The sequence below is a fragment of the Megalops cyprinoides genome, chromosome 22 (assembly GCF_013368585.1).
Source record: "Megalops cyprinoides isolate fMegCyp1 chromosome 22, fMegCyp1.pri, whole genome shotgun sequence".
In the NCBI taxonomy this organism is placed as follows: Eukaryota; Metazoa; Chordata; class Actinopteri; order Elopiformes; family Megalopidae; genus Megalops; species Megalops cyprinoides.
This window is the reverse complement of record NC_050604.1, coordinates 10,051,142-10,123,230: the sequence shown is the minus strand read 5'-3', so window position 1 is coordinate 10,123,230 and position 72,089 is coordinate 10,051,142. Positions and strand designations below refer to the sequence as shown.

Here is a 72,089-nt window from a genome sequence, read left to right as displayed (position 1 = left end):
TATGAAAACCATGGAGACAGCAGTAAATATGACCTGCGTCACTGAAAATATCATAAAGTAGGTCAAATCTGATTGATTCTGACTATTATCTTTCATAATGTAGCAGAACCATCAGCTCACTTATGTCTTCCGGGGTTTCACGCTGTTGCTTAGTGGAAGGGAAAACTGGGTGAGAATGGCAGAGGACATTGGGGGTGCACAGGAGAGGTAAATCAACAAATTTCTTGAAAGGAAAATAAATCTGACCACATATAAGAACTGCGCTGTGGTGTTGGATACAAAAAAAAGCACAAATTCCCATTCGGTGATGATTGTTTCAACTTTAAAAGTGGCAAACATTGTTCTGAGAGAATGTTAAACCCAGGAGACATTTCTGGTTGTACCCTTGCAAGAACTATTGACTTGTATGTGCTTGCTTCCAGCGTGCACTTTGCTGAGGGGTCATTTACTTGATGTTTTCCAGAAGATGGAAAAGACCGTTCCAGCTCCAATAAGACATACGGTACATGTCAATGATAGTTAAATACACCACAATCAATTTTTTCAGGCTTTTTCAGGCTCTTCATTATGTTCCCTTTAATTGGCTATCACTTAAGACCAACATATTAAGGTAGGGGTCATCTTTTTTTAAGATCCTGCTCCTCCATAAAACACTGAACGAAGTCCTTGACTGTGGCTCATTTTTGAGACCTGGACTGGAGAATGGGCTGGAAAGCTTTTATTTCAGTGCACTGCCTATATAATCTGGATACGACACTTAGGGTGATGGGGGGACCGTCTCTGACAGGAAATCCATTGAAATGCTTTACTTCTTTACTAGTCAAGCTAATGTGACGCAGTGCAAGAGGCCGACCATCTACTGCACGCTCAAGTGAATTCACAGTCCCCTGTAGCAATGGACTCCAGGGATTATTGCTGTCTGGTATAACTAAAAAAAAAAGGACGTAAAAAACAAGGTCTGCAGACTGCGCTTGAACACAGTTTCTCAATTTGGGCTGTCAATTTTCCGAACAGGAGCCGATCGATAACCCTTAAAGCTACTCTGTCTTCTGCGGCTTTCTGCAAGGACTGTGTGCCCTGTACGACGGCTTTGATGCAGTGGCATTTTCTCTCGCTTTCAAGATATGAGGAAGTCACTTTCTGTCTGATGCATGAAATTTCAAGCCCGTTATTTATCTTTGGGAATCACAGCACACAGCAGTGGGGGTATAGTCCGTTTGCAGCCATTGGATTAGCAGCTCAGAGTGGAAGCGCTTTGAGATTATGATGAATAGAATGGGAGACAAATGGTGGCAGATGACATGGCAGTGCAAGTTCATAGAAGACTGTATGTGCATGCTATCATAGACACCATCGTTCTCTCGGTCTGCCTAGTCAGTTGTCTCCTTTAAATCAATCCTTCATTTATGTTCATATATATTCTTATGTGAGCAGAACAATCAGCTACATATAAGCTACATATAGATTTAAATAATATTAAACACAGATAACCTCACAGGGATATTTCTTCATATAGTGTATCTGTTATTAAACTCAAGTCCCTCTCTCAAGAAGCTGCTCAGAATCTTTTTACACGCGTGGTTTTATTAACAACTGGTAGAGTGAATTTCTCATGTCTAACTGTATCAACATTGATATGGGCACATGCAAAGTACATGTGTTGCGTCCTTACTCAACGCATACTTGTCAAGACTGAATTGCTTGCCATTAGTCTTCAGAGAACAAGATGGCAGGTCTAATTTCGTGCAATGCACCAAGCCTTCATTCCAAAGCAGCCCTCGAAAACGTCCTGAAAATATTAGCTCCCAAGCGGTAAAACCCACTGACAATGCCTTTGGAGGAAAAATAAATATGGAGAGAGGGAACAGGGAAAAAAAAAGAGAAACTAAAAAAAGATGCGAGGGCCCTATCTATGAAATCGCCATTAAATTGTCAGCCCTGATGGATGTTCCTCCCTCCTCGGCATTAACTGGTACATTAGAAGTCATCAATTCTTCAGGAAGTGCTCTGGAGATCAGAAACTCCCAGGGGGCCTTGCTGCCTGGATTGAGCAGAAGGAGACGCACAGCCCTGGAAACGTGAGAGGGGACCATCGGCCGCTGCGTGCCGAACAGGACTATCGACAGCTCTGGGCCTGAGCGCAGACCTCTCTATTTCTGATAGGAGACTGTTCCTCTCAACATAATGTCACGGAGCACTGCACTGTAAACACATACTCCCACTGCATCAATGCATGGCCGCCTATGCTGAGGTACAGACAAATCAAAAATTACACGAGGGTACTGTATGGTAATGTTTTGTTTTTTTTTCTGGAACGCACATAGGACATTCTTGCAACAAAATTAAGTACCTCTAAGTTTCTCAACACAAGTTAAAAACTGGAAGAAAAATGGAAAGGAATATCTATTACTGCTGAAAAAAAGGAACATGTTGCATTAAAGAGACAGGTTTATGCACAGCCTAACTAATCCTCTAAATCTTCTTCTTAATTTATATTGATTTCCCCAGCGCCCACATGTTCTATTTGTAATTTGGAGCTGCATCTGCTGAGGAAGAAACTCCAAGTCAATATATCTGTGTATCTGAATAGGGCATGTTACAATGGGCCTTATTACAATGAACTTTTTGCTGCATGTTGACACCATGCCCTGCAAAACATTTAATTTCATATGATAACAATTATGATTGGTAATTACCTTCCTTGTGATTACTACTGCTTGGCTACAGGACTGGCCCAGGTGAGTGACACAAGGACAGCAAACAGGTTCCACAGTGCTGGCAGTGATAAGAAACATCCTTGCTTTGTGGTATAGGATCTTGGTGCACTGACTTGTCTCAGCAAAGAATTATTTCATCCAATTTTGTCATGGCAGAGATAGCAGTTGGACACAATTTGCTTTAAGGGTCTTCATCTCTCTTTTGTCAATGTCAAACAATTGAAACTAAATAATTCCGAATGTGTCTGCAAGTCACATTGGCGTCCATACTCATTGGCCATATTTGGTCCTCAAAGTCTGTTATCTTTGAAAAATGAGGGACAGCTTTCTCATCTTGTCCTCCCAGATGGGCATCTGTGTGCTCCCAGGGTCCATTATTAACCAAACAGCTTATTTGCCTGATGCAAAATTAATGGGATCTGGAATATCGACAGGCTAAATTAGCTGAACAAATTACCGTCCATACATGTAATGTGCACAAACCATGATGGCAAAGGTCAAAGTTGGAGAATTTCATGGTTATCTTAAGAACAAGCTTTCCAGAGCCTGCTGAAGTTATAATGCCGTTATGTGGTGTTTAGTTGAGAAAAGAGGCTATCGCTGTTTAATATTGATTTTATTATTTATCTTTTTTTAAACAGGTCATAATTAATGGAAAACAGGAATAAATGTGTATTCAGAAAACTTTATTCACACAAACCAATGGTTTATGTGCATTTGTGTAATTTATCACGGCCCTGTTTTCACACCAGAAAAAAAAATAACATTGACTTGAAACCGAATACTGGCACCAGCCTACTCAGGTGACCCTTTACTTATTCCATGGAACAAAAATAATGATGACACAAAAATAACAGCTCTCCGAGGGTGTCTGAATATCCACACCAGCATGTCTTCCCTGTGCCCACATAATAACAGCAAACGATAAAACGCTTCCCCCAAAGAGTCTGAGCTCCATTGCCCCAGTGCATTCTGGGTATTTACTGTCCAGAGAGGAGCATCCGCTGTTTGGGATCAGGAACTCTCCCGACGGTTTGCCACTCCCCAAACCAGGGATGAATATTTCACCGGCGATTAAACAACAATTACCGAGCGCGGCACTCCATGCAAGGCAATTTGAAATTGCTCACGACACCATATGCCCGTTTCTCCCAACCGGCCACTCTGAGCTCGAAGTGTAAGGTGTACCGGGGCAGAGCGAAGCTCACCATGAGGAAATGAAACGGCAAAAAAAAGCACAATAAAATGGCACTCCCACCACCCGTTACTATTCCACGTATTCGGCCCGAGACCGCAGGCGCGGGTTCAAATGACTCCTGCGGGATTTGTACTGTGGATAAACGACATCCCGCACCCTTGCCCCCTAAAGGTCACCTGTTGTGTTCCGGCGCCATATGCTGTCACCATATGTGAGGGTCGACAGGGATGTACGGAGAGAAGTCCCTCGCAGTGAGCGGAATAGATAAGCGGAACATTCATTGCCCTGAATATTAAATCAGACCATCTCCTGACATCCATGACAGACATTATTATTATTGCTTCACATTTTAATATTGCATTTAGACTTGTGCCAAGATGAACTTTTTTTTTTTTAAATAATGGATTCTGTGGTAGTAATTTATTTTTTAAGTCAGTATTATTAGCAGCTATTAGTTTTGGAATAAGATTTTTTTAAATGAAAAAGTTTCAAGTTTATAATGTGTGCAGCACTGGCCAGTCAAGGCATTTTACCTAAATTGCTTCAGTAAATATACAGATGGTTTTTTACATAATATGCAAAAATGTAAGCTATGTCAGAAAATTGCCCTAGATAAGGGTGTCTGTTAAACAGAGATTTAATGTAACATTTTAAGATACCAAATGTAACACCATAGCTTTCAGCCAAGATCTGAGCAGATGATTTGAGGAATGGAGAGGGTTCAGAAGGTGTTGACTTGACTTGCGAGGCATGAAGGTTCAGTTTTTCATTTAAAAAATACATAAGAGCTATTTCCATTGTAGGATCAAATGTTGTGTGGTAAATCCAAAACATAGCCAGCTACACCTTTACACCTACGCCTTATTTCCAGGTTTCCCATCAGAACAACAATCTCCTCTGGGGTCACATCATACAACCAAAGTTAAAAAAAGAAAATTGAAAACATTAGATACTTTAGTGAAACAGTAGGACTCATGTTAAGGTAGCAATGGAGTCAGGAGATCAGTGCTTTCCACGAATCAAATGAAAAATAAATATCTGATTACCTTTATGTAATGGTATTGAAATGCATTGTTTTTTATTTTCAAATGAATTGAAGAGGAAACTGTATTCTTGAGGAAGAGAGAGGTTTCCCTTTGTGTAGCTGCTGTTGCTGCCTAACACAACAACCCCCCCCCCCTCAAAAGAGCATTACCGAAGTAGCCAAAGTTCCAGCACATCTGCCTGTAAAAGGAGACAACCATTCAAGGTGTTCTGAGTTGGGGTGACCTTCTTCTGAGTAGTGTTCAGGTCAAAGCACTGCTGTAGTTCAGCCCACACAATTAGAAGAAGTGAGACCGAGAGGGTTGCATTCTCCTAGACCTTCCCAGCAGACAGCTGAGCCAAATCGGCCCGCTCTCGCCGAAAAGGGCATACCCCCGAGGTGCGCAACGGGACGACTAGCCCCCGCTAATGAAGGAGGGCCCGGGTTTACATTCTCGTGCCGGCGAATCCGTCAATTAGAGCTTAATTAGACAGAGAGCACCTCGTCCACTGTCAGTTCATTAGGCAGAGCGGGACCATCCAAAAAGGAAACCACCCCCGCACGTGATCTGGCACACGCATAATCACCGTGGCGAATTTCCCAATCCCGCCCCCACGGGTCAGAGGCAAGGGGTGCGTGTCGGAGGAAGGAAAATTAAGATCACACCATGATTTCTTGACCTTTTAGTCGAGCACACACACAATTTGCATAATGTATGCCGGAGGTGGACTGTCCCTGCGGTAATGTGCTTTCTGCGCCTCTCGCAGGCACGGCACGGGCCTTTCTCCTGGATGGTTCGTGCTCGGGAAATTGAGCCAGAACAGAGGAGTGGGAGGATCCGTTCGTGGGGCTGACCTTTAGCGGAGGGAGATGCTCCCTCTCAATTTAGCGCGGAGGGCTGAGCGTGAGCTGCCGGCGTCCGTGCATAACGCCCCGCCCGCCGCTCCGTCCTTGAACCGGCCTGCCCACACAGCCGCAGCCGCGTCCCTCCGAGCTTTCCCTCCAGTTTGCATACTTTATCGCCGAGCCACATTTTCTTATGGCAGGGCTCCAGCCGCGAACCAAATGTTGGGTTATTTTGACTCGCCGTTGCTTCCTGCAAGTGCCAGCCTGCCAAAGTGATCTCAGCCCTGAGGTCCCCGAAGGAGTGTGAGGGACGGGGCAGCCACTAAATGGCCTTTAACGACATTCCTCCGGTGTGCCAGCACGCAAAAGTGCCTTTTGTTTCACATCTGAAATCTGGGGACAAGAATGTGGGCTCAGCGGGTTTATAAGCTCATAAGGGATGTCTGGCAGTCTTGGGGTGCAATTCACCCTACAAAAGGCCGGGGCTGTTCTCTGGAAAGCTGTTTACCTTGCTGTTATGAGTTTGCATGTTCATCTGTTTGGAGCTCAGCATTACTTCTAATATCTAGACAAAATAAAGGAGGGATAATAAGCCTTTCTCAATAAAAGTCGGACAGTCCTTATGAGGGAGTTTCAATAAATTTAGCATGTTTTATCAGACACTTTCCTCATGTTTCCTTGTGGGAGTGCCTTACAAATAGTAACAAAACTGAGAATCATTTTTTGGTCCACAGGTGTTACGTGACATGAAAGGTTACACTGAAATGAAAGAGAAATGCCCTTGACAAAATGCAGATAGAGATTCAATCAAATATAATAAACATTTCCATTTTCATCTGTCACTTTTTCCAAAGCTCAGTTCCATCTTCTGAAATTTATGAATGCGTTTATGAAAAGTTGTATATATCCCATGTGGAAAAGGAATGAGTAAATTTATACACCTAGGTTCAGTATATTGCTGTATCACAAGTAAGCATAGGCTGGTGTGGACTGCTGCAGCCAGGGAGGATACATCCAGTCTTCACACAACCCTCAGATAATATGACCTGTCTGGATCTCTGGCCACGTGCCTTACAACAAACCCATTCCTTCAATTTCAGTTCCCCAGTCATTTATAAAAAAAAAAAACATGGAGGAATGTAAAAGTCAGTGAGTCGCAGGAAGGTTAAGATGTCTAACAAACAAGCTTTACTATGTCACTACTTGTTACTATGTCATTGTCTTAATGGCTCCTGAATTCTGGCCCTGGGCAGCTGAACCAAGCTGTGCTGGTTTCCGGGTCTACCCAAGTGGTTGTGATGAGCACACACACACTCCTGATGAGGCAGTGGCCAGGTTCCCTCACCCTGACCTGGGGTTCATGCAGCCATGGAGGCTGGGCTGGTCCCACTTAGCAGCCAGCATAAGGGGTCACTGATCTAGTAACACCTGAGGTGCTGGTGCAGAGATTTGAACTGATTGGCAGAGGCCTTACTTTGCACTACCTATTTTCTTTGCACATCCTTAACCAGGCCGATCTACAGAGCTTCGACTTTAAATGGTTTCCATTTATAAAACAACTCAAAAGCGGTGAAAAGGGACACGCACAAAAATACTCATTCATTTGCCTGTTATGTCATATTTCTTTAGTCTTCAGTATCTCTGTAAATGTTATGGATAGCTCTCAGCTGCCATTTGCCTTTGTGAAAAAAACTGGAGGAGTTATGTCAAGATATTTTATTTCAATCGGTGAATCATTTTCAACATCAGCAGCCATTTTTATTTTGAAAGAAATGTTGGCCTTGGAATATCAAAGAGAATTCGTCATACCTGTATGTATACACACATGTTCCCTGCAGCAATTTAGTTTAACTAGCTTGCTCAAGGGTCTTAAGCCTTCTGGTCAAGCCCTTCTACACTAATCACACTGCCATCCAAGCTGCGTAAAGTTAAGATGTATGAATATGCTTTACTCTGTCAGTGGCTGTGTGGTAGTTGCTTCTTTGATTGAAGATTTTTGCTTTGTGAAATCCTTTCAACAGAACTGTAGCTGTAAGTTTCACACCTCTTGGTCAATCTTCTCACTGAATTCAAACAGTGCGGTCAGAGTGTGCAAAGAGAACAAGCTACTTTGTGTGTTTTATGTCCCTGAATGCTCCATGATCAAAAGGCTGCTTTTGCTTGAGAGAGCATGAATCTGGACAATGTGAACGTGGCATAATGAGCTTCTTCTTTTCTATGTCTTACACCATTAATCCTTTATGTGACATGCATCACGACACCAGGACGTGATTGACCTCATGGCTGAGGGAAAGTCTTCTGACTATTTTCCATTTGTTTGCTCAAAGATTATTGATCAGTGTTGCGGTCGGCCTTAACCCTTGATATCCCAGAGATCCTGCTTAAATGTCATGGCTGAGCAGTGGGCAGCACCAATGGATCTTGTTTTCAGTCCAGCTAAGTTTTCTGTATTTTTTGTCCAGTCTATTTTTCAGAGTCTGTAAGGGGAAGACACAGACAGTTGTCGTACCTTTTTATTTTATTTAATTGCTCTGGTACCAAGGCCAGCTACAGAAAGTGCTATGGTTTGAGGCAATGTTTCCAACAGTATTCTTAAAGGGCACCAGGTTCTCTGGAGGAACATCAGATGTTCAGCACAATTTATCACAAACAACATACTGTGCATGTACTGTATATCAAAGTGAATATAAAGTTGAATATAATGTCGTTTGAAGATAGGTGCTACTCTGCTAACGTCATCTGAGCAACTTGCTGGTGCTTGAGAAACTGCAGGGTCGTTGAGATTGGTGAGATGAGCACCACCCCTATCCTCTCTGGGTCATGGTAGGCTGAGGGTATGGCTGGAATCAAACCCCAGGCTGTAGAGCTCAGCTTGTGCTGAAGGTGAGTGCCTTAACAACTGAGTTACTCGGAAGCCCCTTGAATGTGTTTCTTAAAAGTCGAAAATCATTTGAAAATAAACCATGGGGGAGGGGGGGGGGGGAGGTGTTTTATTAGACATATCACAATCACAAAATCATGCCAAAAGGTAGGCATAAGCAGCATGTGTTTGAAAACACCAGATATGTTTGATATCTGAAAACAAGGTCATTGTTGTGTGTATATTGATGACATGCTACAGAGGATTAGTGCATCCTTAACTGCAGTAAAGGTGACAGTCATTAGCTTGTTTCAAATGATCTCTGTCACCAATTTGGCAACTTAATCTTCATTAATGGTTTAATCCTGGCTCTAGTAATAGATAACTGGAGTCCTGAGAATGTTTATAAGATTTATTTATTATAAACATTCTCAGGGAGTAAGGCAGTGATCAGGGAATATACTATTAATTTATTTTATTGTAATCATCCCTGTCAGGATTGATATGGGCCTTGCAGTATATTAAAGCATGACTGAGATAGTGATATCTTTTGTTTTATCTTTAATTTATTGATATAGTCTTTATGCATACTATTTGTGCTTAGTTCAATTATTATTATCAACAATGACATTAAATAGAACCTAAGTGCACTGTGGATCTGAGATATTAAAAAGAACAATTAATATTGAAAAATGTTAAAAGCACGTTTTTGCTTTTTGTGGTTTTGTGGTTTTGATTTGTGGTATTGATTTGTTGATTTGAATCCAACATCAGGCTAAGAGAGTATTTATACATTCTTTTTGAATTCAGATCCTGTCAGGCAAGCAGACTCATTAAACTGATTGATATGTCCAATGGTCCTCACTGTTAATGTCAAACAATTCTACCCCAGCGACTTGTTCAAAGTCATGCACATTGTAATATTATTCCAACTGGCACGAGCAAATAGCAGCAGAGTGGTACTTTGGCTTTCAGTTCACCAGAGATTGTAAAACTCGAATATCCATAATCTTGCAATGTTCTTCAAAATAAAGCAGCTTGTATGGAGATGTACCCACGTGTCCATTAGAGCTGTCATTAAGGAACGTGGACAGGAAGAACTGCCGGGGAATATATTTTGAGAAGTGAGGGCTCGTTTGCCTCCAGATGGCATACCAGAAGTGATTCAGGTCTTTGACAGTGCCACTCCAATTGGCAGGAAACTGAGAGAATTTAATAAAAACCATATTCATTTCACAAGTCTGATGGACCACGTCCAAACTGCTTATTGTTAAAGACAGTTTTAGCTCTGGCCAGTAAAATCTGACTACTTATCCATTTGAATAAGGGGAGCTGTTACCGAGTGATGGCACAGACAGCCATCAGATTAATGGTTGACTAAATGAGCCAGGTTGGTCTGGATTTCAGTTTTGCATTTGTCACTGAAAATGTGCTTAAAAAATGTGTTTAAGAGGCACAGATTGTGCAGAAAATACATGATTGTGAAAGATGACCTTACATGGTAACTTCACACTTCACAGAATGACAGAGAATCTGAAATTGTGTATGTTGTAGTGGGAATGCGTGTTAAAATTTAAAGCGCCTGTTTCACAATGGAAACCATTTCCTCCATTTCCTGCCATGATTTTTAGTGCTCCCACATAGGCACATATTACCCATCTCTACGGTTTGTGGAATTTCTAACTCCATTCAGAAATTTGTATAAAAATCGTCCATTTGTACGGGCATTGTGTAAGGGTTAAAAGTAGGCTACAAAACCAAAAGTGGAGGCTTGGAAGCTGGAAATAGAGGCATAAAATTTACCTCTGAACAAATTGTTGCTGTCATCCTAATTTTGTTTGTTTAACTGGATTAAAAATGTGTCAGTGAACTTCATAATCCACAGTCACTGCCAGGTAATTCCCTTTATCCGAGGTCTTTGGCATGTTAGAGCATTCCTAAGTCACACTAGAGTATTATCTTTCCAGAAATAATTTGTGAGTATTTAGACTTGCACGCTTACACATACATACACACACACACACACGCACACACGCACATACACACACACACGCACACACACACGCACACACACACACACACACAAAGGAACACCTCCACAAAATAAAATTGTGAGAGAAGGAATTAGTTGCCCACTGGTACAGATTATACAGCTAATTAATTGCTTGATTGTTAATCAAGGAAAACATACACAAACAGGCTGAGGAAAAATTGTCCATTTAAAAGGTACATTTTTGCCTCTATTTCAATCTCAGGCCACTGAAAATGACCTACAGGTTTCAAATAAGATTTTGTTCATGAGCATCAAAATAAATCAAGGACTTCTTAATATGGACATATTATAGTAACCTTAAGGAACAGCACATTAATGTTCACACATACATTGAAATTACTCTTTAAAGGAAATGCATTAGAATTGGAATTACTGCCATAGAAACGGATAAATCTTTTTTTTCTTTTTCCATCAAGGCAGTGTTGACCTTTGCATCATCAAAACTCTAATAATGGAAATATAAACGCCAAAGTTATTTAGACATTTCAATGTTTTTTTTTCTTTCTCTCTTTCAAGGGGAGGCACATAGTGCATATCGGTCAGTCATGGTTCTTAATCTCTTCCCAGAAACCTTTTGTTGTTCCTTTTGACGTATTCAGTTGCTGAGGGGCTGTGCTTGTTCATACTGAAACAACTGTGACACTGTACCTCCATTTTTACAGAGAAATCATTTTAGCCATATCTCATCCCATGTGTCAAGGGTTTCTTGCATAGGTTTGTGTTGGGAAGGGGCTCCCAGCACAGGTCTTTGTAAGGGAAGCAGCCACACCACAGGTTTTACAGGTCTTTATAGGGGATGGGATCACAGTACAGGCCTTTATAGGAGATGGGATCACAGCATATCACAGCATATGTTTCTACATGTAAGGGGCTTACAGCACAGACCTGTATTATTCTGACCTATTCTTCAATAGATGAGATCACACTGTTATACTTTTAATAAAGGCTATATTTATAAGTTAACTCACCTGTTTTGCTTTAAATGTGGATAATTGGTAGTTTGAAGTGGTAAACTCTGTCCATGCTGAGTATAATGTGGAAATCCATGCTCATTTATTATTGGAATGATAGTCAGTGTGCTCATTTAGGGCTGGATGTATATATATTTTTGTTTCAATTACATAAGCTGTAAAGGTAACATGCCCAATAACCCATATAATTATGTACAAATATCATTAACCTCTGACCAATGCATTTAAATTGTGTCTTCTCTAGTCTTTTTCATTGACATTACAGTGTGGAATCAGTAATAGGTGACAATATTAAAGATTATTATTATAGACTGTATAAAATATATAGTCAAAAGCCCAACCCGCCCCACCGCCAACAAGCACCAATTTTAATGTGCCTAGGGGGGGAAGTCTGCGACCTCTGATGATGTCTTGACCGGAGGCCATTTTAAGCCTTCTAGTGAAAGTCAATATTTTCCTTATTTCCTTCATGTTTTGTGACGGCCGTCTTTACATATTCAGTGGCGCGCAGCATCTCCATAGTTACTGTCAGCGGGGCAGTGCTCCAGGAGCCTGACAGAACTCGGCATCTTCTTCACAGTGTGCGACAGCACTTTCATACCAGCAACTGTGTATTTATTAGCACATACAGATTCCCATGTCACATCTCACTGGAACCCTGAGCAAACTGTCAGTTACTGTCCTTTTGTGCTTGGCATCAGGACAGCTGGATAAGGGGAGTGAATGGCAAATGCTGAAGAACCGTGGATATTTCATTTGCCTCACCCTGCACCACTCGAGTACGTGGACTGAATGTGAAATTACACAAAAAAAATGGCCGCGCAGGGCATTATTTTTAATGTAAAAAAGTGTAGGAGCCGTGTTTACAGCCATGTGGAGAGCAAAGCAATGTGCCAGAAACAGCAGCATTCAGATTCAGAATGAACAGGATACATATAGATGCTTTTGACCAATCGTTGCTGAGTTGAGAAGTGTCAGATTTCTTTGCCAAGATGGTCATCAATCTACCAGTACAAAAATCAGGAAGGTGGATAGAGTCTGATCTTGGCCAAGCACAGTGAAGAATGTGGCTTTGATTCATTGTCTGATTGGGCAGCTGAAACATGCTCATATCCTGTCAGAGTCATAAAATTGTCATTGGCAAGAAAGTTCACCGTTTTTATCACCAGTGTATGGCAGTAAAGGAACACCTGCTCTTCACCACAAATGACAACACTTACTGTTCCATCCTAGCAGTGAGGCTCACCTTCTTTTGCCTTGGGTGAGAAGGAGACTTAATTCTGAGCCTGTGCTCAGATATCAAGATACGTCAGAGTAAATGTTACAAAATGGAAAGTTTTATTGGAAGTTATTATTTTATTTTTTTCAAAATTGCTGCTAAATCACCTGTCATATCTGGAAACGGGGATATTTTCAGTGAGCTGCTACAGAACACAGTGGTTACTCATCAGAACTAAATGGGGCAAACTCGACAAGCCTTGAGATTAATGGCTGAAATCCAGACTTTTAAGGAACCCGTCTCTGCTTTTCGGTTTTCTCCCACCACACTCTCCAAAATGGAGAGCTCCTAAATCCATGCTGCAACACTGCTGTGCTATAATCATTATTAAAACAAAAGCCTCAGAGACATCATTCAGTGAGTGCTTCACTACCTTTTTGTGCTGTGAAAAAGCATCAAAGTCAATCACAAAGCGTGGAGGTCTTGCAACTGAGGGACATTGCCATATCAATGGCTGCTTCCTACATTTACATTTACATTTATTCATTTGGCAGATGCTTTTATCCGAAGCGACTTACAAGTGAGGTACAATACAACACAAGCGAAAAACCATACAGAGTCAACAATATTAGGAGTACTAGAAGTACTAGACAAAGTTCCAAAGCTTGGCCAGATGAGGTACCAATTAGCAGGTAAAGCTAGCGAGTGCGTTAAGCTATTGCTTCCTCCCTTCAAAGCCAAAAGGGATGGATATTACCAGCTCTATTATATTTTGCAATGCAGAACTTCTGCTGCTGTAGGTGAGTGGCAGCTCTGTGATCTAGTGAAAATATTGTTGGTACCTCTTAAATGCACAATTTCTTGTACGGATTAAAGTTTAATTGCCGATTTCCACACACATTTCAGGTATTGACTAATTGCATTCTGAAGATTAATGCAGTGGGAATTTTCATGCTGAATCATTATCGATTTTGGTATATTGCACTACAGAACTGCCTGCATGGTTGGTGTCCTTTGTCCAGCCTGAGAGAGCAAAGGCTTTTTATAACACTGAAAAAGCACCAAAAAAAAAAAAAAAAAACTCCACAGTGGTAAGTTCAGTAACGACTAACAAATGAACTGGATTGATGATAGAGCTTGTTTATGGGGCCTGGAGTCCTGGATTGCTGTGTATGGACATAAAGTATCTGAGCTTGCATTGTAGTACTTTCAGAATTCCTTCCTGCGCCAGATTAAATAGGAACAAAGGCCATGCTATAACATGTTAAAAAAATTGAAAAAAGGATAACCTTATGTGATCTTGCATTATGTTAATAATCTCTTGTGTTTTAGTTCAATTAGTGAAAAGAAATACAAAAAAAAGAAAGAGCAATTGGCAATGCATTAAAAGACTTAGATGTGATAAAGTGGCAGAAGAGTTTTGTTGAAGTGGTTTTATAAATTTGCTTTTTTAGTAAATCAATTTTTATTTGGCTGCAACTAGTACCTCATTCAAGGACAGGAATTGTTTTGTACAGTAGACTTTCTGACTTTTTACGTCCCCAACTGAAAAAACTCACTACCTAATAACCTTGAACCATACTTATACTGCATTCTTGTCAATATTATTATTTTTTCTAGACACTGTCACTTTAGAGGATATATACTTGCCTATCAGAAGTGAAACAAGTGAAGTTCTTTAATTTTCCTCTGATAAAGACTTCAGTAAATTTGAAAGATTGACATAGAAATGATTCAAATAAATCAAAAAATGCTTTGGGGGCATAACAATAAGTGTTAGCTCTACTGTACACAACATCCTGTTTTACTAACTCAAAGACAGACTGTGAGCAAATTAAACAACTTGTGCCTGCACACATTGTGTACATTCAGCAGCCTTTTTAAATTTGATTCAGATCTGAACTGAAGCAATTGCAGTAATGTACCTTTCTCAGGGGCAATACTGTAGTAGCCTACTAGGTTCAGAACCGTGACTCCAAGGTCCAGACTACTATAATGTTACAGCTACTCAAAACATTGCCCCTGAGGCTAGCTGTCCCCAGTACTAAATGAGACATCATTTACTGCTCCATGAGTGACTTAGACTGAATTTGGATCCCCTCCCAGTGTTTTAAATCTCGAATTAGCCTGTGAGGGTTATTTAGGGGACTCCTGGCCCTCAAAGATGACTGGTTCCACTCTCTATCTGGACCACAGGCTTTGTGACAGACCTGTGGCAGTGGCTCTCTGTCATCCTTTTGTGGCTCGGGAAACTGGGCCAGGCCACTGTCTGCCCACTAGCTGGCATTAAACTCCCTAAACTCCTGGTTTGCAAAAAAAAAAAAGAAAAGAAAAACAGTGTGTCCTGCCTTCATCCCCCATAGTCCCACTGCACCAAGCAGTGATTAACAAAATGTGGAGCTCAGCTCTAAGTGCATTTCCCAATACAATTAGTTCATCTTAATTAAACGAATCGCTTGAAAAGGGGCCAGTTTCCTCATTCATTAATTAATGAAGGGAATAGACATATCAAGTTTTTGGTGCCTTCTATAAATGTGCTGCATGAGAGAGAAAAGTGACAAGATGTGAGCCTTTCTCTTCCTTTCTGAATCATATCAGGGCTGACAATCACATCCGCTGCACATCACAGCGGCATTCGACCGCTGTTGAGAATAATTGAAGTAGATGCACAAACACAGAAGAAAAAAGAGCAAACTGGCAAAACAGCAAGGAAATCAAGGGCATTTTATCGATGCCCTTTGTCTGGTGCCTGGAAATGTTCTTTCTAATGGTGCTCTGAAAACTTTCCAAACTAGGTGGACAAATCCCTTATTTCTCATTTTATCTGCGCACGGCAGAATCGATCGCCGGTGTTCTGTCAGCCGCTACCTTCGCCTCCGTGGAAGGGAATGCCGCTTTCCAGCCTCCTTCTAACGAGGCCATTTATGGCAGGCCATTTCAAAGCACAACGAAGGCACCTCAGACAACTGGTCCTCAATGGCTCAGAGGGAGGAGAGAGGAGAGAGTAAAGCCAAACGCCGACAGTTTAATTGAAATTACATCTGTTCCCAACCTGTTTTACAGCCTCGGCAGACGCAACAGATGAGAAAAATTGATTTTGGTTTATTTTGTGTTGTATTGTGTTGGCTGTGTTTTCCCCACAGAAACAGCACTCCAGAAATAAATGAAAAAAAAAAACGTGTCATTCTGTGAAACAGCAATTCTAGTTCATTCTGTCATTTGCACCTGTGAAAATTTAAAAAAGGTGAGATGTTATGCAACTGTGTTCTGAGATAGACATAGATAAATAACTCACAGCATGTTTTTTTATTTATAAATGATCATCATTGTCACCATCATAACCATACCTTGTTTAATCAATCCAATTACTAATTAAAAATGCATTATATACTGTATATCACTGTACAACACACTCTCTCACTCACTCCTTTTCTGGGGAAAGTTAACCATCCAGAACTGATGCTAACTGAGGCCTGCGTTATGGTGATCCTAGTGATTCATACCCTTGGCACTCCAAATCAAATTGCAAATTTCAAATTGTAGCTCCAGTCATTCTGTGGTTGTGAATATGGCATCTTAGACAAGACAGCTGTGTCCATATCAAGTTTTTTGGCTCAAACCTATTTGGCTAGATAAACTGCATTCACCATATCCAATAATTAGGAAAGACACTTTGACCCTGGGGCCACATCCCTTAATAATAAACATCCACTGCCTTTGGGAGAAAGTGAAATTACGCAAGTCTATGTAATCACAGTATGAAACTACTGGTTTGCCGTTAAATAAGCGCCCATTCACACTTGCATGACAAAAGATCATCCAGTCATTTATTCATAATAAACAAAAAGATAATGCCTTGACAGTCAAAACACAGCATCGCAGTTACTCATTCAGCATTTTCATGAACATTGAAGATTGTTATGGCAGGTCTGTTATTACGGTCTACTGTATTTATTCATAAATGGCTCTAATGGAATCTGTTTCATACTGGATGGCTCACTGAGGTCAGAGATCATTCTGATTTCTGCAGCATGCGGTGGTTCATGTACCATTACACCTCCCGGGTCTTTAAAAATACTGTGATGAGGATTTACAAAATAATAATTACAGGGATGTGAATAAATCTGACCCTCATTTTGTCTGGATTCAAACTCATTATTTGTGAGGCTCCCCAGTGGCATAGCCAGCATGGCGTTTGTCTCAACTGCACACTGGATGGCTCCTGGCTGTGTGTGTCAGAGGACTGACTTTGTGTCTCTTCAGCACTTCTGTACAAATGCAGACGTTGTCAGAGTGAAACAAAGTCTTATGAGTGATTGCTGATTCCAAAAGGAGGGTTACATAAAAGGGGAAAAAACATATAGAGCTGCAAAACTGCTAATGGGAAATGCAATTAATGTTAAAGCATAGCATTGAAAAAAAACTATAATCAATAAAATTGTTCAGCGTCCAAACTCTTTCTGTAGTGTTATGTTTTTGGTTCCTGTTTTGTCAGGGCTGTAAATAAATATGGAATGCATTGTACCTGGTAAATATACACTATTCAACCTATCAAATATAAGACAATTCTGTTGAACCAGAGATAATCATTGTGAACTTATGATTAAAAAGGATGTCAAAACCATTATCAGATAAACATGTTTGGATAGTACAGAGACATCTGTGTACAAGAACAAGAAGCTGCAAATTAACAAGATCCATTAACCTAATCTACACCTGCTGTCTCCGGTAAATCTTATTTGTAGATCCTTGGCCAAGCCCAGGTTCAAATGTAAAGGTTATTTAAATCACAATGATAAATGGATGCGTAAATCCGAGCGGGAGAGAACTGTAAATGTAGACTGTCAAAAAGGCTGAATATTGCAATAATTATCCTCATTAGCGCATTCAGCCATGGAAACGTATGCCGACGTGCTTCACATCCTTGTTTCTGGGAGGCCTTCTAATCACTTTGGACGCAATTCAGATCCATTGACATTGAGGGATCTTGAGAGCAGTGCCTGCTGATGTCTCAAAATAGCTGTTATTGACATTTCAACCCCCTCTGTGCAAATCAGGGAAAAACACTGCAGTGTAGAGTGGGATATGTCCTCCGCTGTGTTTATGGCTGACGGGTTTGGAAAAAAAGGGTTTTACTCCTAAATGTCATCCATTGAATAGCCATTGTGCTAAATGCAGCTTCAGTGCACAATGCAAAAAAAAATGTATAATGCAAAAATAATGGCCTTCTCTGGCTGGTATTGGAAACCTATATGCACATGACATTCGCCTCTACTTTGAATGTATTAGAGCCAGCTCTTACTAACACTTTGTATACTACATAATCGTATCTCTGCTTCTTTATTAGAAGGTAGTCATGGTGATACTATGAGATAATAAAACCAAGAGAAAGTGTTTGGTTGAACAAACCACACATTAATCAGCTTTGTAAGGAAACTTGAACATCAAACTACACACTTATCCCCAGGTTCATTTTCCAAATACTATTTGACATTTTAAATTACGATTAAATGTTAAAGTTAAGAATAATTATTAAAATGTCAAATAAAACATTGACAATGTACAGGCCATATGTACCATTTAATGTATGTCATGGTCTCAGAGTGATTTTAATATATTATTGGGGGGAAAATAACCTTCAGTACCAAATGTTAAGGGTAGATGGTTTTCATGTTGGACACAATCAGATGGACTTTCACATCTCCCCCCAATCCCCCCCCCCCCCCCCCAACAAAAAATACACAATTGATTATAATTGATACTCTTCAAAAGCCAAGTGGTATGTGATTTCAGATCTCATCCCCTATCTAATGAAGCCTGCCTTGATTAAAACAGCTCTTGTCATGTAATTACCCTTTAAAGGAGTCATAGAAATGTGCATCCACTACATGGGGCTCTTACTGCAGATTGTTTAGTTAAGTATGGGTTCCAGCAGAATTGAATAAGGTCACTATCCTTAATTAAAACAGATATGAAGAATTGAAAATTTTGACAATCAACATAAAACAGTTTGGGATATTGTGAGCACACAGTTATAAATCAGTTCAAATATATTCCCTAAAACAATGAAAACAAACACAAATGAAGCTTATTTCTTGTTGCAGTACTTCTCAGCTCACAGGAAGCCCTTATCCAGAATTTATTTTATATTTCAAATTTTCCAATAAAACAGCATTGCCCTACTCAGACTCAAGACTGCCAAAACCTTCCTGCATGCAGTTAACATTTGTAGAATGTGGCCGGAGGTAAAAGGATAGATCTAAATTTAGAGGCAGAAAAAGTTCTATGACTTTTCAGAGCCGTTGTTTTTGAACCCATTATGTGTTGATGTTGTTAAACTGATGCAAAATTGATTAAATTTAAAACTGATTCATATTCACAGTTTTGGAGGACCATGTGGTGTAATCAAAGATTCGTGTTCATGTTTTTCCCCCCACAGGAAATATTAGTTTATTTCAAACATAGGTCCTCTAAAATTTTCAGTATTTCTACTGCCAAAGTCTACATATTAATTTGGTTTTCTGGGCAAAATAAATAGACAGATAAATAAATATAAAATCCTTTTAATTACACTTAGGCCTACACAAATAACAAAGGGCTGGAGATGTTTGATTGGTTAATTATAATTTGGTTGGAGAAAACAAAGACGCTGTTAGGAAACTAAAAACCTTTGAAATATCTGCATTGTCATGTCCTCCCTGAATCCTGAGTGCAAAAAAAAAAAAAAACTGTGACCAGTCTGACGCATTGCTGAGTCATAGAACAATTATAGCAGAATGTGAAAGAGCCAACCGATGGAATGATCCCCTTCATCACAACATAATTAGGAAAAAAGTTGGGCAGGCTGGTGTCTTTCTCCAGTTTTCCCAAGATTATGTTTGACAAACCCCATCACACCAATTAGGTATGGAAATACGTGGATACTGTAGCTACTGAAAGAAAGAAGAAAAACATTGTGCATTAAATGTTGACACCAACAAAGCGTGCTTTGGGATTTAAAATGCGATGCAATGTTTATCTGCGTGTAAGCCTGTGTGGGTTCTCATAATGCGGCGCTTATCGTTTGCCACTTTGGCAGTTGCACAGAGAGAAATTCCAACTAAGACCGACGATATTGTCACTGCGCCTGCTGTTCGGTCGCATCGGTTGCTGTCCTTGGTGCTGAAAACAGATCACACAGGATTCTAAGTTTCTATGAGACCCGCCCTGTGCGTTTTCCAAAAATAAACTAAACAGCCTGAATGAATAAACGCATGCGTTCTGTCAAAGCGGTCGTGTTTAGGTAAGGAGACGATATGTGAGAGCGTGGGTATAACGCTGCTCCGCACAGAATCGAATTGCGTCTACAATCCATAAAACTCTTACGTGATGTTCAGGTTTTAAAATATATAGAATAGGTAATAAAAGCATATGCCCTGCACACATATATTACACAATGCAAACCAAACATCTCTATTCCAATTTTTTGAAGGAATTTACACATTTCCTATACACACTGTTTGCTTCAATATCCTTGATGTGTGCACAGCCAATGGTTTCAAGGACCTGTGATAACATGCTTACATCAGTTACTTATATTCTTTCAATGTGAGCTTAAAGAGTGATACTGGAATATCAAAGAATTGCAGCCACAAGGAAATGCAGTAACACAAAAATTAAGTCAGGTCGGCAGCATTGTCCGAACATCTAACATATTGCAGGCGTTGAAACGCTGAAGACACCTATATTGTTATGATTATTTTTTGGATACACGAATCCTCTTGGACAACAAAATTACTTGGAATGTAATTCAGGTACCCAAAGCCAAAGACGTAACGACCCAATGACTCAAATATGCACGGCAAACTAAAGTAGAAATGGATATGAGAAAGACTTCCATGATAATTCTGGTCTTATCGCGAAAGGTTTCTTTTTTAAGTCATACAAATGTAAGCATTGTCCCGTTGTTAGAAATTGCAATTGCAATCTCTTTTCTTGAAAGGTTCCTTGAGTCGTAGAATAGTTCCTTTTCATTTATCAATTGTTGTCAACGTAGCCTGCATAAGACAACTTAATCGTTCTTACTCTGAGTGAATAATACTGGCAAACGGTACGAGACCGGAGGAAGGGTTTTGTCGTTACTTGTCCCGCAGACCTCTCGTCTTCGCTTCCTCTAGCTTTGTTTCACACCTCGATTTGTTTGATACGAAATTCTCAAGACCTAAACGATCGACGAAAAAAAATATCAGACCAATGGCGTCTCAAGTTTGCGGGAAGGGACGTGCAGAGAAAAAACGCTGCAGCCAATTGCATGAAGGGACTCAATCCAACATGGTTGAAGGAGCTATCGGTGAGCGTATACTTCCGCGTGCATTGGGGATGCTGCACACCAAGTGCGGAGAGGTATATCGCTGCTGTGATACGGCTCTATATATCCAGCGGCAGGACCACTTTTTCCTGAAAGATAGCATCCTCCCCGGGCAGATTCTCTACCCAGTTAGTGATGTTGCTTATTTTTGTTGTGAACCTGTAAAGAGAGAGACAGAAGTCGGCTCTTTTTAAAATTCTTAGATTTATTTTATTTCTTCAGTTAATTTCCTTTTGTTTTCGTGGCTGATTCGCTGTCTGTTAGGGACGTATTTGAGTGTTTTGATTGCTATAGAATATCAAACATTTTAACTAATCAGTCCCGTTTTTATTGATTGCGTTCGCAGTTTTATTCAGATAAAGCGGGATTTCTTTTAATCTTGCTTTGTTGTTTTGCATTTGTTGAGTATAACATTTGGTTAACACTAAGGACGTCTAACTTTCATTTAAAGACGGTAAGGGATTTTTAAGTTTCTTCTTAACAGTAACGAAACTGTTGTGATGCTGATTAGTAAACTAGCCTAAGTGAATTATGATCATGGTTCCTACTGCCTTAGTGCTTCCAATGTCCGTCATTTGACACAATGGCCATATCGCACTGCCGGGATCACCAGTAGGTAACATTATTTGAAATGCTCATTTAACGCATATTCTGTATGCTCCTAGAGCTGCACTCACGTGGTGTTGGGCGTTATTAAATGTCTCTGAATACAGCTATTCTCTAGTTAGCTTTTTTGGATGGTGTTCTGAATGTGTATTGGTGTTGCTTAGCTGTGTAACTGGAATGTCTGCACATTTTAGCACTGCTTGTGAGCGTGTCTTTGCACCTGAGCACGGGGGAAATTTGGGTGTCGTCCTAATATCACAGGATCGAAACTTAACACTGGGGGGTGGGTGGGGGGCAAATACACCTAATCACTCTGGCTTAAGGCGTTCGCGATTTGTTCTGTATATTGTGGGACACATAGGCTATATCGAACACGGGAATCATTCGTCGGATACCACCGTAGAGCTGTCATTGCAAAGTTGGTCCTTAAAACAAAGTATGCACGCGGCATCACTAACAGGTAGCTGTAGCTAGGCGCTTAGCCTACTGCAAGGAAATAAATCACAGGCGCTGGGAGCACTAGCTTACCACAGCGAAACGCGTGCCTCCCCTTACCTAAAATAAGGTTTGAGGTGGAATTGTTGGTTAATAGTGGAACTGTACAGTTGGCAGATGGGACATTTGCCTCTTTTGTCGTTTAATGTGCATGTTTGACCACAGATGAAAGACAAACCATGTATGCGGGAGCACAGCAGTCAGATTTGTGAAAAGTGGTGCAGATTGATAGGGGACGCTTCGATTCTCTCGCTGAAATAAATAAATAATTAAGTTAAATTACGGAGGGTTCCTGCCACTCCTACTTTACAAGCTACTGCTGATTTAAAGCCAGCATACTAATGAACCATAAACAGGGCCTAAGCCTCAATTGTATTCACACATCTTGTCACTTATGGTAGTAGTCGCAGTATTTTAATACTTTGATGAATATTAGAGGCCTGCCTACTACCAATTTTAGTTGTACAGTGATGTCTTGACAGTTACACAAAGACATACACAAGTCAGCCAGCCCATTGCCTGTCCACTTGAAGGTTGAGCAAGGCTTGGCATTTTGACTCAAGACAGCTGCCACACCCAAAATGAAGGCCTTCTGCTAATTGGGTACAACTAGCGCCACCAGCATCTCAATTAGTCACAGAGGTCTCTAATTTTTCCCAGCTTTCAATTGGACCGCTATCTTATAAAGGCAGCTCGATTTCCCGCCGCTCTCCCCGTTTTCGCGCCTTACTGGAAGACAGCTGAGATTTTGGCGTCTTGCCGACCTACTGTTGTACAGATTGGTGTGTGAGCTGTGTGTTTTTAATCAAAGAAGGTATGGGAGCTAGGTAATGTATTGGTATGTAGTTAATTGAATTAATGTGTCGCCACTGTTGTGGCTTCTTAACATGTAGAACCAGTGAGCTGGAACTTGACAAAATTGATAGCAACTGCCGTGTAGGAGCTACCAACCTAGCCTAAGCAAGCTTTTTTCCCTTGAGGGGTTGTTCTCGGTAACATTTAGCTACGTTATACCAACCACCAAGCAACAAGTTAGCTACCTGGCTATAAAGGTTGCTAACGGCAATATTCAGAATAATATTTAATTAGCTAGCTGAGTTAACACCACGTTCCACACGGCCCAACTAAGCTGCATGCTAGCTGGTATCTTTTGACCTTTAGCTTTTGTCGGTGACTCCGCCGCTGGCTGCCAATCCCGGAGGCTAGTGGTGGCGCTTCTAAACTCGGTGTCTATAGTTTGTTGTCGATCGTGTGCTCCATGCTACCATTCTGACTTTAAGTTGGCTAAAGAGAAAACGCACGCCGATGCACGATGTAGCCTACAGAAAGCAAAATACTGATTCGAAGTTTTGCTGGCAGCCTACAACCAGGTGGCTAGATAAACTTTTTTGAATTTTGCATTTCTGACATGAAAGGAGATGTCCCCCTGTCTGGTCCTGTAGTTGCAGTATGGCAAAACGCCAACGTTTTTTGGTGACTATTTGGCTGCAATATTTCATCTATGCTATCAGGCAACAAGCTAGTGTTAACATCGTGAAACGCGGAAAAATGAACTGGTCCCTTTCCGCTCCGGTTTTAACGAAATGGGTAGCAGATTTAATCCTCAGGTTTTGTTTCTGGTGATGACCCATTGTCACCACCAATGTCTGGCGTACATTTAAAATTGTAAATATGTAGTCGTTATAATGGAGGTCTGAGAGGCTGCGCTATCTGGGGGAGACGATCGGATGGAGACGACTAGCGCCCCTCATGGCTGCCTATTACGTATTAAACGAGATCCGTAATATTCCAAAAAATAATCTAGTAAGTAATGGATACTTTTTTTTCCATCAGCCATTTCGGCCAAAGCTGAAGCTGAAGTTAAAGTCTCCAGGCTGCTTTTAATAGCCCTTGGATACATATGATGATAATAGTAAAACGCCACATATGGGTCTTTGCACAACGTTGTTTTGGGAGTGTGGTAGTGACCCCGTTGTCCAACAGCTTCTCTACTGATGCAGTTCTTCACTGATACTCTAATCCATCGTCAGATTCGTGCAGTTGTATTCGCTATCTTGAGTTTTTGAAGCTACAGCAATATAGTGTGTGTATATTGTCAGAATGGTTGTGTAGCAGAATGGTGATTTGATAACGTGGGAAAACATTTCCCGATTCGTCAGTTCTAAGTGTTGTAAATCAAGATTTCAAATGTAGCGTGATGTCAAAGTAGCACTTGGACAATAGGTTCAAGAAATGTAGTTGATGAAATGCAGTAACCAAGTAACTGTTGATGTAGTAATGGTGGTTAATGGTTACAAATGCAGTGCTCTGAATGGGGATGGATGGAATTGCTGCAAAACACTCACTGGAAGTTTTAAATGAGTAGCTGTTAAGCTCAAAATGTAGTTCTTGAAAGAGGCTTACTCAAATAGAGTATGGGGTAATGTGTCACCCCACCATCACCACCCCCACACTTACATGCATGCACACACATACACACACATACACACACATACACACACATACACACATGTGGTTTCCTGGATGAAGGGGCTGGGGTTTCTGGCAGAAACTCCTGTTTCACCAATGTAAATTTAAGTTTGCGTACCTGCATGTGTTGCACAAAGCCAGTCATCTGCTACATCACAAAAATGAGTAATCATCTCAGACATAGAGCAACAGGGACATGGCCATGCAAATACATGTGGTGAAGTCTGTCTCAAACAGGTGGATTAAAGGTAGCTTAGAGCAAACTGTTCCCTGTGCTTCCTTTCTCATGTCCATCACTCTGAGTGCTCTGTACTGTGGGCCCACCCCTCTGCCCTTTCTTTGCCTTAACCATGCTATTTGCAGTAATGATTAAAAAAAAATCCTCATGGTTTTTGAAAGTGCAGTTGATTGGGAAGTATCTCAGAGCACAGGGGTGGATCCAGTACAATGTAAGAATAGCAAAGCATAATTCACAGCCATCAGTCTCGGGGAGAGAGGTCTCTGAAATGGAGTAGCTCTAAGTGGTGCAGAAAAAGATGCGCTCAGTCATTTTTGAACTGTAAATGCTAGGGAGCACGGCAGTTGCGTTTCCGTGGTTGTGGCTGCCTCTCCCAGCATATTTGCAGTAGGGATGCAGGACCCCGCCTCCTGCAGAATGCTCAAGAGGTTTTCAAGTGGACCTGAAGAGCTGAGCTCAGCTGAGCTAGACTGAGGCCCTTGTCCTCTCCTAATCTGAAACCCACCTCAGTCAGCAGCCCAGCCTCCCACACACGGACACATGGCTCCATGTTAATTTGCTGTCTTTGCGCGTAATTTGCGTTGGAAGCGGAGGGGTGTCATGAGCCTGTAACCCAATCTTAGTCACCTGGGGGCTTGCGGTATTTTCCACAGCATCTCATTGTGGAGTGTGTCCTGTTTTAATCCATGCAGATCCAGTGCCTCGGAATTGCCTCGGCAGGTAGGCAGTGCCGATGTCTCCAGAGGAAGCGCTGGCTGACCGGGGGTGTCGCGCTGCCGGCGTGCGGCTTGTAAATCTAGTCACCCCGAGAGGTTTCTTGAGCCGTCTCGGTTATGGGATGATTTATATCGACACAGCGGTGACCCGGGCTCAGATCAGATCCATTAATGTCACGGCGCGGTGCATAAGGTGCGAGCCATTTAAAATCCGCCCCAGGCGCGCCGCTGCCGACGCCGCGCTAACTCGGCCGGCTGCTGGATGAGTAATGGAGTGAACTCGTCTGCAACGTTACTTTGCTCGCCGCTGTGGAACACGGCAGCGAGCGGCTACATTCTGTTACTCATCTAATGGGCTAATTTGAATGTCGGGCAACATGAGAACGGCGGAGGCCCGTAGTCAAGCTGTTTTGGTTTGCTAATTCGGCAGGCTAATCCGTGTGGATGCGGTGGTTTGTGAATTTGAATTTGCGGTCCCTGTGGAGAACTACTGGGTTTGTTCTTTCCTCAGATTTTGGGCTGAATTGAAGCACTAGTCTCATGCGGCCTGGTTGAAGTCCGTGAGAACAATTGCTCTGGGCAAGGCATGGATAGCGGCTTGGTTTTTCTGATTACATCACCAGTGTGCTGCTGGGCTGCAGTTTTAATGTGAAATTGGACAGAACACTTCTCAGCCTTCAGGCCTGTCTAGCAGTTTGCTTCTCAGTTGGAAAAAATTGTATTCATTTACGTTTTCAAAATGTGAAGGGGCACAGAGTAAGCATTTAGCTGAATGTGTGATATTCAACAGTAATCTTGGCTAATCAACCATTTTATCAACACCTTCCCCCCCTGTGTTATGTGTTTTAGGAAGTGTTTCTGTTTCAAAAACATAATTTTTCTGCAAAAATTAGGTTTGGTTGAACCATTACACTCCTGCTGCTCTGCTTCAGTTCAGTGACTTTGCAGGGTGGTCAGTGGCACCCAGTGAGACATGGGACCATGTTTTGCCACACTCCTTTTACATTTATTCATTTAGCAGATGCCTTTATCCAAAGCAACTTACAAGTGAGGTACAGTACAACACAAGCAAAAAAACCATAGAGTCAACAATATTAGAAATACTGCATGACAAAGTTTCAAAGGTTGGCCAAGCGAGGTACCAGGTAAAGCTAGCGAGTGCGTTAAGCCATTACAGCCAAGCCATTACATTTTTTTAATATAGTTTAATAGGAGATGGTGGGGGGGGGGGGTGTTTCAGGTGCTCAGGTGAGAGCGGAAGAGCCGTGTCTCATCATTGCCCCCTTGTGGCAAGGGACCGATTGGCTGGGCATGTCTGTTAGGTGCTATTGAATGAATTAAGATGGTTTTTCCAACTTGCTCTGTGTGACACATTTTAGAATTTAGTAGGAATGGTCATAAGTGATGTGGCACATCCTCAGCTTGCACACCTGTTAGTTCACATTGCTGGGGGCTCAGATCCAGATGGCAGTCTGTACTGCACATGACTATTTTTTATAATCAGGTTTTTTCCGCTAGAAATTTGAAACGGGAGGCCACAGTTGTTTGGTTTAGTTTCTAGGGGATCATTTTGTAGCCTTTCTTGATTTGAAAGTGGAGCACTGTTCTGTATGGTGGCCAAAAGGAAAACGTGCTCCTGTGGTTTACATAGCCTAGTTGGGAGCTCAGGGGAGGTGAAAGTAGGGGTACATTGTGCCCCTGTTCCCCAGTTGAGGAGAAGCCTGTAAATGAACTTTGCAGCTTTTGGATATCAATTCAATTTTTTTTTTGTTGTCGGCTGAAGTTATTCATGACTCTGATACACTTCAGGGACACTTGCATAAGCGGCACATCACCACATTAGTGAGGAACGCCACTAGGAAACTTCTGAATGTCAAGCCTGGGGAAAGTTTAAAAAATAATTAAACGGATGGAAAGGGAACACGACGTGTCCTGCTAATCAGTAGAACATGGTCTTTGTGTCATTGCCGTGTTAGTGACTGTCAGTGTAGTACCGCTCAAAGCTTGGGTTTTTCGCTTCCAGCGCTCTGAGCTGGCAAGGCAGCTAAGTTAAACAGCCCACATTTCTTTATATACTTGAACAAAACTGGAAAACGGCCCTCTAACAATTCCTGTGACAGCTTTTTTAAACCAGCTGTATTTCTTGATTGCTCTTTGTCGGACTTTGACCTTGAACGAGACTAGGCCTTCAAGTTTTCTAAGTCGGAACATATCATGTGGGACAGTCAGAAAAGCTTGTACATCCCATAGTCCCCATTTGCTTCACCTGTGCCACCAGCCTTGTGTTTAAGTGCTGGAAATCTACTGCAGGAGTGGTGGCACAGTCCTTGCCACACTGGCTCAGAGCCAATCACAGGCCATGGTGGAGGGGCCAGTTGTTGCTCTGTGTGGAATCTGATTATGAAAAAGCCACTTAATGTTTTTAGACCCCTTTACGTTATGTTTCATGTTTGTTTTCATGCAAATATGAGAGTGTGGGAGAGAATGCCAAGAAATGAATGTCCAATATTCATTAAAAATGAATTGACGTGTCGCCCTACTATGTTTAAAAATAAACCTAATCATCTGCTCATGCAGTGTTCAGTTTAATTTGTATGAGGTGGGTCCTCTTTCCTTGAGCATAATGTCAGGAATGGTTCTTGCGTGCAAGTCGCTCCCCTTGCAGAATGCCCTCTGTGCATTGGGCAGCAGCAGGGGTGGTTGCGTAAGCCCGTCTTCATGTATTGGCAGCGTGCTGTGATCCAGTATCTCTGCAGGCTCTGCATTTATGCGCAGTGTTCTGCATGACCTTGCCGTGTCGATTTCCACGCTCCCACCGCAAGACCCTCTCTGCCACATACACCACCCCGGGGGTGGCACGCAAGCCATGCAGGTTTAGCACAGCGTGTTATCTGAGAACACGGATGCAGCATTAGAATATTGAGGTTTGTTTTTTTTTAGTCATGTTTTTTCTTTCCAGTTCAGCTTTTTTCCCCACCCTTCATTTTGACAGTCCGGTTTTGTCACAAAGTCACCCAGCGGCATTAGGACCCAGCCCGAGCCACCCGGGGGCTGGCTTGTGCTGTTGCTTCCTGTGTGGGTGTGTTGCGACTGGCGAGTCGCGATCGTGGTGGTCACGCGAAGAACTGAGGGAGATGCAGCAAATTTTGGGTGACAGATTCAGTCAGAGCAAATGTGGATCTTCCCCTGTTGGAGTGCAGGTGCAGTGAAATGGTGCTTTGTAATGTAGGCGGTTATTCCTTAAGAGCAGCACACAGGGCATCTACACCAAAGGGTACGTAGCTGGGGTTTTAAAAAAAGCTGTTTATTATCAGTGGTGTGTTCCACCCTACCCTCACTGCTGAAGCCAGCCAACCGCATGGGGAGAAATCTGTCTGCACTTTGGGACCAACCCGGGAGCCCAGCAGAAGGGATTCCTACAGCTGGCTTTACTCTGAGCTTGAGCCCCCATAACACTGTGTGCTTGGAACATTCAAGGACTGTTGACCTTCAATCAGGTCATGGCAAGTAGGAGAACTGTTGTGTGATATTGTTGCATAATCACCTGGTGATTGCAGGTTTGAATCCTTACCCACGTACCCTTGAACAAGGCATTTTTGAATTGCTTCAGTGCAGGAAATAACCATACAGAGTGTGACCCGTATAATAATTTAGGAAAGTCATGTAGCAAATTAGCTGCTGATCATTTCAAAAAACAACCCTATGGTCATTTTGTCAGTAGAGGTCAGGGACGTGGCCCAAGACTGCCTGGAGTGAGGCTGATGGTGCGCTCTCCCAGTTGTAATGATGTTCAGCATCCTCGCTATTGTTAAACTTGGCCCTTTGTACACCATCCTAGAGCCTGTGTTTAAAATGCAGATTTCTCTTGTGACCACAGCAATCCCATGTTGGCCAAACCCCTTTGCAAAGGTGGGGAAATTGCAAAGGTGGGGAATTGTAGCAGATTTGTGCTGTCTTTAGCTATGCGGTTATTTGTGTGCACTGTGCAGCCCAGGCAGTATGAAGATTTTATTCAAGGCTACAGTCAATCAAAGGTTTAGACACAAGAACTGCAGACATTTGGAAAATGAGGAATGCAAGCAAAACTCTCATTGTGTGAAGTGCTTCCTAGTGCTATCACCATGGGTGTACGTAAAATTTGTTCCTGCTTAGAGTGAGGGACACATTTGGCATTGGACCATAGACATGAATGGCTGCTGGCTTGCATCAGCTATGGACACACTGTAAAGGGGTGAATTTGTTTCAAAACTACTTCTGGTGCAGTTCACCGGTACATGTACAAATGGCTGGCTACGCTTGCAAGTTTTGAAACAAATGTACCCCCATACACTGCTGCAGATGATGTGTCCACAACTGGAAGAGAGCTTGCAGGCAGTCAGGCTATGCTGTAAACTGATACGTCTATCTTTATAAAAAAAAAAAAAAGGAAACCTTATCCAAAGGCGTGGGCCATATACCTCCCTCTGCTGGCTGTCACCTGCAATTACCGAGGCAGTAGAAGCTCCCGGGCCTCCCTGTGGGAGACTTGCATGTGATCCAGTGTGGTTGTCATGGGAACATCACGCGACTGCATTTGACCCATCTATGTAGCAGTTGTGTTCAAGTACACATGCTGAGCTGCCATGTATTTTTTGGTTCAGTGGTTTAAGGCGTATTTCTGCATCTTGCGAAATCGGTACTTGGATCATAACACAACAGTAATGTTTAATTTTTACTCCTGTTTTTCCCTAGGTTTATTGGAAGTGACTTTGGCATCAGGAAATCTGTGTTTATAGTTAATTGTCTGTTACAATTGCTATTGTCTGATTCTTTACAAGTTGTTTGACTGCATTGTTTAGATGCCTGTCCCATGATGAGTCTTTCACTTAAAATGAATGAAATTGTACCTTTGCACTGCTTATGTTTGAGTTTTATGTTGGCAAATAAAGCAGTTCTTCAGCAGAAAATGAGCAGTAATGCTACCTTTAAAGACCTGCGAATGCACACAGATAATGGATTAGTGCAGGATTAAAACTAATGTTGGCACAGTATTTCAGATGGAACTGTCGTGCACACACAGTGCCTTTGAGGCATGTTGAGAAGATGTGGTTTTTACGTCTCGCTAAAGTCGAATTTCCTCCTCCTCGAGACCCTGCTTCGATTTGGTCAAGATTAGGACGGGCTTCTGCAGATCATAAGTTGGGCAGTTGTGATTTTTTTTTTGTGTGTGTTGTTGCTGGTTCTGTTTTTGCACTGCCAAGAGCCAGTTATTTCGGTTCTAGCTGCCAGCTGGAAGCGAGAGACGGACACGGCTCGGCGAGCTCCGAGCCACACGGCCCGCCGGCCGCTGCCGGGAGAGCGCGGCGGCGCCCAGAGAACTGGCAGCGGGAAGCAGGGACCGAACACCAAGCTCCGCTCCGATCTGCCAGGAACCAAGCCAAATGTTTGCCTTTGAATAGCTGTTATGGCTATAAAGTGGTAAGAACCCTGCACGAGGTCTCATTGATTTGGTTTTCCTGCGAGTGAATACAGGAAACTCAGAGCGCAGAAAGAGCTGTAATAACTGGCGGGATCCATAGAATATTTCGATGAAGTTATTTGGAAAACGCACCCCTTGTGTCTGCGCACTGTTACCTTGCATACGGGTTTCTGTAAAATAAACAAGGTGCTTGAATACACCTCTACTGTTGCATGGTTGATCAGATGCTGTTGATCTATTATTGGATCCCTTAAAGTAATCATAGAGTGCCCTGCATTGCAGCCATTGGTAAAAACACCGTCTGGTCCAATCCTAATGACATTCATAGAACTGTACCATGCATGGCCCTCAGAGGTTAGTTTTTGTGTTAATGAGATGGGTAATTTGCTTTCTCAGGGGTCAGGAGTTCGCAGCATGTTTGGAAGCCCCTGTAATCCATCTCCACTTTGCAGTGGTACCACCGTAGCTGATTCTTAGCTTAGGCTTGCCACGGCTTGCTTTATTCCCACTCTGGTTAGACAATTAAAATCGACATGCATTTCCAGCATATGCTGTCAATATCATCAGCATTATTTCCAGGGTGACTCAGTCAGTCCCTGAAGAATGCCAGCGTGAAGGTGGAAAATAAAGGAAAGCACAACCAACCCTGTGCCAAATATACTGTTTTCTGCGAGATAACTAATAAACGTATGTGTACGCCGTTTAAAAATGGAAATAAAATGTTCAGCTCGTGACTTCGGATCACGCATTTGTCATTACGTTACCGGAACACATACTCATTTTAATTATCCAGATATAAATTTATGAATCGCGCTTGTTTTGATTGTCTGGAAATTCAAACACTGTAGTATTCTCAGCCTACATCAATTACACGTTTCCTTTTTAAGGAAAGCTCATATTTTGGGGATTTAATACTTAAACACAAAGAGCCCATATGCATCTTATTACACTGAACTAGCTAAATTCACCCTGACATGGAGGAAATAATGGAGCTGGCTTGCAGCCTTCATCTGTTTAGGATTTACAGTGAGAGCAGCTGCACCCTTGTTAATAATGCCTGAAGATTACTTAGATTTTATTGCTTTATTGAGTCCATTTAAGTATTTTCAGTAGTAGAATATCTACATGCGCTGTCCTCTTCGTTTTCCCCCTGCCTCTCGTCTGCAGATTTTGTTTTGTTTAAAAAAAAAAAAAAAAACCTTTTATTCCTGGGCTTCTCCTATGATGGCCTGAGGGTACCCGCACGCTGATCTAGCTCCCATTCAGTGATTTGGTAGTGAACTTGCCAAGTGACATTTTGATGCATGGCATGGTCTTCATTACGACAATGATATGAGTACAGCTGTGTCTGTGATTACGTAGACTAAGTACGACAGCTAATTGCATGAATACACATACCCTTAATTGCCTATTGAACAGGAGACTGTTGTTTTAATGTTTAAATGGAGAGCGTTAACCTTATAGTAAAATCTTAAATAGGCGGTAACACAGGTGGAGCAGTCTCTGACTTTGGCTTAGTTATAGCAGCAAAGATGGTTTAAACAAGTTATGCCATGAAGAATTTGATACTCGAGTGGAATAAGTAACAGTCGAACTGAAAGGAGGATCACCGTCTGCTTCCGTATAACGATGGCCATTGTTTCTCAGGTTATTTGCAGCAGCTGTCCAAGGCTGCACATCCTGGCAGCCCCTAGTTAAGTGGGTATGTCCTGTGCCTTGGCTCTGGTGTGCTTAGCTCTGCTGCCTGTTGCTGTCCCTGGTGTACACTGTGCTGTAGATTTACTCTGCATGTATATGCGGAAGCGATGCATTATGGGAACTGCCCAGGGCACAATGCAGGCTTACATATGTGTGTGTGGGCTGTAGGCTGTCATGTCAGTGTGCTGCACATACGATGGCTGGAGCGTGGAGGGTGGCGGGAACATCCTGCTGATTTGTTTCAGATGAGCGCATATTTTGGCCGCAGCAGGGTGTCCGTTGCCGTGGCGCAGCAGAGCGGCATCGGTCTCGATGGTGGGTTTGCTGTATTAAGAGTCACACATGCACCCCTTTGATGGAATGCTTTTTAACAGATTCGGGAGTTTACACGATTCTTTGCAAAAACTGTTTTGTGTTAGCTGGATTTCGAATAGAAATTCAGCTTCCTGTAGTTCAGATTTTGCAGAAGCAGTCATTCGTCATTTTCTTGACCGAATTGTGTGCTCACTCACATGGAGTGCTGGTCCTGTCACCTACAGCAGATATGTAGATATGCATTATCTGACTTTCATAACCCACAGATGTGCAGCAAATGTTTGTGCCTAGAAGCCTTTTGTCACTGTCTTTTGCTTCAAAATGGTTTCCTTACAGAAGCAGAAGCCTTTTTTGTGTGAAGGGGGTTTGACTGGGTCAGCGTGACATAGTGTCCATATTGTGATGGAGAATTTTCGCTGACATGCTCGAATTTCTCAAGTGTCAGTTGCGTGACCTTAAAATTTTGTGCCAGCACTTGCATCATCTTAAAAACTCGCACGTAGGACGATAGTGTGACACACAAATTCATATCAAATTCATGTTGGCCTCGCAGCGTTTATCAAGTAACTTTAAAAATGTCAAGTGTACGTTTTGATAAGCCTGTGATGGCGCTAGCAGCCTCTGGTTTTGACAAACCTCCAGAACGCATCGACCCAGTTACGTAAATGCTTCTGACTGAACAAAAAAAAAAGGAAAAAAAAAAAATACAAGGGCTGATCTGGTACTCTAGAAGCAGGGTTCTCTCTCCCGGGGGCGAGAGCACAGCAAGTTTGGGTGAAGCGAGGCCTCGGCTGCAGTCGGGTTTACCTCAGATAAACCTGTGGGCCGTCCCCGCCTGAAAGGGGACGCGGGCCGACGTTTCCTCGAGTCTGGCGCCTCGCGGCGGAGTTGCGTGCGACGGCTCTCGCTCCGCGGCGGCCGTGGGACCGGGTGCACCAGCCGGCTACCCGGCCCGCTGATGCCCTGTAATGAGCTTTAATAGGGGTCCTGCTCGGTCGGGCGGGACGGCGTGAGGTGGATGGCTACAGCAGCTGACGGAGAGGCCGAGCTTTAACCCGGGGTCACGCTCCACGTTCTCTAGGGAACCGGCAGTACAGGACGCCCCCGGCAGGAGGAGGAGGAGGCCGCCGCCGAAACGCGAATCTTTGACCGGGCCTAGCTACCCGCGCAAGCGTTAGTCTGCCCTAATAAAGGAACGGCTCCTTGTAGCGATCTCGGAAGTAGGGCAGCGCGGTGTCTTTTTGTAGTTATTTTGATGCAGTGTTAATATGTGAATAGGAACTAGGACATGCTTGAAGTACACAAAGGTATTGCTCTGCCGTGACTAACTTGAATGTGCATAATCCAGGGCTTTCATTTTAACTGCTGCAAATGTGGGAGATTTCAGCATGGCTCCGTTAGGACTGTTCATGCCATTACAAAGCATGCTGCACACTTATTTCAGAACTTCATGCCATCTGCATTCACTGCTGAGAGATAAAAACAGGAAACTCCCTTTGCTTATGAATCAACACAGATCCTCTCCATCAAATGGCAGCATACTTTAAGCACTGAGACTGGGCTGGGTTCAATCAACACTTGTGCTAAACTTCAACATTGGCACAAGTGTTACTTTTCAGTGCATACTTTTCTAAGTTCAGATTTCACTGATCACTGCTCCTGCCCAGTGTCCTTTGTGAAAGTGACACATGCTTAATGAAGTGAAGGACACATGTTGATAAAGTCCAGGCCTTGTGAAATGGCAGAAATGGGGCCTTTTAACATTTACTGCTTCTTCCTCTCCCCCTCATTGCTGTCATCGTAGCTGATGGTAGACACGACTTCTAACAGACCATCTAGCATCTTACCATGTAGGCCAGAGTGTTGAAGCCAGCTCATTCAGTTATAATACTGACAGCCAAGAGAGGAGATTCTTGGTCTCCATTTAATCCGTTCAGGGGCTTGCTTTTTCTATTATCAGAGGCAGGGCTTGGAGTAAGGCAGTCAGTCTGCTGGCTAATTTAAAATGGCTACTTTAATGGAAGTGCTTCCTCCAGGATGCACTGTTTATTATCTGGTGCCTCTTTAGTAGCCTGATCTATTGGCTGGGCCATGGAGAGTCCAGGCCTCTGGGTGCTGGAGTCTACCATGTGTTGCAGTGGATTCGCAGTCTGTTTTGTCTGATGTTTGGGGAGGGTGCGATGAAGCCAGTGGTCTTCATCTCAGAAAGGTTTACATTTCCATACAAGCAGATGTTATGTTATGAAGAATGAAATGGCCTCTGACTGTATGTGAGCTGCAGAACTCGTGGATGTGTACTGTAGCTGACTGGCATGATCTGAAATCTGCATCAGTGCACTGTGCAGTTAAACTGAACATGAAACATGTTTGATCCCCAGGCATTCCAACCATGTGGACAAGCTCACTTGGTAAATAGAGGTGCTCAGAAGTGGAATGCTGCGGAGAATAACAGGGTTGGGTGTGTACAGTAAAGTGGAAAGCAAAGCATCTGCAAGAGGCAGTGGCGGATTACACCGTGCAGTAAATTCCAGTTTTAGGTTCTTTTGACCCTTGAACTGTCTGATTTGAAAACCTTCCAGTGACTGCTTTAGTTAGGTTAGCCTTTTGTGTTCTGTTGATGTGCCTTTGGCTGGTTAATCTGTTTTAAGTTTTCTTGAGCCCTCTGCTAGCTGACTGTCTGCAGTTGACATGCTGTAGCTAGCGTGCTACTTGTCACTGGTGACAGCCTACAGTAAATGTTGTGCCTTGAACATCGTGAATTGTTGACAGAAACTTAGCAGCTGTACAACTTAAGTTGTAGTTTGAGTAATTTTGTACATAACATTGATACATGTGTATTGACTTAAAAATGATGCAATTTACAGTACATCGGTGCATGTCTGTGGAATTGGCTCAGCTGCTTCTGCGTATGCTCTTGGAAGGGCATCGATCAACGTGAAAGGACATGATTCAGTCTTGTTTTTTCTGCAGCCCATTCCTTTTAATGGCACGACGGCACTACTGGGAACTGTAAAATGCTAATAAAGGAAAAGGCGTGAATCTGCTGCTGTGGCTTATAGGACCTCCGTTCCTCTGGGTGCCATGAACAACGTGCCCACATATTGTGCTTTTAAAAACGTCTGAAATGGCTCCTGCTCGCAGAGGTGTGGTGCTCTGGGGAGAGCACCAGGTGCGGGGATGTTCTTTAACGGCCTGCCGGATCCTTTGTGCCGTCGTTCTGATGCTTAATGACGCTTTTTTTGGTTGTTTCCAACCCCCCCCCCCCCCCCCTCAGAGGGCAATCAGTTTCAGGATGTCTCCCCCCTCCCTGCATTAAAGCATCTAAAGTCCTACAAGTCTTTGCTTGTTGGAGCAGTGTTTTGTGAAAGCCTTCCCTCATTTGCAATAGGACGAGAGGGACTCGGGTGTGTTCACTGATGGACTTACTTCATTATTCATGGGTACGAATATAGCCGCCTCTTGATTTGGTCAGTGAGAGGCACGTTTCATTCTGATCTAGTGTTTTCCTCAAGACCCGAACATCACCTCTAGCTAGATCCCCTCATTGAGGTGTGACTATATGCTTTGAAATAAGTTTTCTTATTTTGTTGCTGGGATAGTGAGGCTTCGCAAAACCTGTTTTGGGTGGAGCCGCCATGTGTGGCTGACTCCTGTGAACCAATCAAATGGTTCTCTTCTCCACAGGAAAGAGTTACTATCGATTGACATTGGCGAGTCATTTGACTCCGCTGATTTTGGGCCACATGAAGCCTCACACTCACCAGCACTGATACCAGTCTTTCCACGCATGTTGCCACTATCGATCAGAGAAGGCTGACGGTTCCAGCCCTTGGTCTGGTGTAGCATTCAAATGGAAAACCAGCTTTTGAAGCGGGGAAGATTTCTCGGTTCCCCTCTGCTGCAAACTGCCATTCCCTTCGATTGCTAGGTGCACGGATGAACACACTCAGAATCCAGGAGGCAGCATTTCCCTAAGAGTTCTTGACGAAACGCACATGGTTAATTTTAGCCTTTAAAGACACCCTATTCCAGCAAGCCCCCCCACCCCCCCTTGCTGAATGCACAGCTGCAGTAATGTTCCCTTGTGGGGGTGTACCAATCTGTACATGTGCCAATTCTATATTCTTAGATTTGCATCTAGTTCATTTATTATTAGGTTTTAATTTATGTTATGTAGAGTTCTCCGATGAAGAGGCGGTCTAAGTAAGCTTGTTAAAGCATTTAATAATCGTTTGTGCTTTTTCTGTTTCAGAATGAGCGAGTTGCGCACACTGTGTCCGGCGTTGTCCTGTCGAGTGCTGTACGTTGCTGTGAAGGCTCATTAAGCCTTCAGAACTGTAGGCAGGCTCAAATTCACACTTGGCACCTACTGCCGCTCTGCTGTGCAGGTCAGTGCTGGCTCGTGGGTGAGGTGCAGGGAGACGTAACTCTGTAATTTAATGCTAACTTGAAGCTATCCACAGCACTGCATAATAAATCACATGTGTGACACAATGATATCTGTGCTTGGAATTAAGTGGGGGTCGCCAGTGTTCCGTGTAGCTGCCCTCGTGAGCTCTCATCTGGGGTGGGGGGGGGTATTCCCAAACTGTCTGCTTGGGAGAGCCAGGATACATTGCGTGTATAATACAGAAGCATGCAGGTCCTTAATATCCAGCCATAGACTTCCCCTTGTCCCACCAGCGCTACTTGACGTGGTCAGTGTTGGCCTTTTGAACTCACTTCTGATTGGTCTTCCGGACAGCGCGAGCTGCTCTTGTTTTGCCCACGCAGCCAGAGGACATCTGCACTAATGCCGGAGGGCTCTGAGTGTATTGGCTTCGCTCTTCGCTCGTCTTTGGTTATGTAATCACTGTGCAGCGGGCCTTTCCACGTTTTGTTTGTAAGCATGTCGTTCGTCAGTGTAGGACAACACGTGGCTCGCCGTTCACCAGTTAATGCCATGCACTTAAAGGAGACACACTGGGCGTTTGGAGTTGCTTCAGATGCCATGAATCAGTCTGACCTGGGGACCTGCTGGCCTTCTCTCATTGCAGTTCCGTTCTGTTTGGCCTTATGCACAGCACTTAAACATGCTCTGCAAATGGCCCTGCGGAGCTCCTAAATAAATATGACATCTCTGCCCAGGGGTCTGGTTTACCCGGTTGGGCTCCGCTCCGTCTGTCAGCTCCCCCCCCCCCATCTGAACGTAACCTCATGGTCCCGCCCGGGATGGATCTCCCCGCGGTTCGCTCGCGGTCTCGGCCCCGGCACGGTCGGAGCATCTCCCCGATCTGAAGCGTTGCGGGTGTTCTGCGCTCTCTGCGGTTCACTCGGCCTTTGCTGCTTGACCGGTCGTCAGGGGAGGTCAGTTGGAAATGCGACCCGCAGGAGGTGCAGCGCGGAGCAGATATCCAACCCCGAGAGCACCGAGGCGTGAGCCAGGGAGGCCCTGCAGCTCGGCTCTTTGGAGTGGTGAATCCAGTCCGCTGTACTCTGCTGCTCTTTTCATTTAGCCCCTCTGAGCCCACTGCAGCTCTTCTGTACAATCTGAGGAATTTAAGGACAGCCAGCATTTTACCAGATTTTTACACACGCAGTAACATAGCACACAGACAGGTCAGGTGCTCTTCAGACGGCAGACAATGCCCACTCAGTCTGTAAAGTCTTGTGTTGTGATTGACCATGTTCTGTTGTCCATTCTGCATTCTACATTTATTGTTCCATTTTGTGGCTGTTACTGTTCACCAGGGTTGCTCTCCTTGCCTGTATGTAGTATATCAATTTTTGTTATGGCTGTGATTAGACAGCATAGAGCATTATGTCAGAAAACTGACCTCAGACTCCACTGGAATTGGCATTCAGACCACACTTTGGCAATTATACTTGAAATGTATCCCTTCCCTTTTAAAGCGCACTAGACTAGTAGAAGAATGTGATTGCTGCATGGATTCCTGTTTGGATTTGTTTGCTCATGAATTAGAAGTGGATTTGGAACCAAAATGTAACATCAAGTTGGTGCTGTGTTAACTACTTAGTGGGGGTGGTGCGTGTGGGCGGTGCACATGTTGTATATTTTTGGAACTTTTTTTAAATATAAAGGATTTTTACACACACGCTGTGCTGCTGGACTTCCTGAACTCCCGAAACGGTGCCAAAATCTTGCATTAAGGATGTAGACAGGCGCATGGAGATGCATACAGACCATCTCTTCATCTAATCTGGGACAGCGTGAAGAAGCCCTCAATCAGTCTCCCTCACTGTTCTCCAAGGGAGCGCAAGGACTTTGACCCGCTGCCCTCTCTTTACTTCTGTCATGACTGTTACAGCCGTATCGCGCACAGGAAGATGTGCAGTTTTTCGCCATTTCCCCGGTGACTGATGGGTATCATCTGAGATTAACTTCGACTTCAAGGGCATTTATCCCGTTTGTTCTGCTGTGGCCTTTAATGCATACACACCCAAGGGCAGTCTTTCCCTGTGGCGTCTTAGTCTTCTGAACACCAGGCACTTTGTGTATTCCCTGGACTGCTGGAGCATGACTTTGACTCTTTGATCAGCAATTAGGTGCTCTGAGAGTAGGCTACATTTCCTTGGCAGGGACACAAGGTTACTTGCACTGGAGGCGATAAATTTTAGCTGCTTCCTTAAGAACAGCTTGGTTCACACACTAAGATTAATGCCTTTGGTTGCTGCTTGGCCTAAAAAAAAGCTTTCCTACCATGTGTGTGTTACCTTTAACATTAAGTCATTTATATTTAGTTTTTCCGGGTCTTGACTATTAATTTCCTCTGATGTATATGCACCTGCTTGGTGTTATCTATCAAAAGTGCTTAGTATGTTTATCTTTTTGTTCAGCCCTGTAAAGGGCATGAATGGCTTCTGCTCTGCTTAGAGGGTGTAATGTATGACTGTCTTTACTTTTATCATGGTAGTCCACATTAATCGCATTAAACATATTGCCTTGTGAGGACAATGACAAAATAATGAGGGAATTCATGTGGATAGCTAAGTGGGACAGACTATGTCTGAAAAGATCAGATTTGCTGGAAAGCTTCAGCCTTGGCTGCTTTCAGCATCCAGCTGTTCCTTGATTGTTTGGTTCAGCAAAGAGTAGTGCTGATAGCCAGCTCGGTGTAATGCTTTGGGCTAGCTGAATGCAGACATTTTACTGATAAGGTGTCAGATTCACTAGTTGGACATGCAGCAGTTTTCATGAACAATAGAGTGCAAGCAAAAATGTGTCACGGTGCCTTGCATAAGAGGAACCACTGCTGAGGTACAGCCATGAGACTGTTTTAATGGCTGACTCTTGGTGATGATGATCCCCTGATCCTCTCTCTCTCTCCTCCTTTCCTCATTATTTAGGGCTGTAAGTATGATTCCCAGCCTTGTTCCTAATGAAATATACTAGTGAATTTTCCAGTCTTGCTTTTATGCAGCCTCCTGAAGTCTGTTTGCTGTAACCAAATTTAAAAACTGGCTCGCACACAAAAAATACACCAGTGTACCAGTTGTGTAATGAAGAGAAGCAAGCAGTGTTACATTCATATTGCAGTTACTAAAGTGGAACGACCTGTATTTCTGGAGATTGCAGTGCAATAAGGGGAATGCACAAAACACTGAAGTTTAAAACTTCAGAAAATTAGTAATTTTGTATTTTTGCTTTAAATGTCAATGTTGTTAATCTTTCATTTGTTTTTTTTATCATTTTTATTGCCTTGGTTTTGCACTGATGTGGTTTTGCAATGATGTAGGAAAATATCAATGTTTAGTATGTATTCAATTTTAATGTCAAGAAAATTAGTAAAATAAGTGATTCAGGTAAAATGCTGATACTGTACCATCAAACGCAAAGTTCGCAGGAAACTAAATGTAATCATCAATGAAGTTAGTCTGTACAATTTTCATCCATTTTGTTGATTCATTCCCAGCTTTTCTTTTGGCCAATACATGAATGCCACATCAAACTATTTTATGTGTAAAAGATTTGTCTTAAAGTTGATGGTGGTCAGAGGTTTGTTAGAAATTCATATGCATCCTAAGACGACAGAAACTCATCCCCTCTGGTAACATGCATATCTGCCACCCTCTACAAATCCATCTTTTTTCATGAACCTTCTCTGAAATATCATGCAGTTTTAGAATCCTCAAATATATGGATCTGCACATGAGGTGGCATTTGGTTTTGATTTGCTGTGGGGTGATGGGTCCATCACTGAGGATATGGAAGCTGTTGACCTCTACTCCATCTGCCCACCCCAAGTTAGTCACTGATACAATATGGGCCCACGCAGCTCTTTCGTCATGCCATAAATGGTTTGATATGGTTGCACTGCAAGCCACATGAGTATGGCACAACAGAGAGTTATAGCTCCTTGGCAATTACCTGCAAAATGAAAGGCCTGGATTTCAGAATTCGCTTTGCAGGTGTAGATCTCAGAAAAGTCGATATTGACTTCGCTCTCTGATTTTCTTTTATATGCCCGGATTCTCTTTCCCGGTGAAGTCAATCAAACTGCTAACAAGCAGTTGTTTCAAGCAGATACTTGAATTTCTCTACAAGTTGCCCTGCACTTCCTAGCCTACTTGTTTTCACCCAATTCTTGTACACCTTTTCCCCTGGTTGCATTTTCCTCTTGCCATAGTTCCCCTTTGACTCCCGTTTGGACCTTGTTTCGCCAGCCCAGTTTCATTCAAACAGCATTCTTTGCGTGCCCCCTGCATTTCTTCCTTCATTTTAGTTGGCACAATGCCACTTTATGCCATTTGGTCAGTTGGCCAATCCATGCTGGTGTCATTCCCATGTATCATTATTAGGGGTGTAAGTCATCTTAATGATATGACACAATATTGAGCCTAAGAGGATAAATTCTAATATCTGAATTCAATTCAGAATGATTCTGTAATACATTGCAACATGACCTTAATCATTCTGTGCTTTTTAACAAATGCATATAAACATTAGTTCATTATGTGCCATTGACATAGATGACTAGGATTTTTACCTTTAAATGTTGTAGTTTCTTCCTAAATATTCCATGGAAATTGAAAAAGATGCATTGGCTCGCATGCAACAGATGCAGCTGCATGTAGCTTTTGTGGTGGTGCATTGATTGATTGATATGAACTGATATATCATTGCATCCCTAATAATGACCTTTGTTCACTGTGTTGATCTAGAAAGGTATGTGCCTAACAAACCATGTATACACCAATGAGCCAAAAAATTATGACCACTCACAGGTGAACCGAATAACGTTGGTCACCTCCAAACAAGGGCACATATCAAGGTCTGGGTAGATTAGATGGTAAGTGAACAGTTCTCGTAGTCAACGTGTTGGATGCAGGAGAAATGGGCAGGAGTAAAGACCTGAGTGACTTTGACAAAGGCCAAATTATAGCCAGACAACTGGGTTAGATCATCTCTGAAACAGCAAGGCTTGTGGGGTGCTCCCAGTCAGCAGTGGTGAGTACCTACCGACAGTGGTCTGAGGAGGGAAAAACCACAAACCGGCGGCAGGGTGTTGGGCACCCAAGGCTCATCGATGCACGAGGGCAACGAAGGCTATCCCGTCTGGTCCGACCCAACAGAAGGTCTACTGTGGCACAAGTCACAGAAAATTTTAATGATGGTTACGGGAGGAATGTGTCACAACACAGTGCAACGCACCCTGCTATGGGGCTGCGTAGCAGCAGACCAGTCAGAGCGCCCATGATGACTCCTGTCCACCATTGAAAGCACCTACAATGGGCACGTGAGTGTCCGAACTGGACCTTGGAGCAGTGGAAGAAGGTCGCCTGGTCCGATGAGTCCCGTTTTCTTGTAGATCACGTGGATGGCCGTGTACATGTGCGCCGTTTACCTGGGGAACTGATGGCACCAGGATGCACTGTGGGAAGATAAGCTGCTGGAGGGAGTGTGATGTTCTGGGCAATGTTCTGCTGGGAAACCCTGGGTCCGGCCATTCATGTGGACGTCAATTTGACATGTGCCACCTACCTAAAAATCGTTGCAGACCAGGTACACCTCTTCATGGCAGTGGTATTCCCTGATGGTAGTGGCCTCTTTCAGCAGGATAATGCGCCCTGCCACGTTAAGAATTGTTTGGGAATGGTTTGAGGAACATGAAGTGTTCAAGGTGTTGCCCTGGCCTCCAAATTCTCCAAATCTCAATCCGATTGAGCATCTGTGGGATGTGCTGGACCGACAAGTCCAATCCACAGTGGCTCCACCTCGCAACTTACAGCACTTGAAGGATCTGCTGCTAATGTTTTGGTGCCAGATACCACAGGACACCTTCAGGGGTTTTGTAGAGTCCATGCCTTGGCGGATTGGCACTGTTTTGGCAGCACACAAAGGACCAACAGCATATTAGGCAGGTGGTCATAATGTTTTGGCTCATCGTTGTATATGTATATTACACTTCACCTCTTTGCACTCCTAGCTGTAATCCCCAGACAAGCCTAGAAGAGATTTAAGATTAAGCTTCATCTATTTATTTCTCTTGTAGACTGTTTTCCTCCCCAGACAAAAGTCTGCTAATCATCTCTTGACAGGAAGGGCTGGCGCACAAAATAAATTGGTGTGGTTGCACACATTCTTCATGGATGTAGTGGAGACCTTCAGCCAGACCAACTTAAGTGCATTGTTGATGTCTTAATGGCCTTTAATATGATAAATTATAAAGAAATTTATTTTTGTCACTTATAATAAAACCATTTAAGTTAAATATTAATTTTGGACAGAATTTGGAGAAGTCACAACTGTGTCCATTGGTATGACATAATTATGCAACACACGGGAATGTGCTGCCTCATTCATAATTATTGTTGACCTTAATACTGCTAGCCAGATCTTCCCTTGAACTTCTGGATGTGTCAGTGATTTGTAGCACTTTATAATCCAGAAGATATTTGAATGTCCATCCTGAGGCATGAAATGAGACATCCCAGGTGAAACTTACATTTGTCGCTTTATTCACATTTAATTTTTCTTGTGACATGGCATTTGACTTCTTCATCAAATGCCCATTTGCAGGTATTTGCTTTTGTAGAAAGCATACCCACCATGCTGTTGGAATGTCTGTCTTGTTTCTTGTAACACTTAATGTCTTGGTCTACCCAAAATGCACAAAGATGTTGGATATTTTCCTTTCCCACAGAAATGCACTGGGTGGCTTGATTTGGCTGCATGGTAGCGGGGTTTAGTGTACCGGTGGCTGTGGATCGCTTGACTGCAGGAGTGAGGCGATCTCACCTGGTTTAAACCAAATTTGTATCTGTCAGTCAGTGCACTTATGGCTCTGAGCCAAGAGGCCAAGCAGCTGGTGTTGCATTTACATCCACCTGGTAGGTGATGTGAGTTAAATGGGTAGCTAATGTTTGAAAAGTCACGCTGTATTTTCATGCTTTATGATTAAATACATTAAAGAGCCAAACACTTCAGCTGCTGAATTCCTGTTTTACTGTTTTTTTCTCCTTTTTTCCCCCTTGCACTGTTTCTGGGCCAGTTCTGTAGATGCTTCTGTCTAAAGGTGAATGCATTAGCTCCCAGGTGCCAATCATTTTGCGCGGTTCCTTATAGCTAGCAAATCAAGTTTAAAATCACAACTGTTAGCCAAAACAGCATCAAGCTAGATACATGTACTGTACCATACATGGACACTCATCCGAGTTTCAGTGCTGTCTGTTCAGTGTTATGGTCCTCTCAGGATTTTGCCTCTTATAGCAATTGTGGATTTTACCTGCACTTCAGCAACATCACCTTAACTGTGTTAAGGTGATGTTTGAAATGGTCTGAAATTTCTGTATGTCTGAAATGTCTGTCTACAAAGTCTTGCAAGTATTGCATTTAAGGCTCATATGACTGAAATTGTTCACTTCAAGTTCAGTTCAGTTTGGGACATATATTTTGGTTAGTAACTTCAACTTGTCAGTAACTACCTTGGTAAAATACATAATGGAAAAAGTATTTAAAATGTGTGATCCTACAAAGTTATAAAGTGAGAGCCATAACTTTTCTTAGAGAAAGCCAAAGGGGCTGCCTGCTAATATATTAGCTTAAAAGTATGTTTGCATGTCTTACCAAATGCCTGGGGCAATGACATAGTTAATCAATGGTGCTTATGAATCCTGTTTTTCACAAGAAACATGTCATCAACATGCTGACTTTAATTCTGGCAAAAATTATAGTGCATTGGGGAAGTAGGGCTATATTTTGATGATCCAGACTATATGGTATGCAAGTCTCCTCTTTGCTGTAAAACTGCAGATCACCAAAGCATTTACCACTGACTCTGTATCTCCACCTGTGGCTGGCTGAGGAACTGGAGGATATTAAATCCCTGCCCTGCCAATTATCATAAGTAGGCCTGGCTGTTCCTTGCCAAAGTGAAGGGTGCTTGGTGTGGTATTTTGGAGAATGTTTCGTTCCACCCCTAGCTTCCATTCTGTCTGCAGGAGGGTGGCTGTAGCCTCCCTGGATTTCCCGCATGTCCCAAAAGCTGTCAGACCCAAAAAATGACAAGTCTTTGAAACAGTGGGGCCTCTAGCCTGAAGGGAGCGTTTAGCCAAGGCTGGAGAGTGGTAGGAGACACTGAAACATGGACTTGATGTGTATTAGCCTGGGGACAAACTGCCCTGAAGTTGGTGATGGGATGCGGTCTGAGCAAAGGGCTGTTATAATGTACCATCGCTGACATCGCCACATACACTGGCAGCAGAGGTGCATTTTGGGATTTGATTAGAGGGGGCAGAACACCAGGATTGCTGCACTCTTAAAATGGTGCCATTCAATGGCCACAAGGACTGACATTAATATATCTATGTAAACACATCCTTAGTGAATGAGTGACGTTTTTGCAGCAGAAATTGCAATCTGTTCCTCTTCATTGTGGATTGGGAGTTACCATTGTAAACGCAATTTATTTTGGATACAGAAAGGAACTTAAATATAAGTCTGTGTATACTGTGCAAGTCAATATTGTTAAAAAAATACAAAATGTGCTGATATGTTTCATAGGTACATAGTGGCTTAGCTCTTTACGTGCATATGGTAAATTACTGTACTGCATGGTTTCCACTGTGTGCGTGGTGCTCAACATTGGTAACATCTAGTTCACGTTCTAGAGGATATGCATAATCGGAGAAGCCATACAAACCTTCTTTTCAGGAAGTTGAGACAAGTATTAAATCCCAAGAGGTTCCGCTGTGCATGTGGGTGAATGTACTGATAAATTTGGTAATGTCACAGGCCGAGATTCATGTGAGAAACAGCCGATGGTGTTGAGTCGTTCATGATCAGGAGTAACATGATAATCTGGCATGAGTGGTTTGTTTCGGTTCCAGCATAATCCTTTTAGTATTGTTTAGAACTGCTCTTCCATATTAATTCACAGGAGAGAGACCTTGCAGAGTATATGCTGTTCCTATAGATGTTCTTTTTAAATATGTTGCCTTGTGTGGTACTACCTAAAACAATGTGTGCTACCCAAGACAAAAATGGAAGTCGAAGTTGGCCACTCTCCTGGTTAGAAAGTCTTGCTGGATGGCCTATGCACAGAATAAATGCTCAGAACAGACTGTGTTATATTTGTCAATCTAACCTGCAGTATTTTTTTTCTGTTGTGTCCATATTTGCAGACGGCAACTAACATGGCAGTCAGGCTGTGCGATGTGGCTTCTCTGCTGAGAAGTGGTTCGTGGGCAGCTGAGCCTTGGACTGGGGTCTGTGGGACTTTTTTTTCCTTAAATTCATAGCCCAACAGTAACCAATCAGTGCTCAGGCCATACCAATGACACTAAGCTCCGACCACAGTCTGATGTAGTCGTTAGGTCACCCGCCTTGTAACCAGAAGGTTGCAGGTTCAAGTCCTTGGTAGGGCGCATTGCTCTTGTACCCCTGAGCAAGATGCCCAACTTGAATGACTTGTGCAGCAATGTGAGCTGTTTAAATGGACAGCATGAGCCCAAGTTGGCTTTTGATAAGGGTATCTGCCAAGCAAATACATTAAAATAAACAATCATAGCTGTGGCTCAAGTCAAATTTAATATGGATGCAAGTACTGCAGGAGGCTTCAAATTTGATTAAGGCAGCCAAACTACTCATTTATATCTGTCTGTATTGGTATGGTCTATATATGTACACGTTCAATCACTGTCTTTTAGAGGTTTTGATGTGCTTTATGAATATAATTTAGCATTAAAATGCTGCATTGCATCTCAGTGCTTTTCTCCTTTAAAGGAAGTAACATTTTCTGTAGATGTAACTGGCATGTTAAGACAATGTAGCCTCATATGTAAATGTATGCTCTGCTAAGGATGTTGGTATGAATTTTAGTACCTTGTCAGATTTTGGTTTTGGTTTTCAGGTAGGTTGAAGTTTCAGTCAGGGTCTTAAATTGACATGCAGTTAGTCTCTTTCTTACCATTTATTAACTGTTTTGCATTTGTTACACAAAACCACCCACAGTGATTATGCACATTAATCATTGTAACCTTTTTTCAGTAAGTCTGCTCTTTTAACAGTTTTCTTCTGCCAGAATAATAAAGTTCTTGGTGCAGATAAAGAACATAAAGCACTAAGGAAAGGAATTTGGTAGTTGTGGGGGAGGTGTATGTCATTGTAAAAATGTAATTAATGTGCATTTAAGATATGTGTAATGCACATCAAAAGCTATTCATATAGTTCATATTGTGAAAATAGCACAAATGAAATGAGAATACCCCCTTTGCTAAAAATGTGTATATTAAGCGCTATTTAAAATCACAGTAAATTGTAGCTGACCTTATTAAAAATCTGTTAATCCATATCATGCTTAGTTATATCATGAGCATGGTAATTCCCAAAATTTTGGGAAAAATTTGTCTGACCAGTTTTTTTTTTTTTCCTTTTTCTTTAAGCAAAATCACTCAGCAAAAAAGGTGAGGAGCAAAGCTAGGTTTAGTAGCTCTGGGTAGCATCTGGCTTCAGACATGAAGAGGCTCCTTAGCGTACCACAGCACACAGTGTGGCAATATAGTGTGTCAATATCAGGTACACATGCAGTAGGGCAGCTTTCTACCCCACTGACAGAGGCCCTGTCAGCTCAAGCCCCCCCCCCCCCCCCCCCAACACACACACGTGCACATACACACACACACACACGCGCACACACACACAGCGCACTTCAGTCTTGTTGGCACAGGGATGGACATTGCACTGAGCTGAGGACATATGCAGATATGTGTTATGGGGCACACATGGGATGGAGAAGCCTTGGGCACCATTCAACCTCATATAGAGGACATAGATCTTCTTGTCAGCATGGTGCAGTGCCTACAATATAAAAACACACACTTCCCTTTCACCAGGTTTGAGGATACAGTAGAATATAGCAAATCTTAAGCCTAATTCAGATTTCAAATTGGTCATAATGAGTTGTTTAATTCTCATGGATTACTTGCCATTCTGTCAATTACTAGCAATAGAGCTAGCTCGTCTTGGGTACCAAAGGCATCCAAGCAGCATTGCTTTTTTATATAAAAAAGAGTATTGTCCCTCTCAAAATTGAATGTTCACTGACTGATACTTTCATAATTGGGGTAAAATGGTGGCTAGCTAACTTGAATGTTTCAGCGTATAATATACTAGGAATAACCATAAGATAGAAAGGTGATCTCATGGGATTTTGACTAAAATTAACCAGGAAAATATTAGCTAGCAGTGAACTTGTCTTCCTGGACAGTAACTTTGAAAGCAAGTTTGTGCACAGGCAACATGGATGCTAACTGCTTTGTGTGTTCCTGTAGGGGGAAAAAAAATATAATGGTTGAAACTGGGCAATTAATAGTGACGTGGAACAGTTGGGGAATCGACAGAACTGCCTTATTCCCTCAAAGGGTAAACATGAAATTTATTTTGGTGAAGAATGAGGCAGTGCATGTCATTGAGTCTTTTCCATGTGATACAGCAGCCCACACAGTGTCTTTATAGCATCATATCTGTCAAGATACCTTGGTCTGAATTTTTGGATTAACTTTTGACCAAGGAGTCTTACGTCACCGTAGGAATGCACTCATGTTGCAGGTTACGTACAGACTATTAGCCAGGTCTATCCGCCAAATAAATGATCACTAAAAATCACATGGGACATTTTGCACTAAATGGAGACTGGCACATATAAATCACTATTGAGGTCTGTTAATGTAATAGTTGGGAGTGCAAGTAAAGAACTGAAAAGACCTATAGTCTTACCTGTTCAACATATCGCAGCATGGATGCTTCTCTGCTGGTGTGCTGTGTTGTGAAGAGGTCATCAGCAATGAAATGCCTTCTAAAAAGGAAGTTTCATGTGATACAACTATTTCAGATGTTGTTTTTTTTCTCCCGCTGCATCAGTGTTAATTGGTGCACTTACTGATACTTGTGTGTTATCAGTGGGCCCTAACCTTTAAATGTTTTTGTGTTTTGTGCAGATTGTGGTTGTATTCATGTCCATATTATTAGCAGTGTTGAGCGCTCTTGCGTATGCTTGCCTTAATTAGATTCAAAATCTATTCTGAGCACATTACATTTTCTTAGTAGGTGGTCTTACCCAGAGTGAATTGAACAGCTAACATTTTTCGTTGTTATCCATTTTACAGCGTGGTATTTACCGAGTCAGTCTGGGTTAAGTGCATTACCTGAGGGTATAAGAGCGGTGCCTCACCGGGAATTCAACCCGGTAGCTTCTGGGTCATGAGCAATGCTCTTTGTCACGGCATCAGACTGCTGCATGGCTCCATGCATGGAGAACAGTTATGATCTCAGCTACAGAGAAACAGTCCCATTTGACCCTTGCTAGTTGAGTTTTTTTGCGTATGTACCTCAGTCATGGTGTCTGTCTGACCCTGTGAATCTGGATCTTATTGGTGTACCTCACCTTGAGATGCATCACATCCGAAAAGCTGTGGTCCATCTGTCAGTCTGCTTTACCCGCTTAATTCAAGAAGCACATTGACAGAGCAGCACTAAGTTTGACAATGAATTCAGAACGACTGTAGTATTGTTTAGTACTGATTCGTGACCATGGAAACAGCTGACGATAATTAAAAAGCAATTTCTTAATTTCGGTCAATTTTGTAATCTGCTCTGAATGGTGGCCAGTGAAGTGTTGAGCTTGGTAAGGGTCAGGTTATGGAGAAAGGAATACACAGGGTGTTCTGCACCCTTTGTTCTCGATATTAAAGGAGATTGGGCAACTTTAGCCTTGCTGACAGCACAGACATGCCCTCATGCCTTCACAGACATCGATTATTGGAAGCAGCATATCCATTGATTTGTTATTCCAGTAGCATTTTGCTGGTGTTTAATGCTGTTTCAGTGTAGATGAATAATTGTGGAAGGCTAGATGAGAAGCAAGGCTTCCCTTTGTAACAGCCTTACCCAGTGCAATTTGGGATCAAAGGCTGTAAATTTAAGTTATTCTAAAATCCAATGTAGTCTGGAGAGGGAAACTCACTGAGACAGCCTCCAAGTTTAATAACATGCTTTGAACACAGCCTGCTTTTTCAAAAACCCTTTTCCCCTTGCACTCATATCAGGAATGGGCCTCTTTATTTGAGGGTGGGGAATCTTTGAATATTGGCTTTATCCCTCTCTCTCTCTCTCTGAGAGCAAATCAAAAACTGATTCCCACCCTCAAAGGGGCAACATGTTCCATAATATCATTACCCACTGTGACATAGCAAACACTCTAGGGTTGTGCTTTGATTCTGGATTAGCAGAAGCCATTCAATACAGGAAACATTGTATTCCAGTTATTAAAAGATAAGGGACAATCTAAAGAGGGTATTTGTTGGTGGCATACTGTTGATGATTGATGTAAAGTTCATAGCCCTCTAGTCTTGCATTTAGATGTTTTTCTAAATGTCTTTTATTAGTGGATAGGTGGGTCATTGGTCCTGACTTGCCCTTCTTTTCTTGTCTTTTAGCAGGTTATCGCTGCCATGGAAACACAGCTGTCCAATGGACCCACTTGTAACAGCACAACCAATGGCCCCACCACAATGTCAAACAACTGCTCCTCTCCCATAGAATCAGGAAATGTAGAAGACAGTAAAACTAACTTGATAGTCAACTATCTGCCTCAGAATATGACCCAGGAGGAGCTGAAGAGCTTATTCGGGAGCATTGGGGAAATCGAATCCTGTAAATTAGTTCGAGACAAAATAACAGGTAATGTATCACAGCTAACTGCACACCAACTAATTTTGTGGTAGCTGATTTGGCCTGTCTGTAACGGTGATTCCGCAGTGTTCGTTTTCAGCTGTTTCAGAGGTCCTCAGAATGACATTTTACATTTTGGGCATCAAGCTCCTTAAGCTTTAAGGAGTAGCTTGCTCTTCTGGTTAACTGCATATTTTCACTGCTATCCTGATCATACGCATTCATAAAGAATTGGCTGTAGCTCACTCTGTTCAGTGTAGCTGCAGTGCGCTTCTCAAATATAAACAGGGTTTTTTTTTTGTTCCTACACAGTTCTGTGTGTATGGGCCTGTGCTCGCTTGCATGCACACACACACGCACACACCCTCCCTCCTACATATGAATATTTTACCATATCCTAGAAACCCTGACACATGGGAGGGTTTGTCCTTTCCTCACAAAACCCCATCACGTCTTTCCTAAAATTAACAAATGTTACATTGTTAATTAGCTCAAAAACGGGTGTAAAGGTGTTTGCAAGGGCAAACCACAGTATGGCTAGAGTGAATGCAGGCCTTACTCTGTGCACCGGCTGTTTGTTTGATCTGGCTTCAGGTCATGAAATCGCAGCACAGGCACTTTTTCTCTGCCCCACTCCCCACCCTCCTGGTAAAAGCACAGGACTGAAGAATACAGTTGGAAGAGGCAATTCAAGTCTTTCACGAGTAAAATCCACTAATATGGTGGCATTTGGAAGTGAGAGCCATAATGAAACTTGCCCAGGGGCGAGCCAGGTTTTGAATTGCTCAATTAGATTACCCATTTAATTGGTAAATATCACTGGTTTAATTTGTATTCCTAAAGCCACGTGCCGTAATCCTTTACCACGCCACAAGCACAGTTGCAGTAGGAAGAAATTGTAGCCCCAGGAGAATCTGCCAATCCCCATAATGCTCGGTTTCTCTCCCTTCGCTCTGCGGAGGGTGGTGCCGTGGGTGTGTGTGCAGTGTGCATGAAATGTTCGGTGGCATGCTGTGTGCAAGCATTCAGATCCTTTTAGGATTTTATTAGAATGACCAGTTTGCCGTAACACGTCTCCCTGTATTGCACAATTGAGGAATGTGCTGACGACCATTTACTTAAGCTTCAAGTAGAAGGGAACAGTCCAGTTGATTTTCTTTTATGGTTGATAAACTCTGTACAAAGATGTACATGGACATAGCCTCACAGAGAAGAATATTCACAGTTCTTGGTGAATATATTCATGTCATCCTCTCCTTCCATACGAGTCTAGTGTCGTGGTGATTGAGAGCATAGTATTTTCAAGTCGTTGTGCATGAGCAAGTGTTTTATGCATCTGTAATTTACACGTGTGGGTCTGAAATGCATCACACATTTAACATAAAGTAAACCTGTGATTTAAAATAGCTGAGAGTACAGCTGATTCAAAACTGGGAAATTCAGTGACCAGTTAACTGTGTGGTCCATTAAGTAAGCCTAGGATTCAATCAGTGTTTTTGCATAACTAACTTCCAATTAGATGCAAGTGTTACTTTTTGTTTTTCGCATAGTTTGAAAAGAATTTTCATTGATGGGGGGGTTTCTGAACTTGCCAAACAGTTACTCTTCAAGTGTGGACCTTAAGTGGTTGTCGCTTATATTCCTCTAGACATGTGAGAACAAGAGACACTGTAATGCACTGATCAGTAATTAACTAGATGGTAAATATTACTCAAGGACACATTTATGCTGGGTTAGAGGAGCAGTAATATGCTGATATTAATACCAAAAAGGGTACACTTTAGACTGGCCCAAATTGTGGAGCGAGATCATTTTTTTTTTTTAGATGAATTTTTTGGCAGTGCATCACTGCTCTGAGGCCTGTTCTGGGGGGTTTTTGGCACTGGCGCTGACCCGCACCCTCATTAGCCTTTTACGACGAGCGCCCTAATGTTCGGAGTGCACCTCCGCCAGCGACGCTCCCGCTGCCCTGCGGACGCGGCACAGTCACGCCTGTCAGCGGCAGGTGAAGATGGCGGAGGGCGTGCGGTAATTACCCGTAATCATCGTTAGAAAGACCTGGACGGCGGGCAAGCTCTGCTGTCGCTCGTTAGTGTCGATGTCATTTTTAACGTCGCTCCGGTTCAGAAAGGGCTAATCCTAATGGATATCCCAAGGGGAGGGGGGGGGGGGTAATGCAGGTGTTTTCAATTACAGGGGACCTTTCCAGCAGCGTGCTCAAACAAACAGGTGTAAATGTCAAGGTGAGATTAGATTTTATACATACAGTGTGCGTTAGTGCGGTGCGTTCAGTACATAAGCATTCAGTGCATAAGATGTGCATTCAGTAACCTACGTGAATGGGTTGAAAAGCAGGTACATTAATTTAACAATGCCATGAAATTGTCTCCTGAAATTTCTTGTCTTGTCTTAAAATCTAATGAAATTTTAACGTGAAACCAGCGGGTACTTTACAGGAGGCTCAAAGACAGCACAAGAGCAGTCTTAAGACTTGAACGCTGTTAATGATGGTGAAATAGCAATTCACAAGTGGAACATTTTCCACCTAATCACTGGTTGGTTGCCTTGAACTTACAACAGGCCCAGATGACGTCATGTTTCCCTTAGCAGGACTCTGATTACAGTGACCAGGGTCCTGTGTTTTTCCGTATCCATTTACTGCTACAAACGTAACAATTTCTTGTGCGCACAAGAGTGAATGAATCTTTAAAAAGCGCTTTGTTGGGTTTGCTGCTGTGGGCTTGTTTGGCCGTGTCCATTTCAATTCTGCACCCGTAATTCATAACGAAGTCTTTGTTTGCTACGGATGCGATGCCATCCTGATGCTTTCCTCTTGGAATAAGGTGCAATGGGCAATGAGGGCAGGTGGTTGGATTATGTTACTCTTGAGGGGGGAAATGTCTGTTTCTCCAGGAACAGGGCTGCCTGCCCCTCCCTCACAGGCCCGTGCTGCGGCGGCCTCCTTGCCAGGCGCGCTGCACGCGTTTGGGAAACCGCCGCCTTTGAGTCACAGGTTTATCGCTGCCAGCCTCCGCTGGCGTGTCTGATGTGTGGGGTCAGCTGGGTTGAAGTCTGCTGCCTTTTTTCAAAACTGTATTAGGGGGAACGAAGTAACGTATTACGGGCTGCTGAGTAGCTCGCCTTGAGCGCAAGCTGAGCTCTGCGGGCCTGGGTTTGATCTCCGCTGTGTCATCAGCCGACGGTGACCGGGAGCCCACAGCGGCAGAACAAAGTGGCTTTGCTCCACCGGGGACAGGGGTGGGTATGTCAGCAAGGGTAGCTCGTCTTGCCGCTCTCGGACACTGACTCATCGGACGCTTGCAGGTTGCTCGGATGACATCAGTGAAGCCGCTCCCCTCCTCCAATAGGCGCTCGGCTCACTAGTGCGTTTGGGCAACTTGCAGTGTGAAAAATAGACTCGCTCGCCAACTGTGACTGACATTCGCAGCTCCCCAGTACTCCGTGCGCATGTGCAGCAGTTATCCGAGTGAGACAAGCCTTATATATCAAACCGGCCATTCTAACAGAGGAGTGCATAAAAACAAGACATTAAGCACAAGAATCTGACTTTTGTTTCCATCATTCAGTTACATCATAAAGTACAACTTTAAATCGCGTTTGCATTCTAATCAGGATTGTAGAATAATTGTCCAGTTGTCTAATTAGGAACACCCTTGACCCGAGGTGAGTTCACGTGTTCTGAACTGCTGGACCTCAAGATTATTTTAGGTGTAGCATCTTTAGCAAAGCACAGCTACAAACGAGACTCTTCAGTATCTCTGTCAGTCATACGAGGGGAAATCAAGTGCTTTTGAAGGATTCTGCTCACCAGTACAACCGTGAAAGTAATCTCTGTTGCTAACGTGATCTGAAAGATCTCATTTAATTCATATTTGGAATTCAAATTAATCCCGGCAAGTAGCTCTCCACTTCAGGTTAGCTAGGTAGTAGGCTGAATAATCATTCCAAAGAAATTACTTAGCTCAACTCACATAATGATAAAATGTCTAGTCTTGGCAACCCTGAATATGAGTTGAAGTCTTTGTTTGGAGTATATTTGTACATTCTTTTTCCTTAAATGTTGGTGGAATTTCTAAAAAAAAAAAAAAAAAGTTTTCGTGTCTATCTCCTGCTGTGCTGAACATTTGCTCAATTTAGGAATTTGAAGTTGTGTGGGTTGCATTAAATTAGATAAAAGTGGAAGTAATACAGAAAATGTGAATAAAGTATCACGGGAAAGGTCAAAGTTCAGCAAACTGCAGGGTACTTGGCAAGCTAGTGTACAAGAACTGGCTTCAGTAAGAAAAGCTTCAGTCACTGGTTAACTTTTTTCCAGATCATTATCAGATCGTTAATGCAACATAGGAAGAAATGGATGTTTGAAAATGTATGTATCAGTGGTATATTTAAATATTACCGTGGGTCTGTTCAAACAGTTTTGCGGTAAAACCAAACACCAACACAAGCCTACACACTCCTACTGAACATCTGTTCCATGCCCTGACACTCGCAGGCTCTTTCGCACATATGTTTGCAAGTGAAGAAGTTGAGCTCTTTGAGTTTTCTTTTTTTTTGGGTAATTGAACTTTTCCAATTCAGCCCTGAAGAGGGGTGTAAAGCCTCCTCTCACTTTGGTCCCCCGAGCCCCCTGTATACTGCCAATATCTGTGCTGCCGGGCAGGCAATCAGGCGGTCACCTGCTACAGGGTAGTCTCATTACCAATGCCTGTGGCGGTGGATCTGCAGGGATGTGCAGGGCCCAGCCCCCCCTCCCCAGGCCGGTGGCTCATTACTGTTTACTGAGGTTGTTCTCTCCCTGGCTCTGAGGCTCACCTTTCTGCCGTGGCCTCTGCTCTCCTTTGTTAAACGCTGCACCTTTCAGAACGTGCCATCTCCCACTGCCCACAGTGATTGGGGAACCAATTACCGGATAGGCAGATGTTTGGGGAGCAGTCTGCACACAATGGAGGGAGAGGTATCCACAGGAAGCCTAATTGCGGCTGCAGTGTTGGTTTCTAAAAATGGCACTTCCCACCGAGAGAGCTAGTCTGCCCTCCGGGCTCAAGTAGAAGTGTCATCTCACCATCTCGTTTCAAAGCAGGATTTTTTCTCTCTCTCTCCCCTCCCCCCCACCCCCCCCTTGGCAATAACACTCACTCAAATGCAAGGTGAATTTAAGTTTATGAACAGCTTTTCACACCAGTCAAGAATCCCCCTGTAAGCCGTCACGGCATTAACCCAGAGCGAACCAGTAACGGTCCTTTTGAAAAGCCGCCTCTTGAGGCTACCTTTCTCTCTCTGGAGAGGAGGCGCTTTTTGAAAAGCTGCCCTAGACCGCCGCGACCCCCAGCGACGCTCGCACTCCACATCGATCGAGCCTTTTCACAGGGCTGTTTACACGTGGCTTACGCCACGGTCGAGAATTTCGCACACACGGCATCGTCACTGCTCTCAGACGAAAACTGAAAGCCATCTAGCTGTGTCTGCCGGAAATGGTACGTAGACTCACCCATCACTCTCTGCTGTACGTGTAATTTAGACTTAACATTTTGGTGTGTCATAGGTTTGTGGAGAGGTGGTCATTATGCCTGGTTTTCCATTACTTTCCACAGTATGCTTCTTAGAGGGCATACATATAGCCCTTACCCCCTATGATGATGATGATGATGATTCTATGGATGTGTGACCTCTGACTACCTAAGCTCCAACATAGCAAATTTCTGTGCCTTTTACTTGAGGAGTAAAGCATTTAAAGGTAGCCTGACATGATTTATAGAAAAATAAATTTGTTAATCATGAAATTAAGTGATTCTAATACAACCTAGTAATTAAAACTCATGCTTGTTCTGCTGGCTAGCCATTTGTCATGAGTAGCCTACACTGGAGCAGAAATGAAATATGAAGATTTGAATTGATTAGGGAACTTTTTTGTTTTATTTTTTCCCCCCTCTTGCTTACATCGCTGGTTCTCATCGATCTTGCCTGGATGCCCTTTCTCTGCTTAAATTGGTAGTCTAAAATTCTGGTTGTTGTGTTGCAGGGCAGAGTCTAGGGTATGGATTTGTGAACTACGTGGATCCAAAAGATGCAGAAAAAGCCATCAACACATTAAATGGCCTCAGACTTCAGACCAAAACCATTAAGGTAAGCAGGATGCAGATGAGGAGTTCTTGATTTTTGGCATGTGTAATTCTTGGAGTACACTAGTTACGCAACCAGAAACTTCCACACCCTGAAAACTTTTTTCTTTTCTTTTTTTTTCCCCCAAGCTTAGAAGGTCTGTAGGATTTTAATTTGTCCTGTACTTACATTTGATGATGGCAGATATGTGTATGGTTGAATGTTGATGCAGTCATATGATTACAATTGATATGATGGGTTACTTCACACAAAATTCAGCTCACTTGATAATCTGAGCCGATAATCTTCCCGCTCCAGTTCATGCTGCTAAGCTAAAGCAGGCATGGCAATGTCTAATTTCAAATTGATCTTCAGTTTTTTTCATAGTGTACATTCCATGTAAACCAAATTTGTAGTACATGTGTTTAGTGAATGGGGAACTACGGTAGCATGCAGACCTTTACATTACAAAGTCTAGAATACACATTATTCTAACTACCCATGAACAGCTGGTAGGAGCTGCTGGAGCACTCCTTTCAGTTCACCTTGGCCGTCTCCCCTACTGACGGTCTATAGCTGGAAGCAGCAAAACGGATCCTCTTTGGTGGTTTAATTAAAGCAGGCGAGTTTTATTGATGCCACCCTTGGGGGTGAACCTGTTGAGATTACCACAGAACCCGCTGGCGATTTTGAGACAAATGGAAAAATATCTCCGCTGAAGTTTTCTCACCCCCTGAAACACACCGTGGCATAGCCACTGAAGCACCTTTAGTCAGGGGAGCTTTGAGGCCATGGCTGTGAATGGTGTTCTAACCCAGATCTGAAATGCCCAGACATTACTGCATGAGACCCAACCTGCCCATTAGTTCCAGGCCTCCCTCCTTGAGTTACTTGAGACTTGGGGGTGATGCACAAGGACAGATCTGTATTGTCAGTGGGTGAATAGCGCCTGGAAAGCCCTTTGTTTAAAACCGTCCTGTTCTTTTCATGAGTGTCTGATGGCACAGGAGTCATTCTATTTTTGTATTGTTTCTTTTCCAAGAAAGAAAAGACTGGATTGCACCACATGAAGCTTGCTTTTTCACCCTTTCCTTACCTTCCTTATAATAGAATCCATTTCCTTTATGTTGCTGCGGGACTGTGTGTAAAAGGCCGTATATATATTGAGTTGGCCATTAACATGAATATGCACTGCTGATAATGATTCTGCAGCGAATATGGAAATTCCACCTCATTTCCCTTGTTTTGGCATATTACGATGGATAAGATCACTGCAGAAACTGAGGCTGGAGCTCGATCCATTAGTTGGTAGATTAGTCAAGCAGCAGTGTTCTCCAGCATTGCCCAGATAGCCCAGCTGGCTGCAGCAGGCAGGGGAGTCTTTGCTGGCTCCACTCCAGCCCACTTGGCTGCTGGGCACGGATTGAAACGTCCGTTGGCTCCCGCATGCAGAAACCAAAGACTGCTGGCTGCATCAGTGTCGGGCGTGGTTTCTTAGGGACTGTTTTCAAACAATTCCTGCTGATGCAATCTACCCTGGCAGGTTAAAAACTTGACATTCTACTCTGAACAAGACTGCAAAGGTTATAGAAGAAGGCCCTTGAGCTAATAACCCTTTGTCCTGTTCATTTTTTTTTTCCCATTTTTATTTGACCTTGGTGGTTTCATTGTAACATTGGCATTTTATTGGTTAGTGCAGCGTTTGACAAATAAGCTTCCGCTTTCAGGATGCAGTCTGATGTTTTGTTGGAGCCAGAGCTGTTAATCATAATCTCCTCGTTAAATGTAGCGTGCCCATCTCCTTGCCAGAAAGACAAAGAAGTTTTTCTCAGCGGAATCCGTGATGTCGTTCCTCTGCTGTGTCCGGCGCGCACCTGGAAGGTTGTTTTAATTGCTCCTCAGGTTTCCTATGCTCGGCCGAGCTCGGCTTCCATTAGAGACGCCAACCTGTACGTGAGCGGATTGCCGAAGACCATGAGCCAGAAAGAACTGGAGCAGCTGTTCTCCCAGTACGGCCGCATCATCACCTCCCGCATCCTGGTGGACCAGGTGACCGGTGAGTGGGAGATGGGAGATGGGAGATGGGGGGTTGGTGCCCTTTAGGCTTCTAACACTGGCCACTAGTGAAGCGTTCTGCCTGAAGCTGGGCTCACACGTCACTCTGGGCTATCAGAGGTTCTACCCAAAATCCCACAAAGCGAATTGTGTATCTGTTTAAAAAAAAATGCAGAGGCAGAAACACGCAGCGGAGTTGAAAGGCAAACCTGAAAATGTGACAAATATGCATACAAACACACACAGAGCACCCCAAAAAGGTGCTAATGTTAAATTCAGAAAGGTCTCATGGAATTAATTTGCAGCCATTGTACTGTACATTTCCCAGCTATTGGGGGAAGATGGATTCACACTGCTCCTTATTTAATGTTGATGTACAGAATCTCACAGCTTCTCAATTTAGAGAGAAAGAATCCCTTTTTCCTGTTGCAGAAATGTATGCTCTCCTACGCAGGGATTATGGACAAGGCTGTCAGCGGTAATTGCTGCTAAGGCAATTTTCAGGTTTTATTTCACAAAGGCGTTGCTGTAGGCGAAGTTTCTCACATGCTTCTGAAGGAAAGTTGGTCTTAAGATGGATTCCTCAGGTTGGCTGGGAGTAGAAACAACACTTCCTTCAAATTACTGTCCATAAATATCACCTCTCTGACTGACCTTTTTTTTTTTTTTTTTTAAGTAGGCTTTTCTGGGTTTTGCTTAACAGTGTAAACACTGGTAGAAATGTCAGTTCTGAATCCTAGCTTTGCCCTCTAGTGCATGCCAGATGAATATTTAGACTTCTCTTCCAATCTCAGTATTTGGACCAGACTGGTTACAGCACTGGGCAGGATAAGTGATATGTGAATGGAAGATGAGTCATCCATTTCCTGTAGGTTACCAATTACATCACATGTCAGGGTTGATTTGTGGGCTTTGCATTGACTGGCCTTGATTATGTCATTGTTTCCAAGGCTTTTAGGCAGGCTGTCACTGTCCATCGCTGGTTCTTAACATCCTGTTCATCTGTGGGTCTGTGCATTTGCCTCGGTCCTGAAGGTGTGATCGTGCTCACGGGCAAACGCAGCTCGCTTAACCCCGCCCTCTGCACTCAGGCGTGTCCAGAGGGGTGGGGTTCATCCGATTCGACCGGCGAATCGAAGCCGAGGAGGCCATCAAGGGGCTGAACGGCCAGAAGCCCCCCGGAGCCACAGAGCCCATCACGGTCAAGTTTGCCAACAACCCCAGCCAGAAGACGAGCCAGGCCCTGCTGTCGCAGCTCTACCAGTCGCCCAACCGCCGCTACCCAGGCCCCCTGGCCCAGCAGGCCCAGCGCTTCAGGTACAGGCACAGCCAGAGCCCGACTCACTTAGGGTTTCAGCACTGACTGCAAGAAAAAGCTCTCATTTTAAAATGGGTTACAGTCTTCCCAACCCACATGCAGCAGCCCTGATTTGTTGTGTATGTTTTTGCTGTTACTTGCTTGATGGACATTTTAAACTGCGTGCCATTTTGCGGGGAAGAGATTGTTGCTGGTTCATGCATTATCTGTCGTCAGATCATGGAAGTCCTGAGAGCAGGGATCAATGATTGAATGGGTCCCAGGTGCTTGTGAAGCAGTCTCATTATTGACTTTTGAGTGGATACCAAACAGGCCACCCACTAGTGTGATTGCTGGCCTTTAGTGCTTGATTGCAAAATCAAAATTTGGCGTGTTTCGGGGTGCGCCCTCGCAAAGCAGTGAGCCTGAAAAGAGTTTAGGGAGAGTTATTTCTGAGAAGGAAGAACTGCAGACAGTGGTCTGTGAGACAGCCTGTGGCAAGTGTTTTGTAATGTGCCACATTAGATCAGGGAGACTGCATCTGCTTACACCATCAGTGTGTGTGTTTGTGTGTGCCTTTTTCTCCCTTCCTGGGTGCCCTACTTTTGGTAGACAGTGCAGTAATGGGAAGACTGGGGCAGAAATGCACTCCATTTAGGCGTGGAGCCAAAGATTTGGGGCATACATTTGTCAAAGTCTCATGATCAGATGTCAAATTTTAGGAATACTTGAATGTGTTAGATTCTAGGTTATGGCATGTGGGATATTCTTGCAATCTTCAGCAGTCCATTGCACACATTTATTGATTAAAGCAAGGCTTAGGAAAGCCTTCTGGAAGGCACTTTATCTCGCATTTAATCTTAAACCGGTCAAACTTAATCGTGAGTCACGGATGTACCATCGTCATTTGATGGCATCTGATCACCAGCGCCTCAGGGTGCGAACATACAGAATGTAATTAATGCGTGATGTAATTAATACGTGTTGTGCTTCCTTTTGTTTTAGGCTGGACAATCTCCTCAACATGGCCTATGGTGTAAAGAGGTAACTATTTATCATTCAGACAGACAGATTGTGAGTTCAGCATAATTAAGTCAATTTTCATCTCATTCTGTACCTGCTTGGGTTGAGTTGGGGGAGATTTGCTCATGTCAGATTTTAGGAATAACTGAAATTACTGAAGTCTTCAGCAGTCTGCGCACACACATTTAGGATCGCCTGATGGCAGCCATTTCATCCGACACGTTTAATCTTAAGTCTAGACTTCAGATTTAGCGGAATGCTTTGAGGGAGGGGCCGATGTAGGTCTACCTCTCCTTGGCAGAGCATGTGACAGGTCTGTGTTGCAATCAGCAGTGCTGGCAATGTCTGATTGGCACTGCCTAGGTCCCAAGTGAGCCTGTCTTCTGAGGAAAAGACACCAATCAGGAAAAAGAACAGCAATCCCGCTCACTCTACACATTCTCATGGTCAAACAATCTTTTTTTTTTTTCTGGATCAACACCAATATCAATTTTCTGGAGGCCAGACTAGCAGATTTATTGATTGATTGGCAGATGTACCAGACAGTGAAAAATGGTGGTTTCCTTAACCGACTGAGCAGCAAAGACTTGTAGCTTGCAGAATAAAGCCCAGTGAGGTGCAGACCTACTCCCACCACGTCTCAGAGGCAGTAAACAGCTGAACACACCAGCATTGTTTTACCAAGGGTCAGATTAAATTTCTATGGCCCAGTAAACACAAAGGCTTTTAAGTTCTCTTGAGGTGTTAGAGAGAAGAAATTGGCTGCCATGTAGATTCAGCGTGTTGGTAAACAGTACATAGTAGAGTGATATTTTGGTGATTGAAATGGGGCTTTCTCAAAATGAGGTACCACGGTTCAGTTGTCCTCTGCCCTATTTCTTCGATACTGTAGCTCATCTGGTAACGATACGCCGTGACAATTGGCTGAAAATTGCCATCCAGATTGCAAATTAAATGGATGACACTCAATCCACAGTTAATGTAAAGCTGAACCACTAGAGGATCCATTGAACCTTTTCATTTCTCAGATAGTCATTTGAAATTAAAGACAAAGAGCAAAGGCCTTATAGTCTTCGAAATGCATCTTTTTTTTTTTTTTTTTTTCCCTCTTGCTGGTTGCTTTTTTCTTGGTCGTGGAGTTGCTTCAAGGTGCCTTAGAGCACTAAGGACACCCATCACTATGTATAGTTTCAGAAGCCAACTGGAGCGGATGGAGTGTCTCCCTGTACTGGGAACTCAAGCTCTGTCAGCGTGGAGGGCTTGTTTAAATTATGGTAATATTAATATAAATAAATGCACTCTGCAATTCCAGGAAATCCCCATAGATGTGGTATGTACATGCACATGAAGTGCACCCACAGAAGCTAAGAGTAGCTGAAGTCGGAACCAGCACAAGTGTCGATATGCGTATTCCTTCAGCAAGAAGGTTAACCCTTTCACACGTAACTTATTTTATGCTATGTAGCGTGCGTTACATTATATGGTTTGTTTTCATTAACGTTTTAAGCTTCTCATAGTTTTCAATGCCTCATTTGCTATATTTTTTAATGTTAAATCGTTGTTTCCTCAAAGCTAAAATTAGCTAGATTTTTTCCAATCTTGTGTTCTAATCGCACCGGTGTGACCGTACGCGCTAAACGGCCGATCACACCGGTGTGACCGTACGCGCGAAAGGGTTAAACAGTACTTTAATGTTCGGGCAGATCAGTCACATCACTTGACATTATGTTGTTCTCTACGTGGGGTAATGTCAGACTCTGACCTGAGTGTGTGGATTGTTTTAGGGGGAAGGTTATCTTCTGTTAATGCTCAGTTAGGTCAATGGTAAATAGGAGGCATAGTTGGTTTAAAATCTTCTTAGTTACGAAATCTTGTATTCCAAAAGGCAGTTTCTCTCTGACACTGCTGCCTTCTGAAGTTAATGTCAGTGTTACTGGACACTTATTTATTTTTTAAATCTCTACCTCCCAGTCATTTATGTTAATTAGGGCTACACAATGGAGTTATCAGGGTTTGACACATTTTATTCTGTAAACATCTTACTGGTGTGTCAGTGTTACTTAAATGTTTATTTTGTATCAAACCACATAGCTTATCATTAATTTTAGTTAAAATATACTGTGGTAAATTAACATGGATTTTTAGCCCATTCTTAATTTTCATGTATACACAGACGTTTCAGAGAATGTATCGGTCATGAAAATTTTCCTCAAAGGGATGGAATAGTCATGGAAATCCATTGGTAAAAATGTGTATGAGCCCTGTTTGTCTTCATAGGACTTGCACAGCTGCATGTAGATCACGGCTTTCCTTATCTCATCTTCTTTTCATTCATTTTGATTACTGGTCACATTTTTTGTCTTCAGCAGTGTACCTGTGCATGCATAAGTGTGCGTTTGCACAATTCTCTGATACTACCAGAGGCTTTGTGAAGCCCACACTTGGCAGCACAACCAAACACTGCAGATGACTGATACATATGAGGTAATGAAGACTTGCGCAGAACAGTGAGCCACAGGTAATCCATGCTGGCTCCACCTGTCGCGGTTCACCTGAAGCCTCTTCAGCGGCCCCAGAGCTGATGCGGTCTGCTGTGCGCTGTGTTCTAGCAGGTTCTCTCCCATGACCATCGACGGGGTCACCAGCTTGGCCGGCATCAACATCCCGGGCCACGCGGGGACCGGCTGGTGCATCTTCGTGTACAACCTGGCCCCGGACGCCGACGAGAGCATCCTGTGGCAGATGTTCGGCCCGTTCGGCGCCGTCACCAACGTCAAGGTCATCCGCGACTTCAGCACGAACAAGTGCAAAGGGTTCGGATTCGTCTCCATGACAAACTACGACGAGGCAGCCATGGCCATCGCCAGCCTGAACGGATACCGCCTTGGGGACAGGGTTTTGCAAGTCTCGTTCAAAACCAACAAAACGCACAAAGCCTAATGTCTCCACATACTAATGAACAAACACTTTATATATTAGGTAAAAAAAAAAAATGTCTTTGTAAGTCAGTTATGAAGCGAAAGAATTAATATTTAGCGTCCAACAGTGTTATTTTTTTTTTTATTGCTAGTCTTTGAAACTCTTAATATATTCCGTTTAAATAGAGCAACTGCTGCAGGTTTTTTTTTTGTTTTTTTTTTTTTTTGGTAACCTGCTGTGTTGTATTCTAATGCCTTCTTTAAAGGAGGGGGACCTTTTTAAATGTTATGGTTTTGTTCTGTTGTGGTTTTGTTGCATACCTGCTTTAAAAATGTCTTGTAAGGCGTTGTGTAGTGCTTTATTTTGTATTTCTCCTCAGTGTCTTGATTTGCCTTCAGTGCATTTGCCTCTACGTGATTAACAGAAAAAACTTATTTGAATCAAAGCAGTTTTGTTTACACTTTGTTTTTCGTATAATCATTTTGTTGTATTAGTTGGTTTATTGGTTGGCTGCATAATGTTGCGTATTGTAAGATTAACTGGAGACAACTTTTCTTAAAGCAGTACCTTGCCAAAGAGCTAAGAACCTCTTTGATGTGGGTTTAAAGAAGCATCTATTTTTATATAAAAAAATGCACTCAAAATGGAAAAAAAAAAAACTAAACAATTTGGAGCATCTTTTTACTGGACCTGGAACAAATATTTTGACTTGGATACTTTGAGAAATATCTTCGTATTACACCTTGTGAGCTTTTGAACTTTAACAGGAAGTTTGCAGTGGTTGAAATTTCTGGAGAGCTTTATGACACAAAAAGATACCTTTTGAGATCTTTGTATTATCTTAAGATTCTATCCATGGCTGTTGGTTAATCGGTGTTGGTTTCATTTGTACAATCATCAGTGAGTTGTCCAATCATCCTGGGTACTCTGACATGCGGCTTACAACATTACATCATTTATTTTGAGACAAATAATACAAAGTACGATTTTTCGCAAAGTGCATGTGAATTATACAAGGTGAAATGGAAAGTTTAAGGGGAAAATAAATCGGTTCTTCCTGTAGCATTCCCTTCTGATAGAGCTCAGTGTTTAGTGATGTACTTGCTATATTAAAGACCCATTTTGTCTTTGTATTAAAATGAAGGGGTTTTACCTGCTTTGTGTGAATGAAAAGGCTGGACAAGTCAGACTGTTAAAGCTTCTACGCAGAGACATTCAAGTGAAGGATTAATGAGCTGTGATTGAAGGATTACTTTTGAGCCATGTAAATAAGTCCTTGTTTTACGTTGAGTATAAGATGCTTTGTATGTTATTCAGCAATGTTTGATTTGAGTGAATTTATTTTACGTTTGGTAGAACGTAGATTTGCCTTATTTTGCACCAGTTTCTCTTGAAAGTTTACATTATCAGTTGATACTTGAGTCGTAGTCCCATGGACCAGCATTACATTTCATTAGACTTTATGGTTTGGTGTGGAGAAAGTCTTATTTCTGCTATTAAGAAAGCTATAGACATTGCCTTTTTTGTTTTGTGTATAAATTATATAGATAATATATATGTGTATGGATGTAAACCTCAATTTGAACAATTTGCTAACATTTTTCATACAAAAATCAAATGCATACAAGCTGTCTTAATGTAAAAGATATGCAGTAACTTGCTTAAAATGGGGGGCAGGGAGAATCTATAGGATCATAATTCTAAGACCATAACGATATCTTACTGAACCGTGTAGGCTGTAATGGCCTAGATGCACTGGCTTCTGTACTAGCATCCTACTTTGTGTAAAGGGATTGACGCTGACGGTTTCCCCTTCTAACGAGCAGCGAACTATGCATTACGTATTTACCCTTGCAGCTGCTTCTCAGTTTGCGGAGGAGTTCAGACTTGGATTAAAGTTACGCCAGTGCATGCTGCTGTTGTGCATATTCCATGCTTACCTTCTCACTCCCCAACGGGCAGCAGCCAACAGCAGCCCAAACGCTGACGAAGCGGGGACCGCAGGGTTAACGGTGGTGATGGTCGAGGTGCAGGTGACAGTCGTTGATAGAATGGCATAAGAATCAAGCTCTACTTTATTTCCGAACTCTTTGTAAGTTGGATATTTATTTGAAATGCTACGGTATGATTCAATTCATGGTTGTTAGGATGCAACATATCTTTTGGTTTTTCTTTTCAGTATTTAAAGAGATGTACATGTTCTTTTATTTGTGTTTGGATACTTTGTATTTTTTTCATGTTCAGTGCATCAATAAACAAGTTGAAGGGAAAAATATTTAAAGGACTTTTTTTTCCTGATTTTAGACTTGGTAAGTAAAGCTGCGTGTCATCTGTGGTGGCAAATTAGATACAGTTGCACAGAAGTAAGTCATAAGTGAGGCATTTCGTTTTTTTAATGCCGAATTGGCTTGAAAGAAATAGTTTCTTAGGCAAAGAAATACAAAACCAAGAATGGAAGAAATTATAAAAAAAAAAAAAAATTATGTAGTTTATATCAGATGGGATGATACAATGTACATGTGTAAATGGAGCTAATAGTGGCACTAATACCTCCTGAACTTGCTTCATCTCAGGCTGTAGGGCTCGGCTTGGAGGCAGAACAAGCACATTTAGTACGTGAGCCACTCAAAATGTAAACACTAAACCCAATAAACAAGGACATAAAATATACAAAAGGAATGTTCTGAATGCTCAGTTAGCTGTGTGTGTACCAGTTTTGTGGAATTTGACCATCACTGCCAGATTCCTGTTGGATGTATATATGTACTTTCAGTCAGCATGGTTGTAAGTTGCTCTGATCAATTACAGCATGCTCAGTTCAACCTTAGGTCCACTACTTCCAGTCCTCTCAGAAAAGGTACTGGACCACCACAGTGTTCCCTAATGAAATACCATGCGCAACTGTAGGTTATTGTGCATGAGCATTGGGAGACCTGTTTACTAGCTGGCATTTGTTTGGGGAGTGCAAGCCAAGATATAACTCCATTTCAGAAGACATGCAATGCTAAAGGGGTTTGACAGATATAACCAGGAATCTGGGGAAAGCAAAATTCCAAGTTAAATGTCTGTAATTCAGTCTGCTTTCAGACACGATTCATCCCGTGTTTCTTGTGATTGTTTAGTGTTGAATGATGAAAATAGGAAATGTATCCTAAATTCAGGCAGGCACTTCAAAGCCGTTTTTTTGGATTATCTGAAGTAAGTACAATATCACCATTGTTGGTGTAAATTGCTTCCCTGGGCTACAGATTTAGACACTTTCAGAAGGGAGAATCTCCCTTCTGTACTGCATTGATAGAAACTGGAGGATAGGATAACACGGTAAAGAAAATCTTGTATAAGAATGTAATCTCTGTTGTGTGTTTAGCAAACCCCTGCTTGCTGTAGCAAGGTGTGCAACTGTTGTACACACCAGTATCCCAACATTATAGGAACGTTTCCCCAGGAAACATGCATGTTTAACAGACTATAACACGGGGTTTAACCCTGCAATGGTTAAACCTGCTCAGCCAGGAATGGAATTGCATAAAATTCACACTCCACGCAAAAAAGCCCTGAAGCACACTATATACGATTGCATTTCTATTTTTTTTTTCCCCAAATGCAATAATACATTTCAGTGTGGCACACGTGGGATTGCACATTAGTATAATGTGCACATAAATACCATGTCAAGATAGTCACGCTAGCGCTGCAGGGAAGACTTTCTTCATGCGGGAACGGTAGCAGGCTAACGACTAACAACTCGAAACCTTTTATTTTCCAGTCTGCTGTCATCCTCAAAGCGGAGACTGCCTACCTCACCGATAGCCCCAAGAGAAGACGTTGCCTGGCTGCCAAGCGCATTAAGAGCACCAGCGGGGACAGCGGTTCTTTTAGCGGGTGGGGCGGGGGGAGTCGTACCTTTTGTGGATGATCACGCGTGTAGCCGAATGTTGCGCGTGGAAGGGATTTACTGACCGAAAGCTGAGGGTTTCTTTAAACGCCCACGCAGGTTTAATGGAGGCTTTCTTGAACTTACCTAAATTGTTGTTTAGCAACGTCAGTTTCAGTAGTAGTTCACACAGGTTCATAGTGCCTGCTGGTTAAAAATTGGAACATCTCAATTCTGGCATCAATTGGCCCTTTTCCAGAATTCAGACACTTATTTTCTCTCCTTCAGTCGTATACAAACTTATACACCTCTTGAAGACTTATGTTAAACAGCTAAATTAGTTGTGAAGAAATGGGTAACCAACAACTGATTAAGATGCTTACCATCCTTTATATAAAGATCTGCCTCTGAACATCATGCTTGTTGCACCTACCTGTCTCAGTCTTGTGACGCAGTTTGTCCCTGTGTTTGGTTGCCAGTGCCTTTCTTGCAAAAGAAAGGCATTTTCCCAGATATGGGAGTCATGCGTGTGAAAAGAACACGCTTTAATGGCCAATGACCAAGGTAAAGGGCATAAACGCTAGCTCGCTTTTGTGTGCAAAACTGTACAAGTGATTCATTGATTGTGTTCGGAACATTTGATCCTTCAGAGTATGAATAATGGAGGTTATCAAATGGTAGAGAACGGGCTAAATACAGTGTCTTTGATGGGAAAGGTATCAAGCTTTTTTCTTTAAATAGCTTAATGGCCTCGGCAATAATTGTGTAGACACGCTTACACTCAAGGCTGATTCATTTCTATCCATACTGAAATGTTGCAAATCAATGTGCCAATGACAAGTAATTTGTCTTAAGAGTTTGTGTGTGTGTGTGTGTGTGTGTGTGTGTGTAAAAAAAAAAAAAAAAAAAGCACTCCTACACTTGTCTGACTTAATGTTACATTAATATGATTATTCCATTACTCCTATTTGGCAGTTAATCCGTTCAGTTTTCATAATTGAATTGTCATAATACTAATGTTTTAAAAATAAATGTATGACTTGGACATCTAAAACACTTCACATAATTTTGTTCCATGATAATATGGGCCAGTCACCCCCATTTGAATAAACTAGTCTCCCTGCCTTTAGAAGCCTGTTCAGTGGCATGTAACAAATTTGGGCAGCTTTTAAACATTTTTTGTTTTTAAAGCTCTCCAGGCTTCTGTGACCATGATCATGTTTAGATAGTGTGGAAATGCTAACAAGTCCTATAAAGTTTAACATTTTGATTTAAGGTTTTTACTTGATATAGCAAGTATAGCCTAAAAGCAGGGGAATTATTACATTCCCAGAATCAACCTTATAAAGTACTTCCATTGTGCATAATTCACCATAGAAATTCCACCAGCTGTCACTGTGCAATTTTAACATTACACCTTAACATTCAATCTTAGACACATTTGTTGGACAGATTTTGAGGGTGTGCTAGGAATCAGGGAGAATTGGTGCATTCTCATATTTATCTCCCACATAGTCCTCCATCCAAGGGAAAGGTATTATTCGGTCAAGTGCATGGTTGCTCCTTTCAGGCCTATCCATGGGTCTGAATTACCTCCCATTTCTCAGGTTTGGGTTTGTGGCTCAGTGTCAGGGGGATAGTTAAAATAAACTGACCGTGAAGACGGCTAAATGCACCATGACGCCAGATCGGCCCACCGCAGCCCACTTGCACCCGTGACCTTGTTTGTATTTATTTATAATTCATCTGAGTGTACAAAGTCCTCCAAGAGACAGCGGGAGAGCATGTTACATTAAAGCTGAATCTCCTGTTCCCAGATTTCACTCCTGTTTTGAGCCCTTTTTTTAGCATCCCCTGTTGCATCTTACTGCTTTCACGTATTCTGTCATTCCAATGGGTTATACTTTTAACTTGCAAAATATAGTTAGGAAATTGCGCATCTAAGATGTGTGTATAAGATTTTAGCTTTTCCTTGCTTAAACCTTAAAAATGCCCCAAAAAATGCAGAGCAAAACATTGATGGGCATTTGACCAACACTTAAGACTTATATTTTAAGGCACTGATTCTCAATCCTGCTCCTGGGGCCTCCCTGCTCCGCACGTTTTCCATCTTTCCCTGCTCTACCAGTGTAGAGAGACTCTGGATGTGTAAATATTTGAAGTAGTCTTTGTTGAATGATTGGCCTAAATCAGGTTTGAACAACAGAACTCTAGCAGTTTTAAAGTTCTGTAGATAGGAGGGAGTTATCCACCTCTATAGGTTGTCTGTGGCATGCACATAAAATTAATATTTGACATAACAGTTCAAAGTCTCACTCAAGCTAAACACTTCAGTGCAAAATAAATGAAAAGGGCCACAGTTGATGGATATAAAGTGGTACAGGAGAGGGGCAGTTTTTATGCCACAGTGTCGAACACTTCACTGGAAAACTCATAAGTGCCTGCTTTTTAATAGAAGTACCATCTTACTTAAAAGATTATATATGTATATACATATATATATGTATATATATATATATATATATATATATATATATATATATATATATATATATATATATACATATATAATCTTTTATGTGTGTATGTGTATATATATATATATACATATATATATACATACACACACAGACATACATGCAGCCATTGCATTTTTGATATTCCACCAGAGACTGTTCAAGGATCAGTGCTTATATGTTCAGGTTACGGCCAATTTCATTTGTCTGAATGCATAGAGAATGTGTGCATCCAAAAAACCGAATTAAAAGAAGGTCGCGTAGTGTCAGAACAGTTTGGTGACTCAAAGGTCGGTTTGCGGCTCGTCCCACCCGCAATTTAATCCACAGACCTAAATGTCAAGTGCTTGTGCCATGTGTTCCCTCCTTAATAGCAGAGGACAGATAGGAAGACCAGAAGCTCTGTGCTTCTATCTGTCCTCTACTTCCATATGCACAGGGTTCTTGTGCAGCATGCACTGATGTGCTAGCTACTGCATTTCTTCTGTATTTGACCATGTCCCTTTATGGGTATTAATAAAGAGACCATGAATCACAACGCTTAACGTCAAAGACAGAGGCAGAATCCCCTGCTAAATGCAGCCAACATCAGCTGAGTGATGTGAGAACCCGCGGTCGCATAGTTACCATTATCCGGTAGCATACGTTTCGATTCACAGCAATTGTGTTGAAGAATGGTGTAGAATACCAGGCCAACTGAATCTACCTCAGACTGGTGAGGAAGGCCTAGGGAGGGGGCAGTCTTGCTTTTCACAAACCGGAGTGCATCATAGCACACGGTGCCTGGAGAATGCCGAGAAAACGGTAGCAGCGGCAGCGGGAGAGAAAATGACGCTGACTCCCTCGCTCTGCACTGGGGAAAGAATCCGTGCGTCCTGCTGCCGTG

The 72,089-nt window shown here is 42.7% G+C and overlaps 1 protein-coding gene across 6 annotated transcripts; it reads left to right on the top strand.

Moving 5' to 3' along the window:
* The first annotated feature begins 21,546 nt into the window (after positions 1-21,546).
* On the top strand, positions 21,547-64,929 carry LOC118769561 (ELAV-like protein 2). 6 transcript variants are annotated; one of them, XM_036516701.1, is made up of 8 exons: positions 21,547-21,689; positions 46,854-46,937; positions 51,168-51,408; positions 57,440-57,543; positions 59,422-59,575; positions 60,666-60,891; positions 61,877-61,915; positions 64,507-64,929. In XM_036516701.1, exons 2-8 carry the CDS (start codon positions 46,866-46,868, stop codon positions 64,832-64,834), a joined length of 1,164 nt encoding a protein of 387 aa, XP_036372594.1. In that variant the 5' UTR covers positions 21,547-21,689; positions 46,854-46,865; the 3' UTR covers positions 64,835-64,929. The 6 variants fall into 6 exon arrangements, with proteins under 6 accessions (XP_036372594.1, XP_036372593.1, XP_036372592.1 ...); XM_036516700.1 differs by having other exon boundaries at positions 64,504-64,929; XM_036516699.1 differs by having other exon boundaries at positions 51,165-51,408.
* Positions 64,930-72,089: the final 7,160 nt, after the last annotated feature.

Bases quoted from the DNA above. Each gene is read 5' to 3' on its own strand.
- LOC118769561 (XM_036516698.1), top strand. From the start codon at position 46,866: ATGGCAGTCAGGCTGTGCGATGTGGCTTCTCTGCTGAGAAGTGGTTCG. The intron at 46,938-51,164 runs GTCTGTGGGACT...CTTGTCTTTTAG, and splicing joins CAGCTGAGCCTTGGACTGGG to CAGGTTATCGCTGCCATGGA. The intron at 51,409-57,439 runs GTAATGTATCAC...GTTGTGTTGCAG, and splicing joins AGTTCGAGACAAAATAACAG to GGCAGAGTCTAGGGTATGGA.